The sequence below is a fragment of the Marmota flaviventris genome, chromosome X (assembly GCF_047511675.1).
Source record: "Marmota flaviventris isolate mMarFla1 chromosome X, mMarFla1.hap1, whole genome shotgun sequence".
Classification (NCBI taxonomy): domain Eukaryota; kingdom Metazoa; phylum Chordata; class Mammalia; order Rodentia; family Sciuridae; genus Marmota; species Marmota flaviventris.
Window position 1 is genome coordinate 41,263,619 of NC_092518.1, and position 72,089 is coordinate 41,335,707.

At 37.3% G+C, this 72,089-nt stretch overlaps 1 protein-coding gene across 1 annotated transcript; it reads right to left on the reverse strand.

Annotated features, from left to right (window-relative positions):
- Nucleotides 1-7,882: 7,882 nt before the first annotated feature.
- LOC139703288 (G2/mitotic-specific cyclin-B3-like) lies at nucleotides 7,883-55,830 on the reverse strand. Its single transcript, XM_071606524.1, has 12 exons — nucleotides 55,760-55,830; nucleotides 51,213-51,324; nucleotides 48,743-48,829; nucleotides 42,878-43,008; nucleotides 29,017-32,023; nucleotides 27,668-27,763; nucleotides 26,201-26,293; nucleotides 15,127-15,264; nucleotides 12,610-12,765; nucleotides 11,709-11,858; nucleotides 8,432-8,562; nucleotides 7,883-8,203 (listed from the first exon to the last, which is right to left on the reverse strand). Exons 2-12 carry the CDS (start codon nucleotides 51,306-51,308, stop codon nucleotides 8,134-8,136), a joined length of 4,155 nt encoding a protein of 1,384 aa, XP_071462625.1. The 5' UTR covers nucleotides 51,309-51,324; nucleotides 55,760-55,830; the 3' UTR covers nucleotides 7,883-8,133.
- Between the last annotated feature and the right edge of the window lie 16,259 nt (nucleotides 55,831-72,089).

The window sequence follows — 72,089 nt, forward strand, 5'->3', positions numbered from 1 at the left end:
CCTCTTTGTAAACTTTATAACTGTTGCCTGTTAGTGTTTTGCAGGGGTATTCCTACTAATAGAACAACTGAGTTAATTTGAGATAATAAGCCATCACGTACAGGACAGACAAGGTATAAGGCTGAATTCCAGTACTAATGCTGACCCCAATGGAAGAGGTAACCATAAAATTATAAACATGGAAGTCAAAACCCATTATTCTTACTTCAACACTGGTAAAACTGGTCTGCTTGATTTTTTTTTTGTAATGAAAGAAATATGTATCTTTATTGGGTGGGGTGTTCTTTTTAGTTATACATGTAGTAGAGTGTATTTTGCAGATTATACATACATAGAGTATAACTTATTCTATTTAGGATCCCCCTCTTGTGATTGTACATGATGTGGACTTACTCTGGTTGTGAATACAAATGCAAGACTAGGAAAGTTATGTCCAATTAATTCTACTGTCTTTCCTTTTCCCCACCCCCTCCCTTCCCTTCATTTCCCTTTGTCTAATCCAAAGGATTTCTATTATGCCCCTTCCCAACCTCACTTGTTTTGGGTTAGCATCCACAAATCAGAGAGAACATTTAGCCTTTGGTTTTTTGGGGATTGACTTATTTCATATTAGCATGATATTCTCCAGTTCCATCTATTTACCAGTAAATGCTATAATTTCATTCTTCTTTATGGCTGAGTAATATTCCATTGTGTATATACCCCACATTCTCTTTATCCATTCATCCATTGAAAGACACCTAGGTTGTTTCCATAGCTTGGCTATTGTGAGTTGAATTACTATAAACATGGATGTGACCGTATCATTGTAGCATGCTGTTCTTTGGGTATATACCGAGGAGTGAGATTACTGGGTCAAATGGTGGTTCTAGTCCAAGTTTTTTAAGGAATCTCCATACTGCTTTCCAGAGGAGTTGCACCATTTAGCAGTCCCACCAGCAATGTATGAGAGTACCTTTCTCCCCATATCCTCCCCAACATTTATTGTTACTTGTTTTCTTTATAATTGCCATTCTGACTGGAGTAAGATGGAATCTCAGTAGTTTTAAATTACATTTCTCTAATTGCTAGAGATGTTTAAAACCAAAAAAATCAGAGACTAAAGTCAAGGAAGTAAAAGAGTCAAGAAGAAAGCAGCCAATATTTGGCGGTTGCCCTCTAGGGTCAGCCAGGATCCAGGAAATGACAGGAACCCTCTCTAGGGATCAAGAGGACCCTAGTGAACAGGAAGCCAACAGTGTACTTCTGCAAAGAGGAAAAGCATTGGACAGGGAATGTCCCTGATGATTCTGAAGTAAGCAACATATGGACATAAAAACTCTGACCTATCCTAGCAGATGGCACAATTGGTAGATGAAGGCTATAGGAACCAAGAGCCTTTTCACATGTTCCCAAGAATGACCTGTTGAGGAATCTCAGATGACCTTTAACAGTAGATAGGACCAAGGTCACTTTTTACCAACTTTGTCTTAAACACTCAACAAGAGAATATAACCAAAGAACCAGCCCTACGTGAACATTTAGGAGAGACAATGGCTCTTCTAGTATCATTTGAGATGTACACTTGTGTAAGCCACACCAAAAGTAAATAAAGCTGGAAGCTATAAAGGAAGGATTCTTATGTGGGAGTGCCTAGTAATAACTATCACAAAAGAACTCTAGAGTCACAAGTTTGTCCTGAATTTCATAGACTGGCTAAACTACTTTTGTGTTAATTGTTTACAAAAATGTAATACTTTGCTGTCTCATTCATTGTTGTCCTAGCATGATCCCTTCCCTATGTATGCCTTGTCCTGTCACCTGCTAACTGATATCATGGACCTCTGGACTGCCCTGATGCTAAATACCCTTAACTGTCCATACCCCACCTGACAAAGAACAACCCTTCCAGCAACTTCACCCTCTCCTAGCAGGAAGCAGTTTGAAGTTGTTGTTTCTCATTTTTCCATAGAAATGGAATGTAAAAATTGACAATGGGGGAAATGTAACAGTGGTTTACCAAATGCTTCAAATATAACACTTGCTGTTTTGTCAATGAAGTTTATTTTAAAGGGGACATGTCTTTTTCTCTCTCTTTTCCCTCTCCCTTTCCCTAAAAAGATTAGGGAGACAGGGTTATCTTTTCTTCCCCATCTTAGGCTTAGTTATCTGTCCTTGAGAACATACCCACCCCAGGAAGGCGATATCCCCAAAAGATGTAGGAGGTGACTATCTCCCAAATTAACAGGTGAATTTCAACATACCATTGGGGCGTAGGTGGGATCCCTGCTCCGGGCCTGCAGGGCACACCTGAAATTATAGCTTTTGAATCCTCTTTAAAAAGCCTTCTGCTGTCCCTGATGGGCAGAATCACAGCCTCTAGGACAGGAATCCCCTGTGCTTCTTCTTTGCCAGCAAGCAATAAAATTTCTTTTTTTCCTTTTTTTTCAAAATTGTGTCCTCATTAAATTGGCATCCAGGTCAAGGACCAGGTTTTCAGTAACAAGAGTATTAGAAATATCCAGTGGCCCAGAAACTAAGAGATTAGAAAATGCCAAGAAGATACAAAAAGATATTGGTGTCAAATGTAGCAAAAAAAAAGAGGCCCAAGTGAGATTAAGAGCTGAAAGCTATCTGTTGGATTTGACAATTAGAATGTTATCAGTAGACTCAGCAAAAGGTATGTCAATGAAGTGGTGGGAGGCAAAAATGACTAAATAGAACATAAGTAGAGAATGTGAGTCTGTATACCTTTAAACAAAGTTCAGTAACAAGAGATGTAATGGACAGAAGATAGGAAAGGGATGAAAATAAAGTTTTATTTTGTCAACAATAAATGTTGCTGATTCACAGGGAAAAAATACACTTTAACATTGTTGGCAGAAGTGTGAATTAATACAATCATTATGGAAATCAGTATGGAGATTCCTCAAGAATAGGAATGGATATGCCACATGACCCAGCTATTCCATTCCTCGGTATTTATCCCCCCCCAAAAAAAACTAAAATCAGCATACTATGGTGTTACATGCATTCCCAGGCTTATAGCAGCAGAATGCACAATAGGCACGTTATGGAACCAACCCATCAACAGATGAACAGATAAAGAAAATGCAGTATATATAGACAATTGAGTTTTACTGGGGTCATAAAGGATGAAATTATGTTATTTGATGGTAAATGGAAAGGACTGGAAGACATCATGCTAAGTTAAATAGGCCAGACTAACAAAGTCAATGGTCAAATATTTTCTCTCATATGTGGAAGGTAGAGAGAGGAAAAAATAAAGGAATAAAAAGGTATCTCACAAAAGCAGAAGGAAGACCAACAGAGTAGAGGAAAGGGATCTAGAGGGAGGGAAGAGGGGAAGGCAAGGAGAGATATTGGGAAACTAAATCAACCAAATTATGCTATATCCATGTACAAATATACCAAAAATGAATCCCACTTTGTGTATAATTATAATGAACTAATTAAAAGAATAATGGAATGGAGCCCAGTAGAGTAGTAGGAGGCATGGGGGAGGGAAGAAAGAAGAGAAGGGGGAAGTTACAGGGAATGAAATTGATCAAATAATGTTGTGTGCATGTATGAATATGTCACAATGAATCCCACTATTATTTACAATTATAATGCATCAATAAAAACATAAAAAGATAGTTTTGCTTTTCATTGTGTATGTGTGTACAGAGATTATAATTAAGCTAGGCGAGGAAACTAGAAAAAGAGAATGAAAGTACAGAAAATGGTGGCAGAAAAAAGCAGGAAGAAGGCTGAGAAAAGTGAGGAAAATTGATGTAGAAAAGTCCCAAGATAAATAGGATGCCTTGAACAGGAGGTGAGTCAACCCAAGACAGAAAATGAAGATACTTCAAATAGGTTCAGAGGTAAATATGTTTGGGGGGAATGAAGTAAGAAATTAAAAATGACATGAGACCGATGGCTCTATCACAAAACAAAATACTTAGGAATAAATGTAGTATAAAACTTATATTTTGAAAACCACAAAGCGTTGCTGAAAAGAATTAAAGACGACCTAAACAGAAGGAAAGATAGATAGGCAATATTCTTAGATTATAAAATTTAATATGGTTAAGATGATAATACTTTTCAATGACCTACACATTTCATGAAATCCTTAACACAATCACTATTGACTTCTTTTCAGAAATTGACAAGATGATACTAAAATTCAGAAGAAAACATAAAGTACCCAGAATAGTCAAAATTATCTTGAGAGGGAGAAAAAAATAGAGGACTCACATTTCCCAATTTCAGAACTTTCTACAAAGCTAGAGTAATGCAAATTTATATACCAATTTAAAAAATCTTTCTAAAAACATGTGGTACTGGCAAAAGGATAGGTGTTAGGAGTAGTGATTTGAATTACGGTCTCTTACTGTCCTATGGCAGGAGCTGAGTACCTGTGCTAGGTACTTCTTGTGCAAAGGCACAGGTCAAGACTGCCCAGTCGCTATGGTAACACCCTACTTAAAGGAGGTTCTGTGTTAGGTACAACACTATCAGTCTTGACCCTAAGTTCAGACACTAGCTCCTGGGGGTAGAGAATTATGAGTGCAAAAAAGACAATTATAATTGACTGTCCATTACTTTGTCCTTCAGCCTGCCTGCTTTGAAGAGATTTTCTCACAGAAAACACTTTTGATGATAATATCTATATAATAAACATGCTGAGCTAGCTCTGGGTCATTGTTCTCTATATGGGTATGATGTCCCACCTGGTCTCAGCTTTCTCTCTCTCTCTTTGTCTGTCTTTTCTAATCTCCCCTGACTCCTCACCTGTCGGTTGTGGCAGACAGGCATAACACAGGTAAAAGATACAGAATTGAGAATCCAAAAATCTCATATTTATAGTTAATTTTCTACACAGATGCCAAAACAAGTAAGTGGGGGGAAATATACTTTTTTTCAACAAATGCTGCTTGGCCAAACAACTGAATATCCACATGCAAAAGAATGAAGTTGGGCCCCTTACCTCATACCACATACCAAAATCAACCCAAAATGGATTTGAAATTAAATATAAGACCAAAAAAATCTTTGAAGAAAACATTAAAAATTTCAAAGATAGTGTCTATGTTGCCATATAGAGAATGTGTGGGCTCAAGTGATCCACCCACGTCAGCCTCCTGAGTAGCTGAAACTACAGACATGTGTAACCATGTCTAGCTTCTGCATAAATTATTATAAACTTGGATTGTGTGATGGTGTCTCAGCTATGGCATCAAAATAAAAATGTCAAAAAACAGGTAAAATTGGGCCTTATCAAAATGAAAAACTTTATGTTTCAAAAAACACTATGAGGAAAGAGAAAAGATAATCTATATTATCAGGAAAATATTTATAAATCATATGTATGATCTAGAATATCTAAAGAACTCTTACCATTCAATAATAAAGAGATAAATTACCCACTTAAAATATGCCAAAAATTGGAATATACATTTCTCCAAAGAGGATACACAAAAGGCCAATGAGCATATGAAAACAGATTCAACATCATTATCCATCAGGGAAATGCAAACCAAAACCACAATAAGACTCCACTTCAGGGCTGCAGGTATAGCTCAGTTGGTAGAGTGCTTGCCTCACATGCACAAGGCCCTGGGTTCAATCCCCAGCACCACACACATAAAAAAGATCCCACTTCATACCTACTAGGATGGCTATAATCAAAATTAATAAGTGTTGGAGACGATGTGGAGAAATTGGAACCTGAATTGTACAGTCTGTAAATTTTATCTTGATAAAACTGTTAAAAACACACACAGCTACAAAGAAAATCAGTTATATTGAACTAGAGTCATCAAAATATGGAAACAATTACTTGATAAAGAAATATATGTGCTTCTTTAATAAGACAAAAAATAACAAGATACAGTTCTAATAGCTATCTTAATTTTGAAGTAGTGATGAGTGTAAAATAAATTTTGATGCATTTGCAATAACAACAAAAATGACTGATGTTTTCCAACCTCTAAAGAACAGGGATGGAAGGCATGGTAACATACACTTATAATCTCAGCAGGTTGGGAGGCTGAGGCAGGAGGATCACAGGTTTGAAGCCAGCCTCAGCAACTTTGCAAAGCTCTAAGCAACTTAGCGAGACGCTGTCTCAAAATATAAAATTAAAATGGCTGGGGAAGTGGCTGAGTGGTGGTTAAGCACCACTGGGGTCAATCCCTGGTACTAAAAATAAATAGATAGATAGATAGATAGATAGACAGATAGATAGATAGATAGCAGGGTTGGAAAAGGGGGGGGAGTAATTCAATTAGTTAATTGTTTCCCTGATATGAAGCTCCAGAATTAAAAATCAAGTAAAAGATACCTTCTTTTTAGTGAGGATGGAGATGTTCAAGTTGGCTTATAGTCCAGTGCTTTTGGGACATTTACGCAAAATTAATTATGTTAGCAGACTGAACTACCAAATGGCTTGGTCCTATCTGAATAAACCCTTTAGTCATCCTGAAATGTAGTGAAATTTGGCAGGAGGGAAATAATTGATGCCTGGTTTCTAAGGCAAAGCAAGTTGGGAGGGGGAATGGGAAACAGATTCAAAGGGGGGAAAAAAGGCAGGGAGATACCTAAGGGCTTGTCATGCTCACACTCCTGTCCCCAATCCATCAGAAAAGGTGATGTGATCAGAATAGCACAGGAAGTCTCAGATCAGAATCGAGGAAGCATTTTCCCCATAACATCTTCATTGATTGTCCCTTCCATCAAATGTCTACCCCAGGACTGATATTCAAAATATCTGACAAGTGGTAACAAATGGCCACAGATCATTTAGGGCAGTTGCCTGCCACAATACTAAAATAGAGTTCTGGATGTCTGCTAATGTAGCAGACATTACTTGTAAGATTACAGGGAGGCCCTAGACGTGGAATTCAACAAAAGTTCTTGGACAATTGTCTCAGAAGATGCTCAACAACTCTAATAACACATGAAACAACTTCCCAGTACACATTACCCCAAAGATAGGATACAGAGAGGAAGAGAACAAAAGTTAGTAAGGTTTGATGAATGAAACATTGGGCAAGTGGTTGATACTGCATTCATCTTACTGATTTTGCAGCTAGAAATTTCTTCTCTTGGCAGATTAGAGTCAAAAAAGATTTCAATGGGGGCTGGGGTTAGAGCTCAGTGGTAGTGCACTTGCCTGACCTGTGTGGGGCACTGGGTTCTATTCTCAGCATTGCACATAAAATAAATAAAATCAAGGTCTATTAACAACTAAGAAAAAAATATTTAAAACAAAAGATTTCAATGTACCACTTCAAGCAGTATCTTTTCATGTTTACACTCTGAAGAGCTACCTTACTATGAAAATAGGGCTATATTTGGGTTAAAAGTCTTATCCCTACCTTTTCATCATTTAAGAAGCAGCAAATATTGGGCTGGGGATGTGGCTCAAGCGGTAGCGTGCTCACTTAGCATGCGTGGGGCGCTGAGTTTGATCCTCAGCACCACATAAAAGTAAAATAAAGATGCTGTGTCCACCAAAAACTAAAAAATAAATATTAAAAAAATTCTCTCTCTCTCTCTCTCTAAAAAAAAAAAAAAAGCAGCAAATAAAGCAAGGAATTTGAGATTGGGACCAAAGGCTATTAGCCTGCACTATCGGCTGCCCCAGCTCTGAATATTGAGGTCTGCCTGGGGGATAAGGGACTTTCTCATTCATGTGGGCACCACTCCCCAGTTTCTTCCTTCCTATACACCCATCCCATCAGTTCACAATTCCTTTTCACATGAGGAGAAAACCTTCTAAGAGAGGAAGAAACTGATTAAGCTAGATGCTGAGACACAGCCTTTACTAGGCAGGAAAGAAAATGTCTTGGGCTCTGCATGGAGCTTCTGAGAGAAGAAGGGAGGTAAGCCATTTGAACAACAACCATTAATTTTTTATTAAGTTTCTTGTTAAATATAACAATAATTTCTTCTCTTTCATAAAAACAACTTAAATTTTTACAACATTATCAGTTTGGAAAAAGACGAACAAAGAGAAGTAAAGAATGAAGAAAAGTAACCAAAAGACAAATTCAAGCACAGAATAAATACAGCCTATTTTCTTTTCATGCTTTCTTAGCCCTTGTGGCTACTGCCAGAGTGCCAGACCCCTCAGCCTCATAATTAAGAGCCCAAAATCTCCTCCAGCTTCGACGTGTCCAAGGGTGGAATTTTGGCGACTTCAAAGAAGATCCTGCAAAAGGAAGAGTGGGTCTGCTCAGTGTAAAATAGGTCAAAGCCAAACAGACTCCATGGAACAAATAGGACTTAAGGCCCTTAGTTTTCTCTTACTTTTTAACCATAGAGTAGAAAGGAATATGAAATGTGTCTGAATTCTTTTTTCTTTTAAGTGAGACTAGTCTGGGCCTGGCATTTTAATGTGTCCCCATGAATGAACACGAGCCCAATATCAGTTACTTACTGGTGAGAATACTTGGAATACACAGTCTTGAGCCTATTGTAAGAACTGAAAGTCAGCATGAAGTTCAGCCGCCTAACCAGGGGGTGGAGCTCAGAGGACTTGTAGCCACTGTAATACTCCAAGATAGGAATCTAGAAGAAGAAGCACGAACAGTTGACTTTTACCACAAGAAGCATAACCTTCCTCCATCCCTCCTACCCTAAATCCAAACTCTCCATCTATCATTTAGGCAGGAATAATATTCAAAGATTTATACAGTACAGTCACCAACCAATAATTATAGGGTACTATCTAGAAGAAAAGTTTTCATACACAAAGTTCTAGGATGGCCATATTTACATGTACCTCTTAGATGTTAGCCCTGGTCACAGGCATTCACATAAGCTGAAAACCTCCAAAGTCATAAGGAATAAGACTGATTTTGTAATTTACTATGAGGCCCAGAGCCAATGGCCAAGTAAAACCCCAAACAAAATCTGACTCCCAACCCACCAGCCAACAGGAACATAACATTGTTTCTCATCTCTGGCTCTAATAACTGTCATTCCATATATTCATTTTCTCACTTGACTTTAAGAATCCTCTGGCCAAAGCAATATGGCAATGTTTAAGAGCAAAGGTACTGGAGACAGTACCTGTTTAAATTCCAGCTCCATTAACAGCATGGCCTAGAGAGTTCTTTAACTTCATCATGGCTCAGTTTCTCAGTCTGTCAAATGGAGATTTTTATAGTACTTTTATTACAGGATTAAATGAATGTGTAAACACAAAGAGGGAGGGAAGGAAGAAAGGAGGGGGAGGGAGAGGGAAAGGGAGTGAGGGAGAGAGAGAGAAAATAGAGTCTAACACATAGGAGATGCCCATATAATGCTAGCTAGGATTAATATTATCAAGCCCCATGTAAGATGCTGGTAATACCAAGATGAATAAGGGACCCATCTCCCTTGATGAGTTTAGTTTAGAGAAAGAGACAAACATGCAAACAGAGAGTTGCAAAATGTATGCTAAGTGCTATGATGGAAGTGAGTACAGGACACTGGAGGAACAGAGCAGCAGAACCCATGAACTCCAACTCAGAGAGTCACAGAAAACTTCACAGAGGAGGGCACATCTGCAGTGCATGCTGAAAGTCAAGCAAGAGCTCAACAGGCAGAGAAAGGAAGAGGATTTATCTGTAAGCTGGTGGTTTTCTAAAAATATCTTCAAGTATTTGACATGAACTCCTTTGTTCCACAAATAGCTTACCTGGAAGCCCATATTTGGGGTTACCAGGAAGTCAGGGTGGGGTTAAGAAACCTATCAATTTAGAACCCTTTACCATTTACATGGTCCCTTAGATACTTCTGCTAGAAACCCAGGAGTCCCCTGAGTACTATCTGGAAACCACTGCCACAGACAAAAGGTAATCACGAAAGGTGCCAATCAAGGGACTAACACAATATTTGGGCATGTTAAATAAGATTAGAAAGTTGGACTTGGGTTGTGGCTCAGTGGCACAGCACTTGCCTGGCACATATGAAGCACTGTGTTCAATCCTCAGCACATAAAAATAAATTAAAAAATAAAGGTTTTGTGTCCATCTACAACTAAAAAATATTTTTAAAAATTACATAGTGCCACTGCCACTGTCAGTTCAGGCCCTGGATTCTTCCCCTTGACTATTACAACACCCTACTCACTGGTATTCCCACCTTTATAGTCTCCCTCACTAGTATTCCTTCTATACTGCCATACAAGGATTGTTTCCAAAACACACAAACAAGAGTATGTTATTTCCCTAAAAAATCCTTCAATGCCTTAATAAGAATTGGGTCTCTTAGGCTGGAGATATAGCTCAGTGGTAGTGCATTTGCTTATCATGCCCAAGGTCCAGGGTTCAATACCCAGTACTACACACACACACGTCAAGTGGGTTCCCTGAGCATGGCATTTATGACCACAACTTACCAACCTACCATTCTGGTCTCACCTTTCACCATTCCCTTTTAACACACCCTTTGCTGTATTCACAGAGGATGTCTTATTCAGACCTAAGCATATCACACTCCTTCCTTAGCACCTTCACATTTTTTCCATTATTTCTCCCTCCACCTTGAATGTCTCCTATCACAAGTTTCCACTCATCTTTCAAGACACAACTCAAAAGTCACCTGTTCTGTACTGCATTCCTTTTCTGTAGGAGAGGCAGTGTATATAAAACAGGATTATGAAGATTGTAGTCCTCAGCTGATGCTCATTGGTTTAGCCACCAAGTATGAAAACACCAAAATATTTCTAGCCTAGTTGGTACACAGTTTGCTACCCTGAAACCCCTCAATTGCCCCCTTTAAGAACTATGAACTTCAGCAGGATCCATGGATCAAAGTCTGGCTCAACAGGGGCCTCCAGGACCACAGTTCCAGAGCTATGGCTAATACCCATGCTGATTATATAGTAGATTTAGATTTTTAACCCCCTGCTAGACATTATTATTGCTTATTATTTTTCATCATGATCACTTTATTAAATACATTCTCTGTCCTCCCAAAATGTCCCCCATTTCATTATGACTTATCTGGGATTACACAATTGTTGTGCAGTTCTTTCTCAGCACTCAGAAGTTTCCCCATCAGTCGTGGCTCAGGATTTCTACATAAGAGGGACTTAGAGGTGACTGAACTGACAGTGGGTGCTTTATTTGTAAGCATAATCTCTCTATGAATTGCATGTAACACAGCAGTAAGAATTTAAAGCTCTCTAAAGCTGTCTTTATCTACAACATTTTATAATATTGAAAAAGCATCAATTATGAGTTTTACTTGTATGGGGGTAGATGGCTTTGAGGGCCTTCCTCTTTTGAAGACCACACTGCTGATATGCCTCTGAGTACCCTGTTATACACACAGTTACTTTCACTACTCTATATTCTCTGGGCCAGGGCTTTTCAAGTCCTATTCTAACAAATTCCCTCAGGGGCCAGCTTTGCTGAGGGGACTGCAAAGAACAGGGTTGGAATAGGGTCAGGGATAAGAAGTGGGCCCACCCCAACCCCTACGACAACCTGAATAACTTCTCATTACTCTGTTTTGTAATACCAGAATTTTAAGGAAGCTTTCTTTGTAATAAGGGGTACTATGACTAAGAAAAAGGAAACAAGTATTTCAAAACCCATGTCCCTAGGTTGTACAGGTATGAAATAAATCAAAACTATGGATACATGGCAGCTTTGTCACCAAGAGTTTCCCACAGCCCTAATTTTCACTCCCCCCTACCCCCAACCCCCATCACAAATATTTACACAGTGTTCAAGCTTCTTCATGTAGAGGGCCAGGAGGAAGGAGCCAGCTGCTAGTTTGGAAGCTCTCTCTTGGACATAGTCATATTCCTGCAGGGTCATCTCACAGATGAAGCGAGACAAGGTCAGTGTCTTCATGCTGGCATGGACACACTAAAGACAGCAAGAAGACTGGTTCAACAATCAATTCAGAAAACAGTACCAGGTGGAAGACCTCCTTTCCAGTTATCCTATCCCCAGTCCAAATAGCTTTCTGCTTGAGCAATGTATCTCTCCTGCCATCATGGCTCACCCTAAAGTTGTACACTTACAAAAGCACAGGGCCAGCAGTCTGTGTCTGCAAAAGCAGACTTTTTACAGGGAAATTCTGAAATTGGCAGTGCAATTTGCTACCTTTAGGATTTTAAATGAAATTATCAATTGTGGGTTCTCCCTCCTCCCCTTTCTGTGGGAGTCATCCTCCAAAGAGTCAGTCTCACAACTACAACTATGCACCTGGTTCTACCCTAGAAGATGTCCCACTCTCCCAAATAGCCCCTTCCCTTTTTTTATTTGAAAAAAACCCAATAATCTATAACACAGAGATAAAAGTGCAGAACACACACTTGTAGGATACAATGAATAATTATAAAATGGCCTCCTCTGTAACCAAAACTCAAGAAAGAAAACATTGCCCACATTCCCCCAAAATGTCTCAGGTGTCCCTTTCTGATCAAATCCCCTGATTCTATCCTCATTTCAAATCTTATAGGTACATTGGGTTAATCTGCAACTTGCCCCCCACCCCAACTCCCTCATAAAGATTACCAAACTTTAAGCCAAGAAGTTGTCAGCCAGCCACTCTGCTTATAGAGTGGCTATAACCCAGAAGTGGAGGAACAAAGATGTTCCTCCTCCCTCTTACCCTAGCATATCTGCGCAGAAAATGATAAGCAATGGGAATGTTGATGTCAAAGTTGAGGGCTTGCAGGATACTGATTTCCATGGCATGCAGTTCATCTCGCTTGTAAATATCATCACAGATGTACAGGAAGTCATCTACACAAGGAGGGCTGGGTTCCTGTGGGTGGAGAGGACAGTCAGTCACAACCAGACAGATATCCCTCTCCTCTCTGCTTATAAATGAAGGCAAAGGGGAAGAAGGGTGAAGGGTAGGAGGCAACCTATCCTTCATGTTAGTCTTTTTAAATTTTGTTTATTCGAATTTATTAGTTTTATGAAACCTTAGGGTTTGGGAGCAGAGAAGTAGCAACTTTCATTAAGGAGTTCAAAGAACTTTATAACTATGGATTGCTACAAAAATCACACAGCACAATGCTGGCTCCCTCACTCCCTTCCCAGTTCCTGTCTCCTGGCAGAGTTCTTACTACCTCCTTCTCTTCTTGCTCCCTTCCCTCTCCTCCCTTCTCTCTCACTTCCCCTCCTTCTCTGGTCATGCCCCTTTCCTGCTTACCCTCAGAGATACCCTACACCTTAGCTTCATTTGGGCCCTGGCCAACAAAGAGGAAGGGAGAGCAGAGGAGGAAAAGAGGAGAAACGGGAAAGGGAGGGGCACCTCTTAGCAAATCTTAGAGCCAAGAACACCCATCCTCTGGTGGCCAGGACAGAGAGTCCCTACTAAGTGCTATGGAGGAGGGATATCTTTTCCTCACAGAATTGAAAAGTACAAAAGGACTTTTGTGAGGAGACCTGTGGAGATGGGATGATGAGAGAAGAAAGAAAGCAGCAGTGTGAGAACCTGAACAAGTCACTTCCACTCTCTGGGTCTTAGCTTCCTTTTCTCTAATACTATAGGATTGGTCCAATCTGTGATCTGCAAACAGGGAAGGGGAGGGAGGGAGGGAGGGAAGAAGAGGAAAGAGAGACAAAGAGAGCGAGAGTTGTAGGAAGAAGGCTGGGGTAGGCAGTAACTGCCTGGTAAGAAAAAGAGTTAAGAGCCTTTCTGCCTCCTCCTGATCTTCCTATGATCAAGTTCAGGCTCCAGAGGATAGGGGATAATAGGGAGCACCCAGGACAGTAGTTCTTCTAATCCTTAGCCCCTTTGTCCAGCTTCATCCAGTACATTCTCCTCACCTCTATCTCCCCTTTCTGTGGCCTCCTTCCCTCCCTTACCCTGACAAGGCCTTAGATTTCCTATGCCTGGTTCTCACTCATCAGGACAGTAGATCACTGCTCTCAGTCCCTATGCCTTGTGATGGTGCTTCTGGCACTGTAAAAATCCACCCCAAAAGGTCCTATCTTCCTTCTGGTGGTAATACACTTTTGTAAATAGGCCTCTCTCCTCTCAGCTCTCTGGTTTTGTTTTTCTGTGGAGGAACTCAAATCAAACAGAATCTGGTGGCTCTCAGAGCAACTCTGAAGGTCTGTGCCAGGAAGTACCCCTTTTATTCCACTACCATCCCTTTTTCTTTTAGCCAAGGCCCAAACAGAAGCTAAGGTGTAAGGTATCTCTTGGGGTAAGCAGGAAAGGAGGGGGCATGACCAAAGTAGGAGGGGAAGAGATAGAGAAGGGAGGGAGCAGGTAGAAAGGGAAGTAGTGAGGATTCTGATAGGAAGTAGGAACTGGGGAGGGAGTAAGGGAGCCAGCATAAAAACAAATCCATATTTCTAAAGTTCTTTGAATTTCTTAATAAAAGTTACTTCCTCTCTGCTGCCAAACCTTAAGGTATTATATAATTAAGATGACTGCTAGCATAAATAAAGGAGAAATAACAGTTAAACAAGTTAAACAAGTTCAGTTGGCACCCAGGAAAGGAGAAAGCATCAGAGATGTAGCTAGGAGGATTACAGTCAGTCAGTCAGTCTCTCTCTCTCTCTCTCTCTCTCTCTCTCTCTCTCTCACACACACACACACACACACACACACACAAAGACCAGAAACTCACTTCAGTGCAACTTCAAAAATGACTACTTTACTTGGAGCATTTAGACTCACTACCTTCTATATCAAGCCATTTTCTCTTAAATAGCTCCAAGCATCCTGGTTTGGAAAAATTTTGTTCTATATGCAGATCAAGACTCTAGTAGATGGGGATAGAGTTGGAAGAACAGAAAAGGCTGGAAAGCAGAGAATCATGGACCAGAAAGAAGTTTTAAAAAGAACCACCCATTTAATTAGGCACATGCATACATAACATCTTCAAAGAGGAAATGGAAGAACCTTGCTGATTCCAGGAAACCAATAGAGCACCATAGCCAATAAGCATCAGTTTTCCTGCTTTAGGAAGACAGATAAAAAATTGATGGGAAAAATTATTTGTATGCAAGTATGTAATTGGGAACACATGGATAGATACACGCACACAAGTGTATGCATAAGTTTGTGTACATATGTATGTATGCATGCCTAACTACACATACGTGTTCATTCACTATTTTAGGTAGAAATCAGATTAGTTCTCTCTTAGGGACTCATGCTCACCTCAAATTTTGCTGCAGTCAGAAAGGCAGTTGAACCAAGGAGTTGTAGCTTGTCTTTCTGGCATACTACCTTCATCAGGTAGTGATCCACCAGCTTTACTGCCAAGTACAAGGTCTCATGACAAATCTCAAAGGTCATCTGGAGGAATACACAAACAGGACAAGAATCAACACATCTTACAGATCCATAAAAATCTCCATACTGATCTAGATTCCTGGACTATCTGTAACATCATGGATAGTCCTGGCCAGTTGGGACTGTGCTAGGAATGCAGAAAACTACTTCAGTAAGGTACCTGCATAAATCTCCCATGCCTTTAAGGACCCCGGTATTATCTGCCCTCACATATTTGAATAGGTAAATAGTCTTTCAAGCCAGAGAGAGAGAGAGAGAGAGATAAGCTGTTTTGCCTTCTCTGGGGGCACCTTGAGTGGATATACACTCTCTCTCTCTCTTTGATCTCTGATACTGAGGTTCTTGCTTTCCGCATTTGTTACCAACTTGTAAACTACATGAAGAGATCACGTTTATTTAGTTGAAATACAGAGTCTATTAACTGATTTATTATTAGTTTCTTTTCTCAACTAGCTATGCTATTAGAATATATTGATTGGGAGCAAGTATCAATAGCACAATTTGGAAGAGAACTAAGAGATACGGGGAGCCAGAGTGAAATTAAATCATTAGCAGTATAACTCCCCTTCCTTTCTTTTTCTTAGTTATCATTATCTTTCCTTCACCAACTCCAAGAAATCTTCTCCTATAACCCCAGTCTCAGAATGTATGCTGGCCCATGCAGTACCTTTGTGGAAATTAGAAGAAAAAAAAGAGGTGGCTTCTTTGGGCAAATAAAGCCCTTCAGATAGAAATCAATTACATAATATCTTTATATGAATCAGCAAAGGTACACAGCAGCCCTATAGCCAGAATGCATGGCTTGGCAAGCAGTATGAATTCAATTTCACTGGCTGCTTTTGCCTTGGCTAAAGCCCTTGTATAAACACAATTTACACAACTGTACACAGAGGGCCCACCAACCATCAGTGATACTTCTTCTCCATAACTCCCAGGTTCCAAGGATTCAAGAACAACAAAAATCTTTCCTAGCATAACACCTAACTAATAGCCCCCTCCCAACATCTCCACAAGATAGCTATTCAGTTCCTGCCTTCCAAATCTTCAAATACAGACTAATCCCTCTTTGAATGGTTTTAACAGAAAATTCTCCCTTATCTTAAGTGAAATCACCCTCCCTGTAAGCTTCACTTCCTTGGGCCTTCTTTTGTACAGGCTAATCTTGTGGCCAGGAACCCAGATGACCAAAAAGCAGGCGAATGAGAAGCATTGGAGAAATGGATGTATATATTACATAAGCAAATGATTATCAGAAAATGGCTGAATACAACAATTCAGCAATACACATAGTAAGTTATGATCATGGAAATACCAAGAAGCAGTTCTAAACTGTTCCATGAATATGGCTTTGAATTTTCTCAGAAATCTGTATTGGTTTCCTATTACTGCTGTAATTAAATTGCCAACAACTCAATAACTTAAACAACACAAATTCATTATATTAGGGATCTGAATGTCAGAAGTCCAAAATAGGTCCTCTTGAACTAAAATTCAAGGTGTCAGCAGGTATGTGTTCCTTTCTGGAGGTTCTACTACAGAATCCATCGTCTTGCTTTTTCTAGCATCTAGAGGAAGCCCATATTCCTTGGTTTATGGCTCCTTCCTCATTCAAAATCAGCTAAGTCTCACATTAAATCACAATCCACTTCCCTCTCCCACATTTAAGGACTTTTGTGATTACAATGGACCCACTCACTCAGACAACCCAGGATAATTCCTCTTTCTTGAGTCTATTTTGTTTTTGTTGTTGTTGTCGTTGTTGTTTGGGGGCACTCGACCACTGAGCCACATCCCCAGCCCTATTTTGTATTTTATTTAGACAGAAGGTCTCACTGAGTCGCTTAGGGCCTCACTTTTGCTGAGGCTGGTTTTGAACTTAGATCCTCTTGCCTCAGCCTCCCAAGTTGTTGGGATTACAAGTGTGCGCCACAGCTACAGGCAATATTTCCCCTTTCTTAAATTCCGTTCATTAGTGATTTTAATTCAACTTTACTGTGTAAGGTAATGTATTCACAGGTTCTGGGGATTAGGACATGAATATTTTATTCTGTCTACCACACTGCCCAAAGAAATAAGATGGGAAGAAAAGGATGGGAAGAGTTTATGTAGATGAAAGATAATGACTATCACCATAAATATCAAGAAATCAAGGTTCAGGTAATTATAAAAAATAAAGATAAAAGAGGGTAGGAATGGAAAGCAGCAGTCATCTGAGGATAATGCTTGTGAACAAACACAGCCATTATTTACATAAATTCCTTCTAGTCCCTTACATAGGCCCTTAGCTGCCCATATATACATGTGGGTATCAGATGGTAGCATCTAAGTGTGTGGGTAATATCTGAATGAATGGTCAAAATTTAGAGACAATAAGTATTTAACTTTGCTGGTTGTGGTGGTGCATTCCTGTAATCTCTGCAGCTCAGGAAGCTGAGGCAGAGGGATTGTGAGTTCAGTGCCAGCATCAGGAATTTAGCAAGGCCCTGAGCAACTTAAGCAAGACCCTGTCTCAAAATAAAACATGAGGATGTGGCTCAATGGTCAAGCACCCTTGGGTTCAATCCCCTGTATCAAAAAAGTTTAAATTAGCTGTGTCCATTATAGTAATACCTCTTCTTGAATGTTAGGCAATATCTTTCTAATGTTATTCTACCACTTGAAACTATGTGAAAGAAGTCTAATCCTTCTTGTGACAGCTCTTCAGCTATTGAAGACGGTTATCATAACTCCCATAAATCTTCCCCATTCAAGACCAAGCAACTTGACTTCCTTTATTCTTTACATTATATGGTTTTCTGTTCCCTCAGTGTCAGGTTCCAAATGAAAGTCTTTGTGCTGGTTAGAGAAGAAGGGGTGATATTCTAGGTAATTTCAAGCAGCTCCAACAAATGTGACAAGAAGCCCTTCAACACAGTACTAATATTCTCTCCCTCACTTTACAACAGCCTCTGGCTAGAGTACTCTTCCAATTCTCAATAAATAACTATTATTCTTAGTGGAAATAGGTAAGAGAAAATGAAAAGGAAGCAATAGATAAATCAAAACTAGTAATAAAAGATACACTATGTCATGAACTAGAAGACAAATTGGTCAAAATCCATCTCAAATTCCAAAACTCAAAGAACTTCTTCTATAAAGAGGAATAAACAGAAAAACATCAACCAGACATATGAAAAGGAACAAGTAATTTTAAAAAGAGAAACATTTTTAGGAATCAGCAAGCATCTACCTAAAAAACCTTTTCATTCTCAAGAACAGAATGAAATTTTAAAAAGTAATATTCTTAACAAGATCTGAAAGGACCCTGAACCTATGAAAATAGAAATTCTGGGACCAAGGAAGACTATAGTTTATGGTGCTGGTATTGTGACTCAGTGGTAGAGCATTCGCCTAGCACGTGTGAGGCATGGGGTTTGATCCTCAGCACCACATAAAACATAAATAAGTAAAATAAAGGTATTGTGTCCATTTACAACTAAATTTTTTTAAAAGACTGGTTTATGATATAACATGGTTACTTAGTTTTAAAAAAATTTGTAACAGTAAACAGGATGTTAGATAATGCCAAAAAAACAAATCAACATTCCAAAGACTACTTTAAGAAATTCTCTTGAAACTGAGAGATAAAAGATAATAAATGAAAACTTCAGAGACATAGAGAATAGATCCTGGAGATACATACAAACTATCTCCTATGCTCTCTTCAAAAGGAAGGGCAAAGATCAGAATTCTTCCAGGCAAAATACAGAGCAACAGGGCTAGGACTGTAGCTCAGTGTTAGAGCGCTTGCCTAGCACATGTGAGGCACTAGGTTTGATCCTTAGCACCACATAAAAATAAATAAATAAAAGAAAGGTATTGTGTGTATCTACAAATAAAAATATTTTTTAAAAAAACAAAGTACAGGGTAGGACCAACGGAGGTTCAGTTAGCCTGGGGCAGTGGGCCCTGCGTGTGTTTACGTGAGCCATGTTCCTAGGGAATATGGTGGTAAACCACTTATAGACAACCTGCTTCTGGGTCAAGATTTCATAGGTGGCAAAGCAGCTCCCACTCTGCTAACTATTGAAAGTCAGCCACAGGCACAAAGTTTGTAAAAAAAAAAAAAAAAATAGAAAAAGAAAAAATGAGAGAAAAAGTAGAAGGGTAAAATTATCAAAGAAAGTGTAGATACAAATTTCTTTCTTGGGCAAAGAAAGACTGGACCTTTAGGTTAAAAGAACTTACAATATAACAGAAAAAAATAAGAGAAAAAAGGCCCACATCTAGAAATGTCAAAATAATTATTCATAGGGAACATAATGTATTAAACATTGATGATTTGTATTTAAAAGTCTAGCTTATTTTAAAAAGCAGATAAAGAAATGAACTAAAATGTGCAAATTATTTCATCTTGCTCGAGGGGAAATTAATAAATTCTATCAAAGGGGTTGCTTAAATAAAGATCATAGCCATTTAAGAGAATTATAAAGCAGCTTAAGAGAATGTAGTGTAACTACACTTATATTGAAAGACTACTAAGATTTATTATTAAAACAGCAAGTTGCAGATCAATGAATACAGCATGATCTATTCATATAACAAAAATATTGTGAAATACATACCGATTTAAAAAGCTATATCTCTATAAGGTCATACATGAGTATATACGTATGTATTAATATATTACTCATATAATTTAAGATTTTTAAAGAAAGGACAGTTAAAACTTTATGATAAGACACACAAAAAATGAACTGGATGGATACACTCTAAATGTTTATATTATTATCCCCAGAGAGTAAGAAAAGGAGTGTTGAAGCAAAATAAATTTGGCCTAAACTAGCCTCTGTATTTGAGGGATAATTTTGGCCTAAAGCATGCTTTTGTGAATTACAACCTAGCTTGATATGCAAGCAGGTGGTAACCTAAACAAGAGTATATCCCTGTAACTAAGCAACTGAGTCTTAGCCAATCACAGAGGCTGAACTTCCAGCCAATCTGAGATTGAAAACTGACAAAACATGACCACATAAAGCAAATGCAAGTGCAGTCAATCAGGCTGCTTGTGTATGTCACTTACTTGTCTCCAGCTATAGGTATAACCTGCTTATGTAGTGGTCTGAACACCTTTGGTCTAGAATGTTCTAGGAACATTTTCATGATCAAGTAAACTGTTAAATTGAACTTGTATGATGTTCCTTTACATAGGAGGAAAGGGTGGTTGATTTTATGCATACATACAAAAATATACACGAATACATATCCATATACATATTATAAACATATATTAATTGTGCACTTTTAAAAAATGTAAGAGGCAGGGAAGCTAAGGTGGTATGAAAGAGTTGAGTGAATGCCAGTAGAAATTAAGAAAATAACAATTGTGGGTAATTATCACAATGTTCTCAGACTTCAGTATATTAAGAAAAACATAAATTGGCATATAAATTATATAATTATTAGGCCTCTGTACCCTATGGAAAATACAGTTCTTCAGTGAGTTATTCATAAAAAAACTTGTTATATCTGAAGAAAACCTCATTAGCTTTTAAAAAGCAGAAATTATAATTTGGGTCACATTGTTTATGCACAATATAACAAATCTAGACACTGATAGTAAACCAAACAAAATAAAGAAAAGGAAAGTATTTGAAACAAAAAGGTAAGCAGTGGTTTAAAGAAAACAATGACAGGTTGGAGATATAGCTCAGTTGGTAGAGTGCTTGCCTCGCATACATAAGGCCCTGGGTTCAATCCCTAGCACCACAAAAAAAAAAAAAAAAAAAGAAAACAATGACAACAGAAACTAAACCTGGGTCAAAAATTAAATAAAAACTATAATTTCAGATAATTGAGAAAAATCAAAACAGGTTATCTTTCAAAACTAATGGGGTAAGGGCTGGGGATACAGCTCAGTTGGTAAAGTGCTTGCCTCACATGCATAAGGATCCTGAGCTCAATCCCAGCACCACCAAAAAAAAAAACTAATGGGGTAAGTTAGAACCATATGTAGAAGAAAATGTGTAGCAAAGTCAGAAATAACTAAAATAGACTAAGTATTTAATTTAAGAAGCTAGGGAAATGAAATACAATTTCATAAGAAAAAAATAATATTGATGATGAACTTAAAAACCAGAAAAAGTTATATATTTTTCCCCGAAATTGTTTTCTGAAAATGACTAGAGGACTGGAAAAAAATCTCTTCTAAGGAAAAGACACAACGTACATTGTACACAGCACCTGGGAGAAGGATAACATAGCACATTCATTATGAATGTGAAAAACAATCATTTCAAGGATTATGCAAGAATGCCATGAATAATCTATGATAACTGTGAAAATATCCTTGAAATAGATAGTTTAAGAAAAGAAAACCTACAAAAATGAGTCTAGGAGAGTAGGCCAATAATCATTGATGTTATCAGAAAAAATTCTCAAAGAATCACACACATAAATGGTACCATGAATTAGTGAGATCATAGGCAAGCTCTTCAAGGAAAATATAACTCTTGCATTAAATTAATATTATGGGAACTTTTCCCTAATTGTATTAACTTGCTAAAGCACTAAACACGGGCTGGGGATGTGGCTCAAGCGGTAGCGCGCTCGCCTGGCATGCGTGCGGCCCGGGTTCGATCCTCAGCACCACATACAAACAAAGATGTTTGTCCACCGAAAACTAAAAAACAATAAATATTATTTTAATAAAAAAAAAGCACTAAACACAGTTTAGAAGTGATAGTACCCTTCACCAAAAACTTACAAAAGAATCTTATTTATGAATAGAGATGCAGAAATTCCAAATAAGGTATAAGAGTAAATTAAATAAATTATTACTAAATTCAGCAAAGTGGATGAGCACACAATAAATATAAAAAAATATTAATTGCTTTCTTAATATACAAGCAATACATTTAAAAGAAAAAAGGATGATATTCATAACATTCTAAAAATGTTCAATACCCAGAAAAAACATTTTTAAGTCAGTAGGACCAATATTAAGATGATTTTTTAAATTAAAATGGTAAAAAAAAAGATCTAATAACTAAACAGATATGGCATAATTGGCTTGGAAATTTCAGTATTGTAAATATGTGAATTTTCCCTGAATTAATCCCAGTGGACTATTTTTGAAAACTTGACAAAAGTATTCTACCTGAAAGAAATACTATATAAAGAACAACAAGGGATATTTTGTAAAAGAAAAGTAAAGAGGCAATAAAATGTATTACAGAGCCATAATAATAAAAACAATATATTACTGGTGTTAGAACAGGCAATCAGAGCAACAGAATGGAATTGGAAATACCATAAATAAACTCAAGCATATAGGCTAAAGATAGCATTTCAAAGCAGTGCACAATGAAACCAATAAATGGGGTTAGGATAAATGGATAATCACTGGGTATATGTATTTAGAGGCTGACATAAAACCAAAATAAATTCCAGACTAAGGGTTTAAAGTGAAGATGAAATTATAAATGTTCTAGAAAAAATTCAGAGAAATATTTATGTAATTTTGAACTGAAAAAGACCTTTCTAAACCAAAAAGGAAAAGAACTGATATAGAATTGATTACTTAAAATGCCAATACAGGGCTGAGGCAGTAGCTCAGTGGCAGAGCACTTGCCTAGCATGTGTGAGGCACTGGGTTTGATCCTTAGCACCATATAAAAATAAAACAAATAAAATAAAGGCATTCTGTCCATCTACTACTACAATTTTCTTAAAATGCCAATACATCTGTGCATCAAACTAAAATACACAGGAAGGTATAAAACTCACAGGTAAGAGTAAATATGCAAAAAATTTCAGAATATATATATATATATATATATATAAAATATGTAAACCATTCATATCTTTAATATTAAGAAACAATTAAAAATAATAGCTACCTTAATATATGTTAAGAGATAGGCAACATAGAAAAATATAAAATGGAAAATCAAATTTTCAAAATATGGGGAGGAATGAAACACAACTGTAGAGTTTTCTTATTAACATATTTTCTGCTTTTGTTTCTGTTCTTTATGATCATGTTAAACAAATATTATTTCACAATAGCTTGTTATGATCAAAAGATGGGTTTTTAAGCCTCGTGGTAAGCATAAAGCAAAAATCTATAATAGACAAACTAAAAATAATAAGCAAGGAATCAAAACATAGTACTAGAGTAATTCACTTAAGCACCAAGGAAGACTGTTAAGAGGAGGAGAAAAAAGGAACTACACAAAATTAGAAAATAAGTTACATAATGGCTGAAATTAAGACCTTATCTATCAACAATCACATCAAATTTAAATGGATTGAATTCTCCAATGAAAAGACACAGTGACTGAAAAGAGTTTAAAAAAAAGCAAGACCCACCTATATGTTGCTTACAAGAAACTCACTTCACCCCTAAGGAAACACATAGAATGAAAGTAAAAAGTAAGGAATAAAATATTCCATGCAAAATGGAATAAAAAAGAGAGTATAAGTGCCCATTCTTCCTTCAAATAAAATAGACTTTAAATGAAAAACAGTAAAAAAGAGACTAGAGGCTATTATATAATGATTGATAAAAAAATTCTAAATATATATGCACCCAAATATTGGAACAATATACAAGATAATATTAGTAGACTTAAAGTGAAAGAGAGACTTCAATACAAAAATGGTTGAGGAATCGGGCACAGTGGTGCATGCCTGTAACCCCAGCTGCTCTGGAGACTGATACAGGAGGATTGTGAGTTCAAAGCCAGCCTCAGCAACTGAGAGGCACTAAGCAACTCATTGAGTCCCTGTCTCTAAATAAAATACAAAATAGGGCTGGGGATGTGGCTCAGTGGCAGTGGTTAAGCACCCCTGGGTTCAACCCCCAGTATGAAAACAAAAAAGAAGAAAAAAATGAAGGAAAGAAGAAAGATCTCAAACTTATCATTATACCTAGGGGCTGTGGCTCTGGCTCAGTAGTACACACTTGCCTGGTGTATGTGAGGCACTGGGTTCGATTCTCAGCACCGCATATAAATAAATAAAATAAAGGTCTATCAACAACTAAAAAAATATATTAAAAAACTTATCATTGCACCTCAAGGAACTTGAAAAACAAGAGCAAACCAAACCCATAATTAAAACAAATAAATGAATTCAGCAAAGTTGTACAATACAAAATCAACATATAAAATATGAGACATTGGAATAGGCAAGTATTTTTTTGGTCGAGATCCCCAAAGCACAGAAAATGGAAGCATTAAAAAACAGGCAAATGGGATTACATCAAATTAAAAAGCTTCTATACATCAAAGGAAACAATGAACAGTGAAGAGATAACCAACAGAATGAACAAAATATTTGCAAACGATAAATCTGACAAGAGGTTAATATTCAAAATATATAAAGAGCTTCAAATCTCAATAAGAAAAAAACATTAAAAATGGACAATAGATCTAAATAGACATTTCTCAAAGACATACAAATGACCAACAGGTGCATGACAAAATGTTCAACATCAGTAATTATAAGGGAAATGCAAATCAAAACCACAATGAGACATCACTTCACTCTAGTAAGAATGGTTGTTATAAAAAAAATTAAAGATAACAAGTGTTGGTGATGAAGGGAAGAAAAAGAATCCTTGCACACCACTGGAAGGAATGTAAATTAGTACAGCTACTATGGAAAACTGTATGGGGATTCCTCCAAAAACTAAAAATAGAAAATAAAATAAAATCTCATTCCAAAAGAAATGAAATCAGCATTTCAAAGAGCAGTCTGCATTCCCATGTTTATTACAGCACTATTAACAATAGCCAAGAAATGGAAAGTTAAGTGTCCATCAAGAGATAAATGAATAAAGAAAGTGCAGTACGTATACACCATGGAATATAATTCACCCACAGAAAGAATGAAACCTGCCAGGTACAGTGGTGCACACCTATAATCCCAGCAGCACAGGAGGCTGAGGCAGGAGGATCACAAGTCCAAACCCAGCCTCAGCAACGTAGGGAGGCCCTAAACAACTCAGCAAGACCGTTTCTCAAAATAAAAAAATGCAATAACAATAGAAAAGGCCTCTTTAAATTTCAGAGTCCAATGGCAATTCACTAGAAATTTCTAACTTGGTAATGATCAGAAACTTTGGGGTTCTATTTCATCTACTTAAGATCTACTCAATTTCTACTCTTAAACTAATTTACTAGTAATGTCCATAAGAGGAGAGACATTTTCATGCTTTGTTGATGTCAAAATATACTGTATCTACCACATTTCCCTTGTTTGCCACACCAAAGCGAGCCTAAATCACTTTTCTGGCACTTAATCAAGCTTAGAAAACTCTACTACTTTTTCTTCTCAATTATATAGTAAAACTGTGCTCAGAATATACTGACTATGCCTTATATTTCCTTGCAAATTTTATAGCAATTCATTCCATACATTTGACAAATATTTATTGACTCCCTACTATGTGCCAGGTAGTATTCTGGGCTCTCCTTCCTTAGTATAAAATAATAAAGTATCCATAGTGGAATTTCCTCAATCCCTCAACAGACATCTGCCTATCATGTCTGTTGCCATATTGCCCTCTCTATCACCCATTCCACTCAAACTTGGAAGACTTTTTCAATGACCCCAAATTCAAATCACTAGATACACTTTTATAAGACTTTGAGAATGATAGAACCAACATATCATCACTGTCTCTTTTAGAAAGTCTCTCCTCATAATAGGTTCTCACAGTATTTTATTTATAACATACTTAGAGTACTTAGTATATTCTACTTTGTATTATACTTATGTGTCTGCATATTTTATCTTGCCCCCCTAAATCATAAGCTCCTTTAGAGCAGGAATTATAGTTTCTTCAGCTCTGGGGATCCAGTAAAATTTTACCATGTTTTGGCTGGTACTGTGGAACGAATAACCAAAGAAAGAGACAGAAGCTCCTTAAGGCAGCAGTTTTCAGGCTTACCTGTACCTCCACCAACCAGTCGACAAGAATGGCCCTCATATCACTGTTGATGTCAGTCTGTTTGTCCATGTATTTAATAAGTATGAAGTTTTCCTAGTATCAATGAGAAAGAAATGTTATAAACTCTCATTTTAGTTCCAAATTATAACTCAATTAACTTCTCTCTCACCAGTTCTAACTCATTATTTTCGACTGGTATCAGATAGGGGCAGCTCAAAATAATTTTTTTCTAGATAAGTTCCAGTTATGCTTGGAAAATGGACACTTATTAAAGTGTTAGAAAAAGTATTGAGTAATCCAGGATGAATAAGGACTATTATTCCACCTGTGGCTATAGATGAATGCTAAAAAGAGTCTGTCCCTTTTTGCAAGCCAGTCTAAATCATAATACCATGCTACGTAGAACAGTATGTCTCAAAATTTTATATATGCACTACTTGAGGATCTGGAAGAACTTCAGATTCTGATTTAGAAGGTCTGGGGTGGGGCTAAGTTTCTGCATTTATAACAAGATTCAAGATTCCAAGTGAAACTGATACTTCTGAGCCAAGGTTCACATGTTTAGAAAAGCAAAATTGTCTCTTACTTTCCCTAAGGTATAGATAGTTCCTGACTACCAGTGGTTAACTTAATAAATTTCAATTTGATGATGGTCACCAGGGGAAATAATCTATACTCCATAGAGATCTGTATGTCTCAGCTAGGATGCTTCAATTCATGATGGGTTTATCTGGATATAACCCCCCTCATGATTCAAGGAGTATGAGATATATTAGAAAAAGCATGGATTCTGAAGTCAGATAATTAATTGTTCTCTACCTATAGAGAAGATAAGATATTCACCTACTAAAAATTCTAGGTGGTTAATAATCTTGATCTTGTCCAGTCCCTTGAGAGAGACAGAAGAAATCTGGAATTGATAAATATTAGTAGTAAAGGAGACTGGCAGATTTCAAAAGAAAAAGAAAACTGCACCAGATTAGAGAGCTACAAAAAGCTGTGATCTAAACAAACCAAAAAAAAGTTGTATTCTTAAATTCAATGCCAGAAACATACACAGAAGAAGGAGATTTCTAAAAGCAACTACCCAGAAATAAACTACTTGATCAATTTTGTGTCTGAGAATATCTCCTTCATACCTAGAACAGCATGATTATGGTCTTCAAGGTAATCAGACTTTAGTCCCTGTCCCAGCTCTACTACAAGCTAATAGTAAGACTCTGGGCAGTTTCCTCTAAATGTAAAAGGGAGATAGTAATACCATCTATCATGAAATTAATGGGAGAATTAAACAAGATAATGTCTATAAATCTCTAAACACAGTTTCCAACTCATAGTAAGCTACCAATAGATACTACTTGCTATTATTGTTGTTTTCATCATTATTATTCCCTTCCCTGTCAACTTGTAGGCTAAAGGAGGAAATGAGGACTAGAAATCATTGCCCACCCCCAGATACCTACATACCTCTCTCTTTTTCAAGTAACTGAAGATATCCTTGGCATATATTGAATTGAAACATGGATCGCTGTGGTCCTTGTCAATATCTTCTGGTATGGTCATCTATTTAGAAATCACCAAAAGGATATATTGGAAGAAGAAGAGAAAGTCCAAGAAAATCTTAGCTCATACACATCAAGGATGACTCCTTTCTCCCCACTGACTTCTTATGCTAAGTTCCTCAAGCCTCATGTATCCTGGGCTATAACAGAGAACCTCTTGGCCCCCTAATACTCATACTGTCCAGTGATCCAGAAATGCCTAATATACGAATATCATGCCCTAGGAACAAGGTATGCTTTTTACAAGAATACTCAATTCTCTAATAAAGGCATCTTATTTTATTATTTTAGCTATATCACCTGCCTTCTTAAGTTCCTTTTATGGCCAATTATTCTTAGTAGCCTTTTCCTTCCTTCTACATATTTTCCCAGAATGTTTTGCCCATATGAGGGTTATTTCTCCTACTGGATGCTAAATCTCATCGCTTCATTCTTCTACTTTACAACATGGAGACCACCTTCCTTGGGATATGTCCCTGTGAATTCTGCTCATATTTGACTGAAGTCCACTGTAATGCTGATTAAAATTACTAAGAAAGGTAATTTCCTGAATGAAATTGGCTAAACACTATTGCAAAGTCCAAATATATAGGACAATATTCCAGATGCTTTTGGATTTAAATACTTTCTGATTGCCTAGGTCTATCACTATGACAATCAGAAGTCAAGATATTCTACAAGGCCATGGTGGCACATGCCTGTAATCCCAGTAGCTTGGAGACTGAGGCAGGAGAATTATGAGTTCAAAGCCAGCCTCAACAATTTAACGAGGTCCTGAGCAACTTGTTGAAACCCTGTCTTAAATTTAAAATATATATGTATAAAGGGCTGGGAATATGGCTCAGTTGTTAAGTGCCCCTGTGTTCAATCCCTGGTACAAAACAAAATATTCTAGCTATAAGGCCAGCAACAAAAGAAAAATATCAAAGAGCCTAGTAACTTCAAGCTATGAAAAATAAGGTGATTCTGCATCACCTATCATTAAATAAAACTAGAAGTAAACTCCCAAAATATCCCCCTCTCCCAAAGTAGAAGGTGCTCCTATAAATTACTACATACAGTTCAATTCCTTAGGAAAGCAAATAAGAAGAAACCTCTTTGGGGCTATGGGTATAGCTCCTTGCAGAACACATTCTTTGCATATGCAAGGCTCTGTTTCAATCTCCCCAGCAGCAAATTCAACAAAAATCTCTTTTCTAGGAGCTACAAAAATACAGAGAACACATCATCGAATTTAAGAAGAAAGATAAATACCTCCTTTTCTATGCTCTCACTCTGAGATGAAAAAGGTCCTTTGGAATCAGGTTCACATTCACTGGACTGGCTGGTGGTACTGTACTGTGCATTGCACATGTTGGCAGCACTGGATTTGTCTGTACTGGATTCAAGGGTAGTGCTAGATACACACGGGTCGTTCTTAATATCAAGGGTCAAGAATGTTTTGGAAAAAGTGTCTTCCTTGTGAGTAGGATTTTCTTCCAAAGCCAAAGGATCTTTAAAGGAGAACTCCTTCCCAGTGATGGGTTTCTCATCCCAGTCTAATATCTCCTTGAAAAGGAATATCTCCTTTGTGGTAGTTTTCTCCTGCATGGTTAATGGCTCTTTCTCCAGATTGGACTTCTCCTGAATGACTAATGTCTCTTCAGGTATGGTCACCTTCTGAATGTTGAGCTTCTCCTGCAAGGCCCAGAGCTCTTTCAGGGTAGCCTCCATCTCAGCACTGGGATTCTCCTGCAAGGCCAATGGTTCCATGAAAAGGCCTCCCCCACCAACTGTGGGTTTCTGTTGCTCCTCGATGCTGGGTTTCTCGTGGAAAGCCAAAGCTTCCTTGAAGTGAGCTCCTGTGTCCATGGTATTCTGCTTCTTAATGGTGGAATTCCTCGGCAAGATCAATGGCTTCTTGAGTACAGTCTCCTTCTCAATGCTGGGATTCTCCTGTATGACCAAGGGCTCCTCCAAGAGGATCTCTTTCTCTATGTTCAGAAACTCCTGCAAGATCATTGGCTGATTAATAATGAACTTCTCATCACTAGTAATGTTCTCATGCAAAGCCAACTGCCCCTGAGCATCAAGCTTCATTAAAGATAATTGCCCCTCTATGCTTGGTACTTCCTCAGTGGAGGGCTCTTTCTCCAAATTGGAGAGCTTATTGAAAAGGGACTTCTCTTCACTGATGCTTTTTTCCTGCAAAGCCAACAGCTTCTCTGGGGAGTCTTCTTTGGTACTGGTCTTCTCTTGCAAAACCAAAGCTTTCTGAAAAAGGGACTCATCTTCATTGGTAGGCTTAAAATGCAAAGAATGTGGCTCCTGAAAGAGGAATTTCTTCTCAGTGATAAGCTTCTCCTTCAAAGTTGCTGGATCCTTACTATCTGATTTTTCTTCAGTGGTGATCTCCTGAAAGAATGATGGTTGTTTTAAGAGGGACACTTCCTGCTGAGTGGTATGCTTCTTTTTCAGTGAAGATGGCTCCTGGGAGAACTTCTCTTCAGTTGTAGGCTTCTTCTTTAAAGGCAACAGCTTCTTATAGAGTGATGACTTTTCAGATGTGGTCTTCTGCAAGACCAATGGATTCTTTACCAGGAACACCTTCCCATGAGTGGTTTCCTTCTTTTTTAAAGACAATGGTATCTTAGAAAGGACTGTCTCTTCAGTTGTAGGCTTCTTCCTAAGTGACACTGGCTTCACATAGAAGGAATTACTTTCTTTATCAATTATATCCTGCCAGTCTGACAGTTCTTTCCAGAAGGGCACTGAGTAAGTGGTACCCTTTTTTTTCTCTAAAGACACATTTTCTTCTTTAAAGGACAATAGCTCCTTAACCAGAGACTTCTCTTCAGAAGTAACCATTTGCAATACTAGTGGCTTCTTCATGTGGGACACTGTCCCTTGAGTGGTGGGCTGCTGCTTCTTTAAAGACAAAGGATTTTTGGAAAGGGTTGCTTTCTCAATGGTATGTTCCTTTGGAAAACCCACAGCTTCCTCAAGAAGTGATTCCTCCTTAGTGGGAGACTTTTGGGGAGTCAATGGCTCCTTAGTGAGTGACTTCCTCCCCAAGGTTACTGTCTGAGGCTTCAAGCAGGAGATCACCCCCTGAGTATTAAACTTCTTATTCAAAGGTGATGGCTTCTTTGTGTATGTTGTCTGCTTAATAATATGCTTCTTCTTATAAGAAACTAGCTCCATAAAAGATTTATCTTCATGGTTCCTATTCTCCTGCAATGCCCGTGGCTTCTTCAAGAATCCCACCACCTCTTGAGTCGTGTGCTTCTCCTGCAGCGTAGATGACTCCCAGGAGAGAGACTCCTGTTCAGTGGTAGGCATCTTTCTAAAGGGCGATGGCTTTGTGATGAGTGACTTCTCTCCAGAGGTGACCTTCTGCAGTACTAATGGTTTCTTCGAATATGATATCTTCCCTTGAGTAATGCATTTCCTGTTTGAAAAAGTCTCCTCAGTGGTAGGCTTCTCCTTAAAAGTTGATGACTCCTTGAAGAAGGACTCTTCTTCCAAGTCTATCTTCTCCCACAAGGTCAATGATGTCTTCGAGATGGACACCTCTCGTTCGGTGGCAGGCTTTTCTTGCAGTGTAGATGACTTCCAAAAAACAGACACCTTCTCAGAAGCAGACTTTCTCTTAAAGGACAGTGGCTCCTTAGAGAGTGACTTCTCTTCAGAGGTGACCTTCTGCAAAACTAGTGGCTTCATCACATTGGAGATCCTCCCCTTTGTGGCATGCTGCTGCTTCTTTAGGGTTAATTGCTTCTTAGTGGGAGATGACTTCTCAGTTTTAGGTTTCTTCCAAAAACTTACTGGCTCCATATCAAAAACTTTGTCATCATCATTGTTGTCCTGGGAAGTCCACAACTCCTCCCAATAAGACTTCTTCCCCTGATGTGTGCATGTCTTCTTCTTTAAGGATAATGTCTTCTCACTGATGGCAGTCTCTTCAACTTTATGCTTCTTCCCCAAAGTCACTGTCTCTATAACAAACTCATCATCACTGTCAGTCTGCTCCTGCAAGGATAGTGACTGCTTTAATAGAGGCATCTCCTCATGATTTCTGCACTTCTTCATTGACATCTTGTTGATGTTTGTCTCCTCAGTAGTTGTTTCCTCTTTTAAAACTAATGACTTATTGATGAGGGATGCCTCTTCGGTAGCTGGTGTTTTGAAGTTGGAGGATATGTCTACAATGAGTGTTTTCTCCATAATATTTGGCACTGAGGTGGTAGAAGCTGTTACTGGTGAGATTTCCAACTTATACCTGCAAAGCAAACAATGTCTGAGTAAGAAGAATATAGTTCTTGCAGTCCTCACCTACCATCTCATTTTGTTGCTACATGAATTAAGGTCTGGAAGAAGAAAGGGCTTCAATCCCGAGAGACAAAGTAGAGGGTAAAAAATAATGGGAACCATATTAAATCAAGTAAGCAGCATACTATATAGTTTCTATGCCTAGGTCCCTACACTTTTTTACAATTTCCCCCTGAAATCCATTTTATGCTGTCTCTCATATGATTTATTACTTTTATTTTATACAACGACTTTTGTTATAATACTTATCACATTGTATGAGTTATCTGCTTATGTATCAGTCTTCCTCACCAGCTGCAATTATTTGTCTTTGTCTATTAGCACCGAACATCTGGTAAAACACAGGCTCAAATTAATATTGTTTGGAGGCTAATGAGAGAGGCAGGGTTGTAATTAATTTTGGTGGGATCTAATCACATTCCCTTCACCTTGGGTTATTCAAAAGACACTTTCCCAATGAAAGTAATAAAAAGAGACCAAAATAGAAATTTGTCACATGTGTCAGTGCAAAGCTTTGTTCTGAATAGCATTTTATGACCAATTAGAGTGCCTAACCTAGTGTGACCAAATCACTGGAAGACTAGAAATCAGAATAAAAAAGAGTGATAATTAAAGGTAAATAAAATCTCTGAGCAGGGGGAATATCTGCCTCTAAAGATTAAATCTCATATAACTCCACTTATATGAAATATTCAGAATAAATACATCCATAAATATATATCAATAACAGAAAGTAGATTAATGGTTACTGAGGCTGGGATCAGGAGGAGTTGGAGAGGGGGACTGGAAAAGGAAAGGGACTCTTAATAGGGTTGGGGTATTTTTGATGGTAATAAAATACAAAATCAGATAGTGGTAATAGCTATAGAACTCCAGAAATGTAATTTAAAAACACTGTATTGTAAAAATTAATTGAGCAATTTAAATAAAATTGCCTCAAAAGTTTTACCAGACAAGACAGGTTCCAGGTCCTTCCTAATGAGAACTTTTAGAGGCAATATTCAAATAGTCTAGCTATGATAGGAACATCCATGCTTATTGGAAACAGATTGCCTGAATTCAAATCCTGGCTCCTCCACTTATGACCTGGGTTACACTGGGCAAGTTTAACTCTCTGTATTTCAGTTTTTCCACCTATAAAATGGGGATCATAATAATGTCCCCCTCATAGACTTGTTGTGACTATCTGACAAATTAATATGCTTAAAACACTTACAGAAATGATATAAATAATTTCATGCCAATAAGTGAGATAATTTAGATGAAATGGACAAATTCCTAGGAAGATGCAAACTACCAAATCCTATTAAGGAAGAAATTTAAAAATCTGAATAGACCTGTAATAAGTAAAAACACTGAATAATAATCAAAAACCTATCCTCAAAGAAAACTCCAGGAATTCAATGGTGAATTCTATAAAATATTTAAAGAATTAATACCAGTTCTTCATGAAGATACCCTAAACCACACAGATATCACAAGAAAACTAAAGATCAATACCTCTTATGACTAGAGATGTAGAAATCCACAACAAAATACTAACAAGTCAAACCCAGCAATGTATAAAGGGTTAAGAAACCTTAATCCAGTAGGACTTAACCCAGGAATACAAGCTTAGTTTAACATCCAAAATTCAATTCATGTACTATAATACACCAATGGAATTAAAAAAAAAAATTTGATCATTATCATTACATTAAGAAAAATCATGACAAAATCCCAGCCTTTCATAATAAAAAGCACCCAACAAACTAGGATTAGGAAGGCAATTCCATAAACTAATAAAGGCATATACAAAAAAATACAAAAGATAACATCATGGTTAATGGTGATACAATATCCCCCCCCCATGATGAGGAAAAAGATAAGGAGGCCCAACTCTGACACTCTTTTATTCAGCACTGTACCAAAGGTTCTAACTAGGGCAATAAGGCAAGAAAGCTGGGAGCAGTGGCACACACCTGTAATCCCAGTGACTTTGGTGGTCAGATAGGAGGATCACAAGTTCAAGGCCAGCCTTAACATTTTAATGAGACTCTAAGCAACTTAAAGAGACCCTATCACAAAATATAAATAAATAAATAGAGTTAGGGATATTCTTCATTGGTAAAGTACCCCTGGGTTAAATTCCCAGTACCATTTTTTTATACCCAGGATTGAACCCAGAGGCACTTAACCATTGAACTACATTCCCAGCCCTTTTTATTTTTTATTTAGATACAGGATCTCACTAAGTTGCTTAGGGCCTCACCAAGTTGCTGAGGCTGGCTTTGAACTTGCAATCTTCCTGCCTCAGTGTTCTGAACCAGTGGGATTATAGGTGTGCACCACCATAGCTGGCTCCAAATTTTTTTTTTAATAAATGAGGCAACAAAATTCTACACAAAGACATCCCTATTGGAAATGAATAAGTAAAATTGTCTGTGTCAGCAAATGACAATGATTTTATATAGAGAAAAGCCTAAGGAACTCCTCCACACACACAAAACTATTAGAATAAATAATTTAATCAATAATCTGTGTGTCACCATACTTGTAATGATCTGTCTGAAAATGAAATTAAAGGAAAAAATCCAATTATGGTAATATCAATAATAATGAAATGCTAGAAACAAATTTAATAAAACATATGTAAAACTTACACTCTGAAAACTATTTAAAATGTTGGAATAAAGATCTAGATAAATAGAAAGACATTATATGTTCATGGATTAGAAGACTTAGAATTGTTAAGATGGCAGTATTTGGAGTCTCTCTCGCTTTGTCGTCGAGCCAGAGGGGAGGAGCGGGGCCGCCGCCCGCGCCCGCAAGGTAGGCAGACCTGCGACCAACCTGCAGATCAGGCCCAGCGGTCTGCAGGCGTGGTAGGAGGGGCAGGGCAGAGCCGCCGCCCGCGCCGGCAAGGTAAGCAGACCTGTGACAGACCGGCGGATCAGGCCCAGCGGCCTGCCAGCGTGGTACACACTTCACCCCAACTGGAGTAGGGGCAGAGCAGAGCCTTCGCCCGCGCCCAGATCAGGCCCAGCGGCCCGCCTGTGTGGTGGTCAAGTGACCCCAATTGGAGTGGGGGCGGAGCGGAACTGACACCCGTGCCCGCAAGGTGGGCAGACCAGCGACCAACCTGCAGATCAGGCCTAGCGGTCCCCGGGCGTGGTAGGAGGGGCAGGGCAGAGCCTTCGCCCCCACCTGCAAGGTAGGCAGACCTGCGACAGAACGGCGGATCAGGCCCAGGGGTCCGCAGGCGTGGTAGATACCTCACACCAATTGGAGGAGGGGCAGAGCAGAACCCCCGCCCGCACCTGCAAGGGAGACTTTTCAACTATACAAGAGCAATATAAATATATAGGGGGGGGGAAAATTTCAAAAACACAACAGTTTCACCAAGAAGAAAGAAACGCAAGCAGTATGAAAAGACAAGGAAAGAAAGGACTACAAGCAATGCAGGTCAACTCAACTTTAGAAGAGGTAACAGCTGCAGCAGATGGAATGTCAGATAAAGAATTCAGGATATATATGCTTCAGATGATCTGGAGTATCAAGGAAGACATTAGACAGCAAAATCAGACAATGAAAGATCACTTCGACAAGGAATTACACAAACAAATCCAGGAAGCAAAGGATCAACTATACAGGGAGATAGAGGTTATAAAAAACAAACAAACAGAAATCCTAGAAATGCAGGAAGCAATAAACCAACTTAAAAACTCAATTGAGAATACTACCAGCAGAGTAGAACACTTAGAAGATAGAACATCAGACAATGAAGACAAAGTATTTCAACTTGAAAAGAACATAGACAGCTCAGCAAGACTGTTAAGAAACCATGAGCAGAACATCCAAGAAATATGGGATAACATTAAGAGACCAAACTTAAGAGTCATTGGGATACAGGAAGGTATAGAACTCCATACCAAAGGAATGAGCAATTTATTCAAGGAAATAATACGAGAAAACTTCCCAGACTTGAAGAATGAGACAGAATCCCAAATTCTAGAAGCCTACAGGACGCCGAATGTGCAAAATTATAAGAGATCCACACCTAGACACATTATAATGAAGATGCCCAACATACAGAATAAGGAGAGAATTTTAAAAGCTACAAGAGAAAGGAAGCAGATTACATTTAGGGGCAAGCCAATCAGGATAACAGCTGATCTTTCAACACAGACTTTGAAAGCTAGAAGATCCTGGAATAACATATTTCAAACACTGAAAGAAAATGGGTTCCAACCAAGAATTGTGTATCCAGCGAAATTAAGCTTCAGGATGGAAGATGAAATTAAAACCTTCCACGACAAACAAAAGTTAAAAGAATATGCAGCTAGAAAACCATCTCTTCAAAACATCCTTGGCAAAACATTACAGGAAGAGGAAATGGAAAATAACAATGAAAACCAACAGTGGGAGGTAGGACAGTAAAGGGGGGGGAATAATCAAACAGGAAAACAAACCATGTTTAGTAACATAAATAAACAAATATGGCTGGAACAACAACCCATATCTCAATAATAACCCTAAATGTTAATGGCTTAAACTCACCAATTAAGAGACACAGGCTAGTAGAATGGATCTCAAAACAAGACCCAACAATATGCTGCCTACAGGAGACGCATTTGATAGGAAAAGACATACATAGGCTGAAGGTGAAAGGTTGGGAAAAATCATATCACTCATATGGACTTCGGAAACAAGCAGGAGTGTCCATACTCATATCAAATAAAATAGATTTCAAGCCAAAGTTAATCAAAAGGGATAAAGAGGGACACTACATACTGCTTAAGGGAACCATACACCAACAAGACATAACAATCATAAATACATATGCCCCAAACAATGGTGCAGCTATGTTCATCAAACAAACTCTTCTCAAGTTCAAGAGTCTAATAGACCACCATACAATAATCATGGGAGACTTCAACACACCTCTCTCGCCACTGGACAGATCTTCCAAACAAAAGTTGAATAAGGAAACTATAGAACTCAATAACACAATTAATAACCTAGACTTAATTGACATATATAGAATATACCACCCAACATCAAGCAGTTACACTTTTTTCTCAGCAGCACATGGATCCTTCTCAAAAATAGATCATATATTATGTCACAGGGCAACTCTTAGACAATATAAAGGAGTAGAGATAATACCATGCATCCTATCTGATCATAATGGAATGAAACTGAAAATCAACAATAAAAGAAGGAAGGAAAAAGCATACATCACTTGGAGAATGAACAATAGGTTACTGAATGATCAATGGGTTATAGAAGACATCAAGGAGGAAATTAAAAAATTCTTAGAGATTAATGAAAACACAGACACAACATATCGGAATCTATGGGACACATTGAAAGCAGTTCTAAGAGGAAAATTCATTGCTTGGAGTTCATTCCTTAAAAAAAGAAAAAACCAACAAATAAATGATCTCATACTTCATCTCAAAATCCTTGAAAAAGAAGAGCAAAACAACAGCAAAAGAAGTAGAAGGCAAGAAATAATTAAAATCAGAGCTGAAATTAATGAAATCGAAACAAAAGAAACAATTGAAAAAATTGACAAAACTAAAAGTTGGTTCTTTGAAAAAATAAACAAAATCGACAGACCCTTAGCGATGCTAGCGAAGAGAAGAAGAGAGAGAACTCAAATTACTAGCATACGGGATGAAAAAGGCAATATCACAACAGACACTTCAGAAATACAGAAGATAATCAAAAATTATTTTGAATCCTTATACTCCAATAAATTAGAAGATAGTGAAGGCATAGATAAATTTCTTAAGTCATATGATCTGCCCAGATTGAGTCAGGAGGATACAGACAACCTAAACAGACCAATATCAATCGAGGAAATAGAAGAAACCATCAAAAGACTACCAACTAAGAAAAGCCCAGGACCGGATGGGTATACAGCAGAATTTTACAAAACCTTTGAAGAGGAACTAACACCAATACTTTTCAAGCTACTTCAGGAAATAGAAAAAGAGGGAGAACTTCCAAATTCATTCTACGAGGCCAACATCACCCTGATACCTAAACCAGACAAAGACACTTCAAAGAAAGAAAACTTCAGACCAATATCTCTAATGAACCTAGATGCAAAAATCCTCAATAAAATTCTGGCGAATCGGATACAAAAACATATCAAAAACATTGTGCACCATGATCAAGTAGGATTCATCCCTGGGATGCAAGGCTGGTTCAATATACGGAAATCAATAAATGTTATTCACCACATCAATAGACTTAAAAATAAGAACCATATGATAATCTCGATAGAGGCGGAAAAAGCATTCGACAAAGTACAGCATCCCTTTATGTTCAAAACTCTAGAAAAACTAGGGATAACAGGAACATACCTCAATATTGTAAAAGCAATCTATGCTAAGCCTCAGGCTAGCATCATTCTGAATGGAGAAAAATTGAAGGTATTCCCTCTAAAATCTGGAACAAGACAGGGATGCCCTCTTTCACCACTTCTGTTCAACATAGTTCTCGAAACGCTGGCCAGAGCAATTAGACAGACGAAAGAAATTAAAGGCATAAAAATAGGAAAAGAAGAACTTAAATTATCACTATTTGCAGATGATATGATTCTATACCTAGCAGACCCAAAAGGCTCTACAAAGAAACTATTAGAGCTAATAAATGAATTCAGCAAAGTGGCAGGATATAAAATCAACACGCATAAATCAAAGGCATTCCTGTATATCAGCGACAAATCCTCTGAAATGGAAATGAGGACAACCACTCCATTCACAATATCTTCAAAAAAAATTAAATACTTGGGAATCAACCTAACAAAAGAGGTGAAAGACTTATACAATGAAAACTACAGAACCCTAAAGAGAGAAATAGAAGAAGATCTTAGAAGATGGAAAAATATACCCTGTTCATGGATAGGCAGAACTAACATCATCAAAATGGCGATATTACCAAAAGTTCTCTATAGGTTTAATGCAATGCCAATCAAAATCCCAATGGCATTTCTTGTAGAAATAGAGAAAGCAATCATGAAATTCATATGGAAAAATAAAAGACCCAGAATAGCAAAAACAATGCTAAGCAGGAAGTGTGAATCAGGCGGTATAGCGATACCAGACTTCAAACTATACTACAGAGCAATAGTAACAAAAACAGCATGGTACTGGTACCAAAACAGGCAGGTGGACCAATGGTACAGAATAGAGGACACAGAAACCAATCCACAAAACTACAACTATCTTATATTTGATAAAGGGGCTAAAAGCATGCAATGGAGGAAGGATAGCATCTTCAACAAATGGTGCTGGGAAAACTGGAAATCCATATGCAACAAAATGAAACTGAATCCCTTTCTCTCGCCATGCACAAAAGTTAATTCAAAATGGATCAAGGAGCTTGATATCAAATCAGAGACACGCCGTCTGATAGAAGAAAAAGTTGGCTACGATCTACACACTGTGGGGTCGGGCTCCAAATTCCTCAATAGAACACCCATAGCACAAAAGTTAATAACTAGAATCAACAAATGGGACTTACTCAAACTAAAAAGTTTTTTCTCAGCTAAAGAAACAATAAGAGAGGTAAATAGAGAGCCTACATCCTGGGAACAAATCTTTACTCCTCACACTTCAGATAGAGCCCTAATATCCAGAGTATACAAAGAACTCCAAAAATTAGACAGTAAGATAACAAACAACCCAATCAACAAATGGGCCAAGGACCTGAACAGACACTTCTCAGAGGAGGACATACAATCAATCAACAAGTACATGAAAAAATTCTCACCATCTCTAGCAGTCAGAGAAATGCAAATCAAAACCACCCTAAGATACCATCTCACTCCAGTAAGATTGGCAGCCATTAGGAAGTCAAACAACAACAAGTGCTGGCGAGGATGTGGGGAAAAGGGTACACTTGTACATTGCTGGTGGGACTGCAAATTGGTGCAGCCAATTTGGAAAGAAGTATGGAGATTTCTTGGAAAGCTGGGAATGGAGCCACCATTTGACCCAGCTATTCCCCTTCTTGGTCTATTCCCTAAAGACCTAAAGAGAGCATGCTACAGGGACACTGCTACATCGATGTTCATAGCAGCTCAATTCACAATAGCAAGACTGTGGAACCAACGCAGATGCCCTTCAATAGAGGAATGGATTTAAAAAGTGTGGCATTTATACACAATGGAGTATTACTCTGCATTAAAAAATGACAAAATCATAGAATTTGCAGGGAAATGGATGGCACTAGAGCAGATTATGCTAAGTGAAGCTAGCCAATCCCTAAAAAACAAATGCCAAATGTCTTCTTTGATATAAGGAGAGTAACTAAGAACAGAGTAGGGACGAAGAGCATGAGAAGAAGATTAACATTAAACAGAGATGAGAGGTGGGAGGGAAAGGGAGAGAAAAGGGAAATTGCATGGAAATGGAAGGAGACCCTCAGGCTTATACAAAAGAACATACAAGAGGAAAGGAGGGGAAAGGGAAAAATAATACAAGGGGGAGAAATGAAGGTCAGTAGAGGGGGTAGAGAGAGAAGAGGGGAGGGGAGGGGAGGGGAGGGGGGATAGTAGAGGATAGGAAAGGTAGCAGAACACGACAGGCACTAGTATGGCAATATGTAAATCAATGGATGTGTAATTGATGTGATTCTGCAATCTGTATATGGGCTAAAAATGGGAGTTCATAACCCACTTGAAGCAAAGTGTGAAAGATGATATATCAAGAACTATGTAATGTTTTGAACAACCAACAATAAAAAAAAAAGATGGCAGTATTTGCCAAGTTGATTTACAGATATAAGGCAATTTCTACAAGAATCCTAGCTGACTTATTTGTAGAATTTGACAGGCTGAACCTAAAATTTATGTGGAATTGCTAGGCACTCAGAATGGTGAAAACAATCTTTAAAAAGAAAAAGGTTTGGAGGATGTGTTAGTCAGTTTTTCGTCATTGTGACCAAAATACCTGACAAGAACAACTTGGAGAAGGAAAAGTTTTATTTTGGGTTCACAGCTTCAGAAGTTCAGTTGATGTTAGGTGACTCTATCACTCTGGGTATGAGGTGAGGCAGAACATCATGAAAGAAGGGCATTGTAGATGAAAGCTGCTCAGCTTATGGCAGCCTGGGAGGAGAGAGAGAGAGGAAGGGGCTAAGGACATATATAGTCCAAATCTGCACCCCCAGCCTAGTTCCTCCAGCCACACCCCACCTGCCTATAGTTACCATTCAATAGCCCATTCAGCTATCAATAGATTAATCTAGTGATAAGATCAGAGCCCTAATCATATCCTAATAGCTCCATCTCTAAACCTTGTTGCACTGAGAATTATGCTTTCAACACACAAGCTTCTGGGGGGACATTTCAGATCCAAGCCATAACACAGGATTCACAATTCCCAATTTCAAAATGTACTACAAAGGTACAGTTATCCAGACAGTGTGGTACTGGCATAATGATAGGTAATGACAGACATATAGGTCAGTGGAATAAAACTGAGAGTCCAGATATAAACCCTTATATTTATATTGAATTGTTTTGACAAGTATGCCAATACAAGAGGAAAAAGATTAATCTTCTCAAGACTGGGTAAAGTAAATATCTCCATGCAAAATAATGAAGTTAGACCCCTAACCAACAACAAAGATTAACTAAAAATAAATCAAATATCCAATTAAGAGCCAGCATCAGGTCAAATATACATGTAAACCCAACCTCAGAATTACATTTCAGCAGGAAACCAAGTAGGTATAAATGCTAATTTTCTGGTTTGATTTCTTTCTGCTGGGCAATTAGCAAAGAGTTCTATGCACACAGCAAGTTAATTTTTTGGAGTTCCTAACCTTTTCTTTTTTGTTTTTTGTAGAGTACTAGGGATTGAACTCAGAGGTGTACTTTATCATTGAGCCATATCCCCAAGCCCTTTTTATATTTTATTTTGAGGCAGGGTCTTGCTAAATTGCTTAGGCCCTCACTAAGTGCTAAGACTGACCTTGGACTTGAGATTCTACTGTCTCAGCCTCTTAAGTCTCTAGATTACAGCTGTGCACCACCACACTCAGCTCCCAACCTTTATATCCTACTCACAGGAACCTATGCATAGCCCTGCATAGTCATTTACCTAATCTATTCAAATGCAGATTGGAATAAGAAATTCTAAAGAAGTAATTCCCACTAGAATAAAGAGAGAATACAGAAAGGTGTCACTCTCTACTTTCTAAGTCTTTTTCCAGTAAGAGTGGGCTGGGGATATGGCTCAGTTTTGGAGTGTTGCTTAGCATTCATAAGGCCCTGGGTTTGATCCCCAGCACCACAAAGAAAAGTTTTCTCAGAAGCAAATTATTTTTCCCATCTTAGATGGGCAATGCTCATCTCTGCTTGTCCAGCATGTAAACAGTTATCTGTAACAGTTGGAAGACACATGGATTTGGCCCATGGAGATAGTAATTCCTCTTAAGTGACAAGGGGCAAAGCTTCTGATGAGATAACTGGTGAACTATCAGTCACATGCTGAGAGTCCCTTGAAATGTTAAGTTGCCTCCACACTCCCTTGCACAGACCAGCTCAAACAGAGACTGAATTACCAAAATAGAGAAAAGATTAACATAAGGTCTTTTGGAAAATTCTCAATAACAACAATGGATCTTTCAAAAGCACACACACCATGAAAGAGGAGAGAGAAGTGGCCTGTAACTCTTCAGCATTCAGGGTAAATGTGCTAGTCACCACTGTGGCTCACTAAACATGTTCTTAGGGAAGACAAAAGGATGTCACACACTTTTCTTTACCATCAAAAACAATACCATCTGAGTCACCTCTTACCTTTTCATTTTCATCTCCTTGTGTTTAGCAGATCCGTAAACACACCTATTCTTGCTTATATTCTTGAAAACATCTTTTACAATCTCCTTATTGGCTTCCTTCTTGGACTGTGCAGGTTGACTTTGAGAAGCCTATAAAAAATGGGAGGAGCAGACCAGAAATTGAAGAGAACCACGACTTACCCAATAAGTGATTCTTATAAGAAAGTCTGGACCCACATCTCCATCCTGAACAACTGTGTGTTCCCAGGAGTGATAATCCAAATATCTTACAACCGATAACAGTGGAAGCCAGCAGGAAAAAAAATCAGTATAAAGTACTAGTATATATTAGCTAAGTAGAACCCTAAATGCTGCTATTCCATGGAATATGAGATATAATTTTGATCACCATGCCAGGCATACTGACTGGCAAATAACTGAAAAAAATTTTTGTTAATATCACATTCTACTTTGACCTGAAAAGATGTTCAAAGGAGAAAAATGGCTTTTCTGTCTGGATATGCCAAGACCAACGAATTTGGGGGGATAGATCTCTAACACAACACTACCTGTGATAAAACTATCCTGTCTCATTTAGTGACGTTTATTTAACATGGGATTCACAAGAGTTTGACCAGACTCTAATCCTGACAAACTCTATTAAACAATATGAAAAATTATGGAATTACGAATAATGTCAGGAAAAATAAACTTAAAAATTACAGTTTTGAAATGAAATAAATGAACTTAATTTGAATAAATACTATAATCACATTAAAGGAAAAAGGAAGAGAAAATCAAAGTCAAGAAAAAAACAATTCAACTATATACCCTCAAAGTATATATTCTCAGTCAGGATGGTTTGTGGAGAATGGATATAACAAATAAATCTGAAACTTTTCAGTGGGCTATCTTTATTACAGAGGTATAAATGAAATAATGTTGAAACTCTTGGTTATATTACAGTATTGATTAAACATGTTGATATTCTTAGAAACTCAGGTTACTGTAAAAGAAGGAATATACAAATATGAATCAGGGAATACAAAAATCTGTGTATTAGAATTAGAGTTGTGAAAATTCATGAATTCTCAAAGTAAGTATGTGTCTGTATATTGGTCGTATATCTGTATATATATATAGCTATACATGTGCTTAAATACACTTATTTGTGGGTTTGTGTGTTATTTCAGTTTTTTCACCTCTGTGACCAAAAGACCTGACAAGAATAACAAACAGAAGGAAAAGTTAATTTACGGCCCATATTTTCAGAGGTCTCCTCAGTTCCACAAAAGTTTGACTGTGTTACTCTGGGCCCAAGGTAAAGCAGAACATCATGGCAGAAAGGTGTGGAAGAGAAGAGCAGCTCAGGACATGACAATCAGGAAGCAGATAGAAAGCTCTGCTCACCAGGGACAAACTATAACCCCCAAAGGCATGCCCCCAGTGACCTACCTCCTCTACCAACACCTTTCTTGCCTATAGTTACAGCCCAATTAATCCATATCAGTAGATTAATGCACTGATTAAGTTAAAGCTCTCATGACTCAATCATTTTACCTATAAACTTCCTTGCATTGTCTCACAATGAGCTTTTAGGGGACACCATATATCCAAACCATAACATGTGTACAGAAATTTCTTACCTCTGTCTTCTGGAAGAGCAGAAAAAGCAAATATCCCAGTAACACACGTAGTACTGAGACCTTGGTATCTAATACCACTTCCATTGAGAGAAACCAGAACTCTTTGGAGAAATGGTTTGCCATAGGGCTGGGGACAGAGTTGGAGTAAGATGAGCTTGGAACATCTTGTTTATGTTAGAAAGAAAATGCTCAAAAAATATTGAAAGCATGTCACAAGGACAGAGTAATAAAATTGCAAGGACTCCTACTGGAAAAATCTAAAACAATTTGAGCACTAAAATAAAGTATAGTGAACAATGAACCACTGAAAACAACAGGAATTGATGAGCCCACACCAATAATTACAGGGGAGAAGGGAAGGCTCAAGCTTGTAGCAGAATGCCAGGGAAAGACTGGTAAATGAGGAGTGAGTGCTGGAGTAAGAAAAATCATAATAAAGATTAATTTAGGCAGAAATCATCAAGGATGGTGTCCCACCTAGGGGACATTTTGATGAAGAGCAGATTATTTGCAAGCTCTTAAGAATATGTCCTACAGACTACTTATTAGTTGCAAGAGGAAAAAAATAAACAATAATTATGCAGGGGAGAAATCAGGCAACAGCTTAACCAGGTGATCAAAATAACATTAGCAGCTGGTCACAGTAGCACATGCCTAGAATTGCAGCTACCCGGAAGTATAAGGCAGGGGAATTACAAGTTTGAGGCCAACCTCAGCAATGTAGAAAGACCCTATCTCAAATAAAAAAAGGGGGCTTGGGATGTAGCTCAATTGGTAGAGCACCCCTGGGTCCAATTCCCAATACCACAAAAATAAATAAATAAGTAAATAAATAACATTACCAATGAAAGGCCAATAGGCAGCATGTGCTTAAGATGTGATTCTACGAGGACAGTACATCACCTGCACAACATTTTAGCCAACAATGTATAACATCAATCTAATCACAAGAAAAATAATCTGACAAATACAAAATGAGGACTGCTCTTTTTTTGAAGAGGGGAGTTGGGTGTGACTGTATCTTTCATAAGTGGTAATATTATTAAAGAACAAGGCTATGGAAATGTCCCAGATAAGAGGCTAAAAACACAAAGTAATGTAATATGTGATCCTAGACTGGATCCTTTACTGGAGGGGGAAAATGTCATCAAGGATATTTATAGGCCAACTGACAAAACTGGAATATGGATGACTGATTACATAAAAGTGCTGTATCATGTAAATGTATAACTATAGTGCTATTCAATATGAATATAAATTTATCAATATGAATTGATAACTGTTCTGTGGTTGTATAAGACAATTTACCTATTCTTAGGAAATAAAGACTTAAGTCATTAGGGATAAAGGGCCTTGTTCCCCACTCTGCCTCCTACAAGGAAGTCCTAGAGTGTATAGGGTAATGTATAGGGATGTTTGTTGCACTATTTTTTTATTTCTACAACACTGTAAATTTAAATTTATTTCCAAATGAACAGTAGAAAAAAAGAGTGCCTCTGTATGATTAGATCATAATAAGCAACTACAAATCAGTAGGAAATTCTTTCTTAATACCTCAGGTTATCCACCTCTGGCTTCATTTCCCACTGACAAATACAAAATGAGGACTGCTCTTTTTTTGAAGAGGGGAGTTTTCATTTAATTTCACCTAGAGTTTTCCAAAGTACTCATATGTGCAATCAAGATTCAGAATGGGATAGTAGGTGCATTTTTGGCAGAAGAGAGGTGGAGACCCTAACCCCCAAGGTGGAACCCTTCTATCTGCCATATGTGCAGATTCAAAGCATTGTTACTTTCAGACCTAAGCTTAAGGGGACCTTTACCTATACTTCTTCATAATATGAAACGAGAGAATAGAGATGAAAATCCTATTGTCACAAAACCATTTAGGCAAATGGTTTATAGATATAGGCCCCATCTCCTTGTCTACTAGCTTAGCACCAGTTCTAACGTATCAAAAATTCTTCCCATGCTAAAAATGATAAAGGAGATGGAAAGAAAAACTCAGTTTATTAAAGAATCAAAACAGATCAATTCTAGTTGTCAGGCAAGGACCTGACTATAGCAAATGTTGAAAAGATGACAGAGATAGGGACATGGAAATCTAGTACTATTGAAAGGAAGAAGCAAATTACCAGATAGGGAATCCCTAAAACTCACAGCCCTCAAACCTAAAATTGATAAGTTCAGACATCTGTAGACTCTAGACCCTAGGAATAGCTTAGGTACATTATATTGGTGGAACTTTCTGTGGAAAGCACCAAAGATCATTCAAGGTGACCAAAACAATCTTTAGAACTTTAGCCAGGTGTGGTGGCACATGATAGAAGAGAAATGGGCTTACTGAGCTTCTGGAAAGCTACAGGCAGAGATGCTGCTTTGGGATGCCTTGTTCCCCACTTTCTGCCCCCTATAAGGAAGTCCTGCATATCTACATGGATTTCCTATTATTGGTACAATTCGTTTGTGTCTGTTATTTCTGAATGGTGAAATAAACGTCATGGGAAAAAGGACTGAGACTTGGCAAGAATGTTGGTCTCTCACATGCTTTGAGACTACTATGATCTGAATAGCTGTGCCTGCACCTCAACTCATATGTTGAAACCTAATCCCCAATGTGGTAATATTAGGAGATGGGGCCTTTTGGGCAGTGATTAAGTCATGAGAGGAGAGCTCTCATGAATGGGACTAGTATCCTTATAAAAGAGGCCTAAAGAAGCTTGATTTCCCCACTGGCTTGTGAGGACAGAGCTAGAAAACATCGATCATGAAAAATGAATACTTTATCAGATAACAAATTCACCAGCACCCTGAGTTTGGATTTCCCAGTCTCTAAAACTGTGAGCAATAAATTTTTGTTGTATAAACAACAGGTTACCCAGCTTAAGGTATTTTGTTATAGTAGCCTAAATGGACAAAGACACCTTGGACAGTTCCACTGCATTCCTCCATGGGCTCTGCAGGTAAACGAAAGTTACAAAAAAGATGGACTGCATCTGTGGCTACCTTATTTCAATCAAGTTTCTAGATGTGTGGTTAAATAAGCCATGAAAGAACCTAAATTATAGGTATATGTATGTAAGGGAGCTCTTTCTACCAACTGATAGCAAATCTGAAATTACACAGAAAGCTAACATACATGCTGAAATCTGCAGAGAAAAGACACTGCATTAGTAGAAAGGTGATCACACTGATTCTAAATAGCAGGGATCCAAAGAAAAGAACCTTGCTAAAGCTTATCCTGTCTTGCCCAGTGAGTTAAAGCATCACCTGGTAGATACAGGTATTTTGGCAGCCATAGAAGCACTCTATTATAAGAGGCAAGAATAGTTCACCAGGTTTCTCTATAGCCTGGATGAAATAGACTTCAATGTCAATAATGATAAAGTCCTCATCTGTAAAATAGAGATAATTACAGTATCTACCTCATAGAGTTATATTTAAGTAAGTGGATATAGGAAAAAAGTACTTAAATTATTGCCTAATAAGCACATAGTAAGCATTCAGTAGGCATCAGTTATTACTATTTTCTATGACCAAAGACTATCATTTGTCCTGATTTTATATTCAACTAACAATAGTCTATTAATCATTATTTTTGCTGGTACCTTAATAATACCAGAAGGTAGGTGACTTGGAGGTATACTCAAGAATTCAAATCAAAATTGAGATTCTAGATTTTCATAGTTGAAGACCAGATCTTTGAACTTTGGTTCTCAATGGTTCTGTGGATTCAGGAGGTATTTTTGATTGTCACTATGACTGGGATGATGCTGGAATATAATATCTGGGAGACAGATACGCTGGTTGAGGTCCAGCCTAAACAATAAAAAAAAATTGTCCTGCCCAAAATATCCATAGTGCTTGAATCGATAAATACTACCATAGAATACAATGATTACACCAAAATACTTATCTCCAGAGCCTAGGAAGACAGCTGAGCCACCTCTGGACCTGAGGAAAACACAATATCCCATTGTTTTCATAGTGATCCACAATTTCATATCTGCTAATCACACTATCTGCCACGCCCAGAGAATCCTACCAATTGACCCAAATGGTTTGTATCAGTAGAAGAGCCCCTGCAGTTTGTGAAATTAGGTCATTGATTCCAAATAAAACCCGCTCTTACCATTCCAAAGAGGGTCAGTGTCTAGTAACTGGAAAGATCCTTCAAGGAAGAGGTTATATAAGGCTTGTGCAAAAATCACAGCAAAGAATTGAACTAGTATACTCACATTGGTAAGATCTTCAAAAGCTGATCTCTTTTTGACCATCCCCTGAGGTGAAAATGGAGATATTTTTGCTTGGTGATTCTCCCCCTTCTGAAAAAGAAGAGGTAAATGACATATCCAATTATGAACAGTCTCTTCAGGGACTATGGGTCATCTTCAAGGCTTAGAAAAACTCCAGAATTTCCAAGTAACTAGGGATACATATGATAAGCTGCATAAACTACAGCAAAAGAAAATTTCAGTCCTCAGAGATGCTAGTAGAATCCCAGAAGATAACTGTCACTGATGATGGAGACAAGACTGTGAAGAGACAAGGTAACCTTCAGAGTAACTCTCAGAATGAGGAAATAGCTTGATGAAGCTCATTTTTCCTCTTACTCTTTTCATAATTATGGATATCCTATCCAAGATTAACCACCACCACTCCTAGTCGTTGCTTTAATATTGGTGCTTCCTGGTAACTTAGTTCAATAATCTAACAAATATTTATGTTAAAGTAGCTGATCTAAGACATTTCTAATAAGGATAATAGTGTACATACCTAAATCCTGATTCAGAATCAGCTCTTTACTAACTGCTGACCATAGACAAATCACTTAATCTCTGAGCCTCAATTTTCTTATCAGTAAAATTAGAATGATAACCTACTTGACTAAGTACTTAAGGATCAAAAAAAGAGAATACAGTTTTTTTTAAGTTTGTATAAAGGGCTGGGGGTGTAGCTCAATGGTAGGGTGTTTTCCTAGCGTGCATACGTTCAATCCCCAGCACCATCAAAAATATTTATATAAACTATAAATGAACATAAATAGCATTTGGGGGGTTATCAGGAATTGAATTCAGGGGCACTTGACCACTGAGCCACATCCCCAGTCCTATAAAAATATGCTGTTGGGGCTGGGGATATAGCTCAGTTGGTAGAGTGTTTGCCTCACATGTACAAGGCCTTGGGTTCAATCCCCAGCACCACAAAAAAAGTATGCTGTCCAATATGATTATAAACCTCACATGGAAAGATTTATAATTTTAAGAAGAGTTTGGTTAATCAGATTAATCTTTAATAATTGTTAGTGAATATAAGGGAGAAGAAGAAGAGTGACTATTCTAGAGCAGAGGGAGTTTTCTTCCTAGGTATCTATGCAAGAAGTCAGGGCAAGCCATACTACAGGGCTCTTCTATTCCTTAACAGCTTTTGTTTAGTTAATGTCTCCTAGGTCTTAGATTTCCTTTATGAAACTCTGAGAACAACCCTACCTTCTACCTATATGAGACAGTTCTTACAATGTGAAACAGGACCCTAGGATCTGACTCATTTGCTCTGTTCTCCAGGTATGCCAGTAACCATCAGTACATGGCATAGTAAGTGATCAGAAATTTAAAGAATTGGATTCATGATACAACAAACTATTCCAGCACAATGTAACATTCCTTGAAGATCTGAGAAAAATTACTTTTGTTTTCTAACTGATTAAGCTGAGAAATAAGTAAAGTATTAGTCTTTTATCTTATTCATGATAAATAATCTTAGTAGAAATTATTAGCAAAAAAACTAAATATTATTTTCTCACAAATTAGATGAGAAATAAAATGTCAGGCTATTATCCAATTCCTACTTAGTATTACTGGTAGAAATAATCAGTACAACAGTAGAAACTGAGCCTAATAGAACTTAGATTTGCAAAAATGTGCTCCAAGAAAGTTTGGTTTGGAGAAATAACTGCCACAAAAGAAACTTAAAATGGCAGATATCCTATAAGAAAAATGGATATAGACAAAATCTTGACCAATATAACCAATCTTTCCTGATAAATTTACATGGAATAAAACTGAACCCTCTGTGAAAATCATTTTAATAAGAAAAGTGAAAATGATTAGCAAATGTTTATGTGCACTGAGAGAAATCAATCAAGAAAATTAAATTGGCCTAATTATGTTTGCTCTAGGAAATATTCTCTTGATGACAGTTCATCAGTGTCAATATAATTCTGATTAAAATATATGTGATGATGAACATAGAACATATCAGGGTCAGAATAACAATGTCAGACTATCTTAAATGTCAAAACATCAGAGTTAAACTGTACCCACATTCTTCAAATGTGATGCTCAACCTGTTTCTATAAAAAGCATGGTAACACATTTGCTGATATAATCTTCATACTCTTTCCAGGATGTACAGCCTCCTGGCAAGTTGCTTAGAACTTCTCAGAGAAAGAGTATAGACAACTTCACTAATGAGAAATGAATATTGTTTGGTTTTGAAAATTGTGGAGTGAGGCCTTCATGTGAATCATATATTTATGAGAAAGAACTTTCTCCCCAGGTTCTAACTTGCTGGTATTATCCAACTTTTAAGGGCTTCCAACCCTCACCACTTTCTCAGATTAATCAGAAATATTCTAAAAGATTTGGGGTAAAAATAGTACTGAGCTAATACAAAGACTATGTGAGAAAAAAAATGACTTGTTCTAACCTTGTTGGAGAGGTCATGATCACAGGGCACAATTTTGCCAGACTGAAATTTCTTTGTTTCAGGTTTGGAGCTTTGTCGTAGTAGTGGCAGTGGCATCTTGTACAAGACAGGGCTGTAATCAGAAAGGGATTCTTTAAATCACCATTCACCAGAAACATCACAGAATTCTCTGGAAACTCTTTAAAAAACTCAGTCTCTCTATAGCATCGCGAGGAGAAAACATACTTTGAAGTTGCTTAGATCTGGGATTAAATCTTGGTTCGATCACAATTAAGCTTGGGTAAGCTACTTAAAACTCCCTGGGTTTCACTGACCTCATCTATAAAATGAAAATATGCATATCTACCTCTAAAGCGTTGTTCAAATTAAATGAGATACTCTATATAAAAAGCCCAGCATAATGTCTCCCATCCTCTGGAGGCACTCAGCCTATGACTTCGCCCATCATACAGGCTTATAAATACTGGGAATAAATTATATGAGAGTTTTGAGTTGAAAACAATCAAGTCCAAAGTAGCTCATATGGTCTGGAGATAAGCTGATAGATTTAATGTTCTTTAATAAGTCATGGGGTCCTGGCCACAACAGTTAATAGAGAAGTCAAGCCGATGTCCACACACATTATGCATGACAGAGCAGACAGTATTCAGAGGCTGCATTTAATCAGAAGAAACTCTTATCCAATCCTAGACACCTGGTAGGAAAAAAAATTCAAAAGATGAGATAGCAAAAGAAGTGAAATTATTGAAAATCATTTCTCATAAGAATTTAACAGTCATTATAACCCAGAGGAGAGTCCTTTTCCCATCTCAGTATGAGACCCCACTTTATCTCCTTAAAGGTTCTTTTAGTTTGTGAGTCCTCAATAATGAGAGAGAGAGAGAGAGAGAGAGAGAGAGAGAGAGAGAGAGAGAGAGAAACAAGTAAATACATTATTATTAAAAGCAATCATTGTTTGGATACACAAGAGACCATTTCTGCTTAGATACAAATGTCCTTGCAATTCCACCCACATTCAATTTCCAAGTTCATTTAACAAAAAATAAACTTTCCTAAGAAAGACCCCCAAAGGCAATGCAACAAACTTACCACTATGTAACAGTAGCTTTAGGAAAGAGATGCAAACAGAAATAAATTGTGCAATTTACCCTTGAGGTATTTACATGCACAACTCTTAACATTAGCATAAAAATGTAGCAAATGATTTAATAAAGGCAGTTACTTCTTATGGACTGAATGCTTGTCTGCCCCCTCCAAAAAATTCATATTGATATTCTAACCACCCCCCATTTGATGGTATTAGATGGGACCTGTAGGAGGTGATTAGTTGATATGTTTATTGTTGAAGCTGTTCAGTCTGTGCATTTTGTCATGGCAGCCTGAACAAACACAGTACTATAAATAGGTAATGGAAAGTCAGGAGATGGGGAAGGCTTCATGGAGGAGATAACAGTTGATCTGGACTTAAATGACAAAGAGGTTCCCAAGTAGACTTCCAGGCAAAAAAAGCTCAAGCCCAGCAGAGCTGTTGAATATGCAGAGTTCAGTGACATCTCACTTGTCTCAGAGTACTGAATATAAAGAGTATGTTAGGGGAGGGGGACTTAGGGATTGTAGCTCAGTGGTAGAACACCTGCCCAACATGTGCAAGACCTGAATTCAATCCTCGGTACCTTAAAAAAATAGGAAAAGAAAGAATATGTTGGGGCCTGGTTAGAATGAAATTGATATGCTAGGTGAGGGCCAAGCTAGTTAAGAAAGGAAGCAGTTAATAAGTGAAGTCAGCTAATCCCCGCAAAAAACAAATGCCAAATGTTTTCTCTGATATAAAGAGGTTAACTCATAGTGGGGTAGGGAGGGAGAGCATGGGAGGAATAGATGAATTCTAGATAGGGAAGAGGGGTGGGAGGGGAAGGGAGGGGGCAAGGGATTAGCAAGGATGGTGGAATGTGATGGACATCTTTATACAAAGTACATGTATGAAGACTTGAATTGGGTGTCAACATACTTTATATACAGAGATAGAAAACTTGTGGTATATATGTGTATTAAGAATTGTAACACCAATTCTTAAGAATTAAGAATTGTAACAATTCTTGTACAATTAAGAATTGTAACACCAATTGTACATGTATAAAGGCATAAATTGGCGTGAACATACTTTATATACAGAGATATGAAAAATTATGTCCTATATGTGTAATAAGAATTGTAATGCATTCCACTGCTGTCATGTAGTTAAAAAAAAATTTAAAAAAGAAAGGAAGCAGTTAAGACTATAGCTTGGGAGGAAACCTAAGAAAGGATGAAGGCTGATTTGGGTTTTGCTTTGGATGGAGAATATTAAATATTTTGTAGGTGAGGAAAGGCCAACACAAGTATACCTTGACATTTTATTTCAGTTAAACATAATAAAACAATGAGATTAAGCAGAGCAGGTACAACTCTCCACTTTATAGCCCCAGATAAGTTACGTGGCTTATTACCCAAGACAAACTATTAAGCAGTATAAATTATTCAGCTCCTTCTAGGGCTCTTTGTAAAATACCATGAAGTCTCTCAGATCACATTAAAAACATTCCAAAAAAGCTAAAGGCTGTAGTGATGGGAAGTAAAACTGGCACAGGTTTTGGAGTCTGAGCAATATAACTTCTACATCAGCTAACTTAACATCTCTGATTCCTCATTTGCAAGACAACTATAATACCACTTAAAGAGGAGGCATACAGATCAAATATAAATCTGTATTACAAAGCACACATGGTAGGTATGTAATAAATAGAGCATCTTACTCTCCTATTGCCTTGGATCCAAATCTATTTTCCATCTCATCCCTCAAAACTCAGCCAAGCAACAATAAAGCAAAATTGGGTGCACCCACGCTTAACTACACTTTATGAAAACCACGATTATTATTCATGCCTTATACATTTTTTTTATGGATGACCAAAAACTCATGCTCTGAAACCTTTATCTTTCCAGGGGAAAGAATAAATCTGGAATCAACAGGCTAGAAAAACCTCAGCTGATATTACAGACTGAACCTCAGAGAAAATAAGGATATTCAGATAATGGTCAAATGCTACATTCATTGTCCTGAACTCTAATAACTTGAAGATAAATACAATGACCTATAAACTAACTTCCCTGCCATTAAGGGTAAAGAGAGGAGGAGGGGAGGACTAATACCACCAAAAACATTCTTTTATAAAAGGACATTTTCCACTTGCACCACAAACATAATCCTGAGCTTTACTTGGTCAAGAAAATTAGAATCCTTTCCCCTTTTCAGACTTTCCATCTCCCCTATATACACACTGATAATTGTTAGAGACAGTGTTGGGCATCCTAGGGCTGGTGCTGAAACCTACACAAGGCAGCAGTGAAGTTGAGCAAAATAGTCTCAAGGAAGGAGTAGCAGCTTCATTTTACATGTAAAGGCAGGTTACATACAGCAAGGCACTGGAGAGAGAACACAGCAAGGTTTCAATGAAAACAGCTGAAAGGCCAAGTGCAGAGGTGCACACCTATAATCCCAGCAGCTTTGAGGCTGAGGCAGGAGGATCACAAGTTCAAAGCCAGCCTCAGCAACTTAGCAAGAACCTGTCACAAAATAAAAAATAAAAAGGGCTGGGGATATGGCTCTGTGGTTAGGCCACCCCTCCCCAGTTTAAAAAAAAAAGTCAGCTGAAAAGAGCACTGGGCTAGGAAGGATGCATAGGGTCTAGTTCTAGCTGGGTGGCACTGGGCAACGTGGGCCTCAATTTCCTCACCTAATAAAATCAGGCAATGGGACCAGAGCTTCTTCCATATTCAAAGTGTGGTCAATGGATGAGCAACATTAGCATCACCTGGGAACCTGTCAGCAATTTAAAATTTAAAACCTCAGGCCCCAAGCTAAACCTTCCAAATCCCAAATTAACAATATGCCCAGGTGATCTGCATACTACTTAAAGTTTAAGAGGTAATGGTTTAAGGGTCCACCTCAGACGTTCTAGAATTCTAAATGGACCTTAGTGGAAGGGGCAGGGGGTGGGCAGGCAAGCCAGAACTTAAGTGTGTTGGAGACAGGATAGAAAAGAGCCAGTGGAAATAAAAGGTATAACAGAGAGGGCATGTTTCTATCCTCTCTTCATGTCCTTCAACCTGTAGTTTAAAAGACATCCTTAAAGTAATATTCTCCAAGTTAAAAATGCATCTGATCCCACAAGCACTTGTGAAATGAAATTGATCCTGCACACTTTCACTTGTGAAAGATGTTTTGTAAAAAGTACTCTGGTTCAGGCATGTATACTGGTCACTCCATCTAAAAGCTGGGACCCAGACTCCCTTGCTTTGTCATCTTACCCCCTTGTCCACACTCCTTGCCCAACCTTGTAGTAGTTTTTCAGACTGCTGAGTGATGGGAGGAGACTTTTTGTTGCTGGGACGCTGCATATCCCAGCACATGTAACAAGGGGGTGGAGTGACGCCCAAGGATCCACCGGCAGGAGTCAGGAGACAAAGTCAGACACTCCAGCTGGCAGTACAATCCCAAAGGTGCCTACCTCACACCGCGACTGAGGACAGAACAGGAGAGGCGAGGGAAATATACAGAGGTCCGTGTCTTACCGGCACAAGTCCATCTCAGCCTGGCCTGTGCTCTTTCCAATTGGCCCACAGATTTTGAAAACTGTAGCCCAAGGAGGAAGCACAGTTGTGATTGGCCAGCAGGGGGCCAATCAGCGTGCACAGCTAAGATGCTCCCTCCCACTAGCAAGGAACGGGTGGGGGCCGAGTATTTTTCAATGGAACTCCGGAGCTAAAGGACTTCGTGTTGGGGTGTGGTTTCCAGTGTAATTAGTCAGTCCAGCTAGGCTTGCAGGCGGGGAGTAATGGGTTTCACCAAAGACACGTTTACATTTAAATAATCCTCTCCGAGGAAGGCGAGAGGAGAGCAGCCAGATGGTGTCGTTTCAAACAAACTAAAATATGAATATTAATAACCCCTTACAGAGTCAAACATTAACTCCTGCAGGCTTCAGAAATGGCCTTATAAAAGAAGCAAGTCAGAAGTTATTGCCCCTATTTTATAAACGGACACTCCAAGTGCAGGGAGCTAATGAAGTTAAGATTAATTCAGGAGTAGCTCTGTGGTAATTGCTGTAAACATTTTATTGCTTTAAATTCTGTTCAGAAAAGATAGGTACTTTTTAAGTTGCCAATTTACATATGATAAAATTGTAGCTTGTTAACTGCCCGATATCACAAAGCTGCATTGTGGCAGGGCAGCTACTATAACCCAGATATTCTTTTTTTTTTTTTAAATTTATACATTAATTTAGTTGTTTAAAAAATATTTAATGAGCACCTACTTTGTGCCAGGAACTAGAAGATTATATGAGGAACAGACTATAGGGTATTGATTTAACATTTGAGCTAGCACCCCCAGAGCCTATCCCATAGCGCCACAGCTACAACCCCTACTCCTACCCGACAGAAGCTGACAGAACATTTCGGGGCCTCTCTCCATCTATGGAAAGATGACCTTTATTTGTGAGCTCTGACAAATAAGCTCTTGTGTGAATCTCTGCCTGGTCTGGTTATAATGGTCTTTCGTTTCTCCCTCATCTGTCTCCTGGTTCCTCCCTTTCCTTTCACTGACAAAAGACTTGCAGAATTTATAATGCTGCCCTTCCTCTGTGGAGGCAAAAAGAAAGTGTAGATGCTAGGGATAAAATCTAGGATTTCCTGCATATGTAGCAGGCACTCTACCACTGAACTACATCCCTAACTTTATTATTAGCCCATTCTCTTTTTAATCTCTTATAGCATCCACATTAAAGATATTCATAGCATCCCAGGCCCTCTTCTTTTTAAAAATCTCCCTGGGTTATCTCATTGAGATCCATGACTTAAAACAGCATCTAAAAGTTGGCCCTAAACTTCAGGCTCACAAATCCAATGACTATTCCACATCTCCACTTGGACATGTAAGAGAAACTTCAAACACCACATGTTCACATTAGAACTCATAATTATCAATCCTCTCCCCAAACCTAATCCTTCCCCCAACGTCCCTATTTCAAAAATTGATACCACATCAAAAACTGCTACTCAGTCATAAAGAACCATTCAAATAAAAATTAATAGATAAGCGAAAGGAAATCTTGTAGAGGAAGGAGAAGGAGGGGGAGGGCAGCAGGGAAAGAGGGGACCAGCAACTGAAATACATTTCCATGCATGTATGAGTCTCTTGAAATGAACCAACTACTGTGTATAACCATAAAACACTAATAAAAAATTAAAAATTTAAAAAAGGGAAAAATTTTTTAAAAATAAAATGAAGACTGTATTAAATAATATAAGAAAAGCAAAAAAAAAAAAAAAAAACCTATTGACTTCAACTCAAACTTGTTTCCATCCCCTTACACTCCTATTCATAAATCCTTCACCAAGTCCAGTTGATTCTACCTCAAAATACATCTTATACCCATCTATTTCTTTCCATCTCCATTACCACTGAGTCTCTCATTTGTCTGTCAACAACCTCCCAACTGCTCTCTGTGTTTCTCTAATACAAAAGCAACGTAATAACAAGAGCAACTTTTGAGAAAAAGAAAAATAGTTCCATGTCCCTCCTTTACTTCTGTGTGGCTTCCCACAGAACTTAAAACCCAAACTCCTTCTCCTGGTCTACAAGGTTCCTCCCTACTACATGAACCTCATCTCATAACACTTCCTTTCTCATTTCACTCCACTTTGGTTATAATGATCTTCTTTCAAAGTTTTTAGTATACCAAACTCCCTCTCCTTGGGCTCTTTGCATATGATGTTCCTCCTGCCTGGAATATTTTCTCTCCATTTTTTATTTTATTATTTTTTTAAAATTTTTTTAATATTTATTTTTTAGTTGTAACTGGACACGATATCTTCATTTTACTTATTTATTTTTATGTGGTGCTTAGGATTGAACCCAGGGCCTCACACATGCTAGACGAGCACTCTACCACTGAGATACAACCCCAGCCCCTCCATTTTTAAAACCACTAGCTTTTTCTCAAGGTTCTACTCTCAGCTTTAAACATTCCCTCTTCAGAGATGCCTTCCCTGACCATGTTATCTAAAAGAAGATTCTCCTCCCACTGTGTTGTGATACTCTATCTCAGTCCCTTAACTTTTTTAGAGTAATCATTACTTTTATTTATATTTTTAAATCTATCTCCTCACTCAAGAATGCAAAGTCCAAAATGGCACAGACCATATGTATTGTGCCAATGATTAGCACTAATGAGTTGCTAATTTTATTCTTAACACTATTCTAATACACTGAGCAATTCTATGAGGTATTAATATCCCTATTTTGTAGATGAAGAACATGAAGCACAGAAAAGTTTAGTAACTTGCCCAAGATCACACAGCCAGTAAGTGATTGGTTTAGGATTTAAAAACAAGCTGTCTTATTCCAGAGACCAAACACATAATAACCATGACCCCTATACCTTCATCCTTAATATATACTTGGAAAATTTTGTAAACTAAGTAAATATGTGCCTCAAAACTGTGGACCAGTGTTCCAATGGGATGCACTATAAAGGCAAAGCAAGTTTAATATAAATTCACTATAAGTCTTCTTCTCTAGTCAAGAGAGGGAAAGGTTCATCCAGCAACCAAAAGCAATACAAAAATCACCAAAAAAGTAATTTCATTTTCCTATTACTTCCTAGCTTTTTATAAAAACAAAAATGTTACTGAGTAAAAGTGGTGATTTTCCACAACTTTTTAAATTTATTTTTCCCTCAGCCTTCACACCTCCAGTTGCCTTAACCTTTCCTTTATGTAGCATCCAAAAAGAACACTGAGAAAAGAGGAGACAGCCACTTGACTCCACCATTTTCCAGTATCTCCCTCTTTCCAGGTATACAACATTCTTATAAACTTCCCTTTCTCTTCTTCCGTATATCCCTATACCAAAATCTGATTTAAAAAAAAAATCGATTAGGGCTGGAGTTGTAGCTCAGTGATAGAGCACCTGCCCCGAATGAGGCCCTGGGTTCGATCCTCAACATAATAATAAATAAATAAATAAATAAATAAATAAATAAATAAATAAAAATAAAGATAAAATCTATTATTATCTATTTCACTTTGACATGAAAATATATTCCAGATGGATACAAAACTTAAATGGGAAAATGAAACCTTGGAAATACTAGACAAAATATAAAATAATGCCAGGCAAAGTAGCACACATCTATAATCCCAGCCACTTGGGAGGCTAATGCAGGAGAACGGCAAGATCAAGGTCAGCCTCAGTAACTCAGCAAGACCCTGCCTGGAATTTAAAAATAAAAAGTAGTGGAGATGTAGCTCACTGGCAGAACACTCCTGGATTCAATCCCAAGTACCAAAAATTAATTAATTAATTATATTTGTATAATCTCAAGGGAAAGCCCTTTCTAAATTTACAGAATGAAGATTTCAGTATATTAAAATTTTTAAATTTCTGTTTGGTAAAAAAAATGTTTAAAAATCTAACAAGAAACTGGAAAATACATTGGCAATATAAATGACAAAAGAATAATTTTCAAAATGTACAATGAGAACTCTATGTTCAATAAGAAAAAGATGAACTAACTACCCATCAAAAGAATTGGTATGAGGGCTGGGGTTGTGGCTTAGTGGTAGACCACTTGCCTAAGTACATATGAGACACTGGGTTTGATATGCAGCACTACATAATAAATAAAGTTATTATGACCATCTACAACTAAAAATAGTAAAAAAAAGAAAGAAAGAAAGAAAAGAAAAAAGAAGTGGCACGAGACAATGTGGTGGTGTGTGCCTGTAATCCCAGTGACTCACGAGGCTGAGGCACAAGGATCTCAAGTTTGAGACCAGCCTCAGCAACTTAGCCAGGCCCTAAGTAACTTAGCAAGACCCCGTCTCAAAATAAAAAATAAAAAGGGCTGGGGATGTGGCATCATGGTTAAGTGCCTCTGTGTTCAATCCCTGGTACCAAAAAAAAAAAAAAATAGTTGGCATGAAAATTAACAATTAATTAGAGAAAAAATGCAGCAATTAATTGTTTTTGGTTTAATAACATTGAAAATGGTTTCATAGATTAATAACTTCTGTTGGTGAGGGGGTAGATAAACAGATACACTTTTGTTCATTGTTAATGGGAATAAAATCTGCCATAAACTTTGGGAGAGTTGTTAGAAACTACCTAATGAATATTAAATGTCTGTAGCCTTTTATCAAGAGATTCTAATTTTGGTAATCTTTTCTAAAAATACTTATTCCAAGAAATAAGATTTAAACATTCCCAAATTTGGAAGAGACAAACCTATTCGAGAAGTTAAATGAAACCATAAACAGGATAAAACTAAAGAAATTCACACAAAACACATCATAATAAAACATCTGAAAATTATCAACAAAGGAAAAAAAAACCTTGAAAGTAGCAAGAGAGGAATTTTTACTCCTTCCTAATGGGAATAAAAAAAATTGAATGACAATAAACCTCTCATCAGAAACCAAGTTGAAAAAAGGAAGTGACACATAATTTCTAAGAAATAAAACAAAAGTGCTGTCAACTTAGAAATCTATATCAAGGGATAATATCCTTCAGGGATGATGGAGAAAACAAGAAATTCCCAGATAAAGGAAAACTAAGAATTTGTCACCAGCAAACCTAACCTAAAAGAATAGAAAGTTCACAAAATGAAAGAAAAAGCTGATAATAGTGAAGAAACTTGAAATACCAGGAAGGATAGTGGAAAGAACAAAAGTGTGAAAAAATACAATAGACTTGCCTTCTGATCCTGAGTATTCTCCATTATGTTTAAAAGGTATGGCAAAAATTCAAATATTGTCTGAGGTGATTTCCAATGTACACAGAAGATAAATGTATAACAATAATATAAGTAGAGAAGAGCAAAGAGATGTAAATGTAGCAAAGATTTCTATACCCCTCTCAAAGTGGGAAAATGTCAACTCAAGTAGAATATTATAAGCTACACATAATATACATAAAATTTATATATTAAATATATGTAAAACAACCACTGGAATTGTTATACAAAGACAGACAATCAAAAAAAGAACTTTAGATACATCAGAATTGAATTCTGAAAAATACTCAAGCAAGTTTGGCATGGTGGTTCACACCTGCAATATCAGCAACTCAGGAGGCTGAGGCAGGAGGATCGCAAATTCAAGGCCAGCCTCAGCAACTTAGCAAGGCCCTAAGCAATTTAGTTACACCTTGTCTCAAAAAAATAAAAAATAAAAAGGACTGGGGATATAGCTCAATGGTACAGTGCCCTTGGATTCCATCTCCACTACCAAAAAAAAGTTAATTGGAAAGCATGAAAGGGGAAACATAAAAATGAAAAACAGAAGAAATAAACAGAATGGCAGGCCTAAACCATAACATATCAAAAATAACAGTGAATCATCAGAGCAATTAAAAGACAAAGATTGGGAAATTGGATTTAAAAGGCAATCCCAACAATACACCACCACCAAGAAACCCACTACAAATATATTAAGTAGGTTAAAAGTTAATATGTGGAAATATATTTTATACATACACTAATTTTAAAAAGCAAGAGTACCTATACTAATGTCTGATGAATGAATTTCAGAGAAAAATAAACTATAAGGGACCGAGAGGAACATTATATAATGATAAAAAGTGCTAATCCACCAAGAAGATATAGCAATCCTAAATATGTATGTACCAACCAACAGTAAAATATATAAACACTAATAGGACTGAAAGAAGAAATAGACAAATCCATTTTTATAGAGATTTTAATTTCCCTATTTCAATAACTGCTGAAACAACTAGATTAAAAAATCAGCTGGGCGCGGTAGCACATGCCTGTAATCCCAGTGGCCTGGGAAGCTGACAGGAGAATCATGAGTTCAAAGGCAGCCTTAGCAATTGCGAGGCACTAAGCAACTCACTGAGACCCTGTCTCTAAATAAAATACAAAATAGGGCTGAAGATGTGCCTCAGTTGGTTGAGTTCCCCTGAGTTCAATCCCCAGTACCAAAAAAAAAAAAAAAAAAAAAAAAATCAGCAAGGATATAGAAGAATCAACAACAAACAATCTAAATCACATTTACAAACACCCCTCCTAATAAGAGAAGAATGCACATTCCTTTCAAGCACCCATGGGACACTTACCAAGATAGATCATACTCTCAGTCAAAAAACAAACCTCAGCAAAAATAAAAGAACTGAAATTAGCTGGGCATGGTGGCCACACACCTGTAATCCCAGCAGCTCTATAGGCTGAGACCAGGAGGATTGAAAGTTCAAAGTCAAATTGCAGAATCACATCGGTTACACACTCACATTTTTACATAATGGCATATTAGTGACTGTTGTATTCTGCTATTCTGCCGCAGTCTGGCTGGGCACAATCAGGAGCCACTTGTCAAAAGAAACTAACTTTATTTTTAGAACCAAACACGCCAAACAAACAGCCTCTCAGGAAAAACCCCTCAGAGCCTCAACTGCCACCACCGGCTTTCCACAAGCCTGTCTCTCCCCCCAACAAGCTTCTTCTCCACCTCCCACAAACCTCCTGCTCTTGAGGCCGATTGGCTGGGTCACGTGGGCGGAGCCAAAAAAGTCCCCCAATGAGCAGCTCCGTGGTCTGAAAGGGCAGGGAAACAGTCCAATGAGCATCACCGCAGAGGAGCCAATCAGCTAGATGTTGCTGGGGCCGAGGAGCCAATCAGCTAGATGTTGCTGGGGCCGCTGTGAGCCAATCATCAGCCGGCAGCTGGAAGTTTGCTGGGGCCCCTTCGGCTGTGGCTCTCAACATCTCCCCCTCTCTGTTTAAACAACAAGCATGTGATTTAGGGACCGTGCCTGTTAGGCAGTCCAATTCAACATATGGTCCTTACCCGTCATCGGATGAACTGACCTCTAGGCGTCAGCCTCCTGTCTTAGGTTGGTACCACTGCAATTGGATCATACCCGTCACTGACTACCGGTCCAGCATACAGCTATACTTGTGGATAGGCCTTTGCACCAGTGGGGGGGTGAGGTTCTTTGCCTCACCTCTGTTGGCCCCCAAATTTTAGACCATCACTAGTAGAGGAGGATGCAAAAATGCCATGACATTAAGCCAATTGAGGGCTCCTTTGAAAAATTGTACCACCGGTGACATCATCAGCAAAAATACCCCAACACTACCACAAGTCGCTGCACCAACAGATAGTTCACAATGCATACAGGTGAGCTCATAATGTGTCCAGGCAAGTTCTGCAAGCAGTTCAGTGATGGCTATTGTAGAGGCTGTAGATTGGTTTTATCTTTGACTTCACCAGCACTGGGATGAAGATAGGAATTCTGGCAATAATGGCTAAAGAAAAAATTATGTAACATTACAGAAGGCACTAAAAGAAAACAATTTTCTTAACAATTTACATTATCTTTAAGAGAATTATTAAATATAATGAAAAGGAAAGGTGAAAGTAAACAAACAGATCTGTTAACCTTCTTTGTTGTTTACATATTAAAACAATCCTCAACAGTTGTTTACCCAATTTAAATTAAACCATATAAATCATGTGAAAAAAAAAATTATTTGGATCCATTTTATCATGAGCGCTCATCATATATGATATATGGACATACGTACATTCAAACATATAACACAAAACACAAGTGTGCACACATAATATAATACATACAACACATAACATTATAGTAAAGGCCTTATAACTTTTTACAGGTGAAATCTCCATTGCAATGTTTAAAAACTCTATAGTCAAAAAATAGAACTGATCAGCAAAACATTAACCTAGGTCTGTATGAGCTCAAAAAACAAAATAGAACTTCATGATATGGCAAAGGGCAATAATAAAATAGATATTGAAAAAAGCATCCTGGTTCTGTTGCAGATGTAAGAATAGCCAAACTGGAGTTTTGGATATCAGTTGTTATGGATTTGAGCCAAATCATCTTCTTTTTGGTCTGTAGAAATCGCTTTAGTTCTAGCAATGTGTTTTTATCTTTGTGTGCTAATAATACATCATCCATATAGTGAAATATTTGTAGTTCAGGATTTTGATTTCTAAGTGGCTGGATTGCTTTGTTAACATAAATTTGACACATAGTTGGGCTGTTAGCCATCCCTTGAGGGAGTACTTTCCATTCATATCTCTGATCAGGACCTTCATGATTCAGTGCAGGGATAGTAAATGCAAAACGTGGACTATCCTCAGGATGAATTGGAATTGAAAAAAAACAATCTTTAATATCTATAACTAAAACATACCAGGTTTTTGGCAAAGCAGACAATTGAGGAATCCCTGATTGAGCAGGTCCCATAATAACCATCTCATTATTAATGGCTCTTAAATCTTGCAATAATCTCCATTTACCAGATTTCTTTTTGATGACAAAAATGGGAGTATTATGGGGAGATACAGAAGGTTGTATATGTCCTTCCGCTAATTGTTGTTTGACCAGGTCATGGGCTGCTTGTATCTTTTCTTTAGTCAGGGGCCACTGAGGAACCCATACTGGTCTTTCTGATTTCCAAGTAATTTTTATTGTCTCAGTGGCCCTTTCTGAAAATCCAACCCATGTCTGTCTGTTCCTTGATCTATTTGTATTGGTGCTGCTATACCTTGTTCTTGTTTTTCTAATCTTTTTCCTTTCCTAAAACCTTGTCTAGTCATAATAGTGGGTGCATTTTGGTTGATGTTATTTGTTAATGTCAAACCTAATTGATCTAGGACATCTCGTCCCCATAAATTTACGGGAAGATGATCCAATACATATGGCTGTATAGTTCCTTCACATCCTTCAGGATCCTTCCAATCTAATACCATTGCACTTCTATGGGGATTTGTCGCCACTCCTAGGCCTCGAAGCGTTTGAGTGGCTTGTTGTAATGGCCAATGTTTTGGCCATTCTTGACGAGAGATGATGCTAAGATCTGCACCTGTATCCAGTAGCCCATTAAATTCATGTCCTTGAATATTTAGTTTTAGCATGGGGCGAGAATCTAAATTTAAAGAAAGCATAGCCCAATCTACACCTGTGGAGCCTAATCCCTTGGAACCTCTTTCTACAGTACGACTGGAAAATTTATCATGTAGGCTGGGTATTATTAGTAACTGTGCTATTCTATCTCCTGGTGAAATTACTGATATACCCTTTGGAGAACTGGCTATAATTTTTATTTCACCTTCATAATCGGGATCAATTACCCCAGGACTTATCATAAGTCCTTTTAGAGTAGAAGAGCTGCGTCCCAATAATAAGCCTACTGTTCCTTTGGGAAGAGGTCCTTTCACCCCTGTGGGAATGATTTGAACTCCCATCTCTGGAGTTAGTACTGCTCTGGCGGAGGCGCAGATGTCCAACCCTGCGCTCCCTCTGGTTTGTCTGATGAGGGATCTGATGGACAATGTGTCCTGGGCACTACCCTGATGGGGTTGCTGGGTTCCTCCAGTGCTCCGTATATTTGTGGTTTTGGGCCCCGGAGCATTGGGCCCCCTTGTCCATTTTTTGGCAATGGAGCCTGATGCCTTTCTCCACGATATCGTGGATAAACACCTGGTCCTTGTTCGTTTTTTGATAATGGAGTACCCTCTATGGTGGTTTGAGAACGGCATTCATTAGCCCAATGTCTCCCTCTACGGCATCGTGGGCAAATACCTGGTATTCTACTCCTTTGATACCTAGTTTTGTTAAACCCTCCTCCAATGGGGCAATTCCTTTTAAAATGTCCTGTTTGTTCACAATTGTAGCATGTTCTTGGCCTGGCATCTAAAGCCTGTTTTACTGCAGCTGCCACAATTTGCCCTTGTTCATTAATGTCTCTGGCATCTAAAGCCTGTTTTACTGCAGCTGCCACGACTTGCTCTTGTTCATTAATGTCTCTACATAATTTAATATATGTGTTTAAATCTTCATGTTTCCATGGTCTAATGATATCTCTGCACCAACGATTCGCTTGCTCATAAGCCAGGTGTTTTAGTAATGGCATTGCTTGTTCTGTATTCCCCAAAACTCTGGTAGCTGTTTGAATAAGCCTATCTACAAATTCAGCATAAGGTTCATTAGCTCCTTGTATTACCTTAGATAATTGACCTTGTAAACCTCCATGTCCTTGTAAAGTCTTCCATGCCTTAATTGCATCTGCAGCAATTTGTGCGTATACGCCAGGATCATATGCAATTTGTTGCTGCTGATCCTCATAAGGTCCCTTTCCTAACAACATATCTAGATTTCTCTGAGGATAACCAGCTGCTGCATTTGCACCCTTCGGCTGTGGCTCTCAACACTATTCTACAATTTTTATTTGGGGTAAAAATGGGAGTTCATAACCCAATTGAGTTAAATGTATGAAAGATGATATATCATGAGCTTTGTAATGTTTTGAACAACCAATAAAAAATATTTTAAAAAAATAAATAAATATTCCTAAATCAAAAAAAAAAGTTAAGGGAATACCATTAATTACTTTTACCAATGAATTTGGCAATTTAGATGAAAAGAAAAAAAAATCGTTGAGATACAATTACCGATAATGATACTAAAAGGAGTTGACAGTTTGAATATCTTTGTTACCAATTGAAGGAATTGAATTTGCTTTATCCATTCATCTGTTGATGGTCACCTAGACTGGTTCCATACTTTGGCTATGGTAATTTGTGTATTTCATCTTAATTTTCAAAAGATATTGTGGTAGATATATAACTCTGGGTTGATCATTTTGTTCTTTCAGAACTTAATTTTATTGCATTGGCTTCTGTTACATTGTGTTTGAAAAGAAATAAATGATCTTTCTTATTATTAAAAAAAAAAAAAAAGAAAGAAAGTTCAAAGTCAGCCTTGGCAACTTAGAGACCCTGTTTTCAATATAAAAAATAAATAAATAAAAATGGCTGGGGAACATTCTACTATCATGTATAACTAATTAGAACAAATTTTAAAATTAAAAAATTGTGGATGTGACTTGGTGGTTAAGTGGCCCCTGGGTTCAATCCCCAGTACCCCCCCAAAAAAAAAACCTGAAGTCATAACTGACCATAATAGACTCAAACTAGAAATCAGTTTAAAAAAATAACAGGAAAATCTCCAAAAAAACTGGAAACTAAACAATACCACCTCATGAATAAAAAATGAAGTGTTAATGCAAATAAAAAATTACACTGAATGAAGAAAAATGCAATGTATCAAAATTTGTGTGAAACAGCTAAAGTAGTGCAGAAAGGGAAATTTACAGCACATTTATATTGGAAAAGAGGAAAAATCTAAAAGTCAATACTCTAAGCTTCCACTTCAGACTATAAAACCAAGAACAAAATAAAACCATGCAAGCATGATGTAGAAAATAATAAAGCAAAAAGCAGAAATCAATGAAATTGAAAACAAAAAAACTAATAATGAAAACCAATGATATAAAAAGCTGTTACTTTGACAGCAATGGAAAGCAAGCGATAAGCAAGTCAGTGAGACCCTGTCTCTAAATAAAATGCAAAATAGGGCTGGGGATGTGGCTCAGTAGTTGAGTGCCCCTGAATTCAATCCCCTGTATACCCCCTCTAAAAAGGCAGTGACTTTCAAAAGATCAAAATCTGACAAATCTCTAGCAAGAGGTGTAGCTCCAGGAGTAGGCATTTAAGATAAATTAATTTACTATAAAATAGAGATAAAATTTTATAAACAGAGATATCCAAAAGGTGTTTCATTTAAAGTATCTCTTCTTATTAAAAGATAATAATTATTTAGATTCTGAGATTTACAGGAATTATTCCAAATATAGCCCAGAAAGAATTATAGAAGGAAAAGAAGATGCTTCAACAGAAAAGAAACACACTTCGGAGAGTCATAAGAGGAAAAAAGAAATTATCTTTTGGTAAAAGAAAAGAATCATTATATGTTTAAGACTTTTATGGTAAAAAAAAGATTTCCCTTAATAAAGGAATCTTTATATGATTATCTAGACAGTGAGATAAAAGTCCAAACTAATTAAAAGTCAGACTTATATGTAGCTGGATTGACTATAAATATATAAGTGATCAGTTTTTATATGTTTCAGATCTTTCCCCCCCCTATTTTATTATACTGATATGAACCAAGATTTTGTCCATATTTTGACATGATAAAAAAACCATTGACATGTTGAGTTATTTTCATTAAATAAGGTCATTGATTACCTAGTAATTCTTACTGTTTAAGACAAGGACCAATTTTTAGTGAATCCAATTCACACATCCTTGATTAAACAATAATTGTTCCAATTTTGAAACTTCCATTTTAAGAATAAGATTTAATTGATTTCAATAATTACTGCTAATTCTTCCATTTGTTATTGTTAAACCATAAAGTTAAAAACTTTATTGGAAATTTGTTTATATCATTTGAGATTCTCTGACTGAACCTATTGTAAGACTTGTATGTCACTTCCTACTCTGGGAAATAAACTTAATTATAATTTTTAAAGACAATTAAGAGACATCTATTTAAAGGACACTATTATAAAGTACAGGGATATTTTGAGACCTTCTCTCAGGAAGAGATTAAAGGTTTCTTTTAAATTGTCCATTTACATACAACATCAAGATGAATCAGCTTAGTCTATATACTGGGAAATTACAAGGATTAATAAAAGGTTATCTTATTTTCATTTATTGTTAAATCTGGCCTCAATCACTCATGAGACAAGGCCTTTAAAAATTGCCTACTGGAAAGTAAGATCAACATGAACCTCTCAGACTTGATATAGACTAAAACAAATTCAGAGAGATTTTTTTAAAAGGCCCAAATACATGTATTGTAGTGTTTCAAAATTTATGTCAAATGTCTGACCTCACCAAAAAAGATATTATACTAGTACTCAGCTAAATTTTAAGGTAAAAGACCACCCAAAAAACAGTTTTGGGGATATTTATCTTAACAATTGTCCCATAGCACAATATAGGGACAAACCTGATAATCTGTCTGGACCACAAAACAGATTAATACCCAACAAATAAACTAAATATTAAAAAAATAATTTTAGTAAGCCTTTTCAAAAATCCTACTGTTTTCATGGAGAGACTCTAAAAGACAGTACATAGCACCCTAAATTTATAGAGGGCCACCCAATTTCAAAGGATTACAGAAATTGGCATAATCCTAGCCAAATTTAACTGTTACCCCACAATTTGTACACAGATCAACTAGAAGAAATAAAAACATTCAAACAGAAATAGATTAAAATGCAATCCTAGCCCCAAGAAAAATAAGCTACCTGGGTAAAAATACTCCTCTTATTTATTTATTTATCTTTTAAGCTATAAAAAAGCTTTAGAAGCCTTTAAACTTTGAAACAGGGCCTTATCTCGAGCCCTTGTTAACAGTTTATCACTGAGAAGTACATCTCTGAAAATGATTGCCCCTGAAATATTGGACAGACAGCTTATGGCAATCAGTTCAACAGCCAGTAGTTTGTCCCAATGGAAAGCTTGAAACGTGACAGGCCCATTCTCTGCCTTAACTAAAAACAAGACAATGCCTACATCACACTTTGATGTTTTTAAAATTGGTGAAGTCATAAATTAAACATAATTAATAGAGCAAATTTTGCTACATTAAATAAAGTTATTAAGGATATTCAAACAACTGTTTCTTTATATGCAAATATTGTTTTGACATAGATCCCTCAAAATGTCATTGGTAGCTCAATGTCATATAAAATTCTAAACTAGATAATTGCCTCAAACCATACTGTTGTTGACTCATTCTTACCCATTAATATTTGATACTAACTCCCCATACTTAGGTCAACACTAAGTGTGATAACAATAATAATAGTTTTTCATAGATTGGTAAATAAAATACTCTTCATTCTTCTATTTCATTCCTTGGTAATGGTTAAAATAAAACAACAAAATATCTTCTCTAGGCTTATTTAACATGTGTACTTCCTATTTTGGATAGATATCTATATTTTTCTCATGCCCCTAGTAAAGACCACCACTGCTAATTTAAAAACTCTGTCTCTCTAGCCTCATCTCAAATTAAGATAATTATTTAAATTAATCTGAAGCTAATTTCAAAGTACAAATTTTCTATACAACTTATTATATTTTCCATTTTTGGTAATTCTATTAAAGTCAAAATCAAGTCATATAATTAATAAAGACTAAGTTTATATTTGCCATAGTCCCTTTAAGTGACCTTTGCAAAGTTTTATGACCAGTTAAAGATAATAGATCCTTTCTTATTATTTAAATATGTCTACTATTATCTATAACTTAAAACTAATGATATTATGACTTATACCAGCCTTTTATTCAATTTATTAAAAAGAGAAAAGGTAAAAACAGGACCCTATATGCACACACTAGATCTTACAAATATTTCAAAAATTTTCTTAAATTGTAATATTGAGAGTCTTACTACTGCTGAACATGATTAAGTAAATTAAATCAGATTTCAAAGGAGAGTTTACACCTGTCATTGTGAAAATGACTGAAAAACCTGGCACAGGAAGGTAAATTTCCAGCTGCAGAGTTTACAGCCATGTAGCTTCACGAGCTTGTCAGGTAAGTAAAATTTATGAAGAGAATTCTGTGGACCCGTCTCTCAGGTCCAACTTTAATATGCCTTTCAGTGTGGACTGGAAAGACCACTCATGAAACCAGATTAATTGTACTGACTATAATGGTCAGTTATATCTATATGTTGATCCTATGGTAAGCAGGCTGACTGGGAGTATATTTTGAGAAAAGACAGCATATGAGAAACCTAAACCAGCCAATCATGCATGTCCTTAGAAATTAAGACTATATATCTGGACAATTGTCAAAATAGAAAGATTGCTGAAATAGAATTTTCCTATACAGGCCCATTATTTACATAAAATATCCACCAATGTATTATTGCCCTAATTATTCTACAACAGAAATTGGCACCTTTCCTAAGTGGATGGATTGTGCAAATGTCTTGCCAGTATAACATAAGGTATCTAGAAATAGTGGGTATATTTTAGACTGGTCTCCTAGAATTGACAAAAATCAATTATGTTAATGTTTTGAACAACCAATAATAAAAAAAAATCAATTATGCAAGGGTGCTGCTGTGACCCCTGGAGGATTTATTAGTAACATCTTGACCTTCAGCAAAGGTGGGCATCCAAAAAGATGTTTGGTGTTTGATTGTAGCCTCAGAATTTTTATATTTTACTGACAAGCCTTTACTTAGTAGGCAGAAATTGTAAGGAAGGTTCTTGTTATGGCCTGTGAGCCTGAGTTCAATCCCCTTATGTTTTAATTACTAGAGATGTTAAAGTCAAAAGAAAAGATGATAAATATCTGTAGCCTATAATAAACTTAATGTAACTAATTGTATCACCAGATATAATAGAGGGAAGAGAACATTGATACTTCACCAGCTCTCTTTTGTCTTATTGCCAGCTAATATCTCAGAGCCATTGTATGCTGATGCTGGTTCTCAAGTCTTACAACAAATACATGCCCATCTGTCTAGACCTAAGCGAGCTTTTGGACTTGGAATACTCTGAGTGGCTGGCTTAGTTTCATTTATTGCTTCCATGGTCACAGCTTCAGTGGCCATATCTCAAAATTTGAGATTTTCTTAATAATTTGGCTCAGAACATTTCCAAAGCTCTTCATAATCAGATCAATATTGATGAAAGTATTGAAACTAAGCTAAATGCTTTAGAATCTACTGTCATAAATATTGGTAATGAGTTTTCTGCTTTAAAGTTCAAGAAAAGTCTCAAATGTCATGCCGATTATAAGTATGTGTGTGTTACTGATGTCAAATACAATGCTTCCCAATGGGATTGAGAGAAAGTTAGAAACCATTTATTAGGTATTTGGCAGAACAATAATAACAGGTCA

What these genes read in the sequence shown, in the direction of transcription:
- LOC139703288 (XM_071606524.1), bottom strand. Translation starts at nt 51,308, where the DNA reads ATGCCACTGCCACTACTACGACAAAGCTCCAAACCTGAAACAAAGAAA. An exon ending in TGACTGCAGCAAAATTTGAG is followed by an intron (nt 12,766 to 15,126) that starts GTGAGCATGAGT and finishes CTCCACCCACAG; the next exon opens with GAACCCAGCCCTCCTTGTGT. An exon ending in TTCTGCGCAGATATGCTAGG is followed by an intron (nt 11,859 to 12,609) that starts GTAAGAGGGAGG and finishes TGCTGTCTTTAG; the next exon opens with TGTGTCCATGCCAGCATGAA.